Source organism: Vigna unguiculata, chromosome 1 (genome assembly GCF_037176805.1).
Source record: "Vigna unguiculata cultivar grain cowpea cultivar isolate G323 ecotype 2 chromosome 1, ASM3717680v1, whole genome shotgun sequence".
Classification (NCBI taxonomy): Eukaryota; Viridiplantae; Streptophyta; class Magnoliopsida; order Fabales; family Fabaceae; genus Vigna; species Vigna unguiculata.
In genome coordinates this window covers 15,730,405-15,801,561 of record NC_140792.1, presented here as the reverse complement: position 1 = coordinate 15,801,561, position 71,157 = coordinate 15,730,405, and the positions used below count along the sequence as shown (strand labels likewise).

The 71,157-nt window shown below is 39.1% G+C and overlaps 5 protein-coding genes across 5 annotated transcripts; 2 read left to right on the top strand and 3 right to left on the bottom strand.

The window, feature by feature from the left end:
* Positions 1-5,585: 5,585 nt before the first annotated feature.
* On the bottom strand, positions 5,586-8,202 carry LOC146888745 (uncharacterized). Its single transcript, XM_085666089.1, has 4 exons — positions 7,520-8,202; positions 7,238-7,354; positions 6,462-7,004; positions 5,586-6,378 (listed from the first exon to the last, which is right to left on the bottom strand). Exons 1-4 carry the CDS (start codon positions 8,200-8,202, stop codon positions 5,586-5,588), a joined length of 2,136 nt encoding a protein of 711 aa, XP_085522215.1.
* A 138-nt stretch (positions 8,203-8,340) lies between these two features.
* LOC146888744 (uncharacterized) lies at positions 8,341-11,038 on the bottom strand. Its single transcript, XM_085666086.1, has 3 exons — positions 10,013-11,038; positions 9,139-9,567; positions 8,341-8,973 (listed from the first exon to the last, which is right to left on the bottom strand). Exons 1-3 carry the CDS (start codon positions 11,036-11,038, stop codon positions 8,341-8,343), a joined length of 2,088 nt encoding a protein of 695 aa, XP_085522212.1.
* Positions 11,039-22,080: 11,042 nt separating this feature from the next.
* LOC146888743 (uncharacterized) lies at positions 22,081-23,385 on the top strand. Its single transcript, XM_085666085.1, has one exon. It carries the CDS (start codon positions 22,096-22,098, stop codon positions 23,383-23,385), a length of 1,290 nt encoding a protein of 429 aa, XP_085522211.1. The 5' UTR covers positions 22,081-22,095.
* Positions 23,386-24,291: 906 nt separating this feature from the next.
* Positions 24,292-26,446, top strand: LOC114172657 (uncharacterized). The gene is made up of 7 exons (XM_085667539.1): positions 24,292-24,352; positions 24,430-25,008; positions 25,084-25,391; positions 25,478-25,645; positions 25,717-25,969; positions 26,053-26,148; positions 26,225-26,446. Exons 2-4 carry the CDS (start codon positions 24,700-24,702, stop codon positions 25,539-25,541), a joined length of 681 nt encoding a protein of 226 aa, XP_085523665.1. The 5' UTR covers positions 24,292-24,352; positions 24,430-24,699; the 3' UTR covers positions 25,542-25,645; positions 25,717-25,969; positions 26,053-26,148; positions 26,225-26,446.
* Positions 26,447-40,311: 13,865 nt separating this feature from the next.
* On the bottom strand, positions 40,312-41,381 carry LOC146888742 (uncharacterized). Its single transcript, XM_085666081.1, has 2 exons — positions 41,225-41,381; positions 40,312-40,919 (listed from the first exon to the last, which is right to left on the bottom strand). The coding sequence occupies exons 1-2, from the start codon at positions 41,379-41,381 to the stop codon at positions 40,312-40,314; spliced, it is 765 nt and encodes a 254-aa protein (XP_085522207.1).
* Between the last annotated feature and the right edge of the window lie 29,776 nt (positions 41,382-71,157).

The following is a 71,157-nucleotide window of genomic DNA, read 5'->3' as shown; positions in this document are numbered from 1 at the left end:
AGTTTGTGATGAAGGATTGACCCCAACCAAGGATGAAGGCACATGCTTAAGAAGACTAAGCATGTTTAGAAAGGAAGTTCACTAATCCTTCATCCCTTTCATTTATGTTTGTTATTTTTGATTCCTTAAGTTGACTTAGTTGAATCAACTTTAGTTGACTTGTTGACCTTTGACTAGGTTTGACTTGTTGACTATATTTGACTTGACTTAAGCCAACATGCTAATCTATGTTTATTTGCTTTGTAGGTTAATTAGGAGTAAGAAAGCAATGCTAGGTGGCGGATGGTGATTGGGGAGCACAAATGATGTGGAGGAGAGAGTAAAGCAAAGGCATAAAGCATCAAGTAAAAGGCATGAAGCAAGTGTACCTATGTACCTTTGGTCTCCTTTGTTTTTAGCACACTTTGACCACTTTTTGGAGACATATGAGACACATTCTTTGTCTCCTTTTGTGCTAGAACGAAATTAGCCTTGCACACACAATAGTTAGCTCTTTTGTGTCTCATTTTTGTAACCTTATTTGACCTACTTTCTAGAAGCTAGGGTTAGGTTTTTGTAGAGACATCCTTAGGTATCTTTTATTTACTTAGAGGCCCCTAAACTCTTCTATATAAGGGGTGCTCCTAGACATGTAAAAGGGTTGAACATTTTGAAGTGAAAACACTCTTGTGTCTCAACCATTTGTGAGATTTTCCTCCCTAGGGAGTGAATACTTTTAAGCCTTATCTTGCATAGCAAGTGGCGGCACACATCCACTCATCTTCAAGGTTGCCATGGCTTCTAGCCTAGCCTTGTAGTGGCGTGCTTCTCACATTTTTACCATTCCTTTCCTTTCCATTTTATGTTTTCTTCTTCCTTTAATTGCTCTTGGTTTTCTATGGTTATGTGCTTTCCATTTCCTTTTTGTTTTGAATCAATCCATCATCTTCTTCTCTTAAGCTTTGTGAAAGGAACCTTCACATCTAGATAGCTTGCTATCTTAATGTTCAGTGGGGATTTCACTTAGCTTTCTTAATCAACTCACACCATATTCAATAATCTTAGGAACAAGATAATCCTTCATCAGTTTGTGATGTCATTTTACAGGAACAAAAGGATAAGCAAGTGAATGAAACATACCAGCTTCCATGTTTAAAGAGGAAGCTTGTTCACAATGCTTTATTATGCATTTGGTTCACAATGCTTTATTATGCATTTTAAATGTTTATTTTTCCCATAAAGAAAGTAAGAACATATATTGAAAAAATATATTTTTGAGTAAGAAAGGACCCGACAAGGATTAACCTTGGTCCTACGTATTCTCATAAAAATGAGAAATCAGGGCTACGTAGTTCTTTATAAAATTGTTTGATTAAATGATTTAATTTTTGAAAGTTGTCTTTTGACATATTTGACAATGAATGTCGTGCGACGCGAGTGGTCGATTAGACATCAAACACCTTTTTATAACTTATTTATTGATAAGAAAGAGAGTGTCATGTGACGCGAACGGTCAATTAGACACCAAAAACAATTTTTAATATTTTTGCATTTTAAAAAAATGTCGTACGACGCGAGCGGCCGATTAGACACCAAAATATTTTTTATATTTTTATATTTTTAAAAGAAGTGTCATGTGATGCGAATGGTCAATTAGACACTAAAAATAATTTTTAATATTTTTGCATTTTAAAGGTGTCGTACGACGCAATCGGCCGATTAGACACCAAAACAAAGAAAAAAGAAAATAATTTTAAATTTTTATTTATTCTTATTTTTGAAAATTATTTTAATTTTTATTTAAATTTAAAATATTTTTATTATTTTTTCAAAATGACGTGATTGAAATGTGAAATTTACTTAAAAAACGCGAAAACGTGATATATAAAAAAATGCGGGGTGCATTAAAGTAAAACGCGGGGTGCATAAAGTAAAGTAAACACATTATATCTAAGAAGAAAATAAAGGAATTGGGTGTGTGCTTAGTGAAAACGCATGTACGTAAAGTAAACTAAAACTTAATGTAAGGCGTGTGGGGTTATTACATTCGGGAGTGCATGAAGCAAATAAATAAACAAAATCCAATATTAAAAGCAGGGGTGCATAAACTGAAATCTGGAGGTGCGTGAAGAAACAACTTAAATATGCTAACCTTAATTAAAATAAAGGTGGTGCGTGAATGAATTATAGTGGTGCATGAAGTAAAAACTTAAACCTGCTAACTTTAATAAAAGAAGAGGGGGTGCGTGAATGAACTATGGTGATGCAAGAAGTAAAAACTTAAACAAAGCCTAAATCCATATATAAAAAAAACGCAACTCTTACTTCGTCTCCTACCTCTTGCGGCCACTACCCAAACACCATGATTGTCCCTGTTCGAGACCCACAAGTGGACCACCACCGGCGGCGAACGGCCAACAACGGCGGCAACCCCTATTCCCCAAAAACGTTACCAACACCAACACCTTCTCACATCGCATCACCCTAGAATCCAACACTGGTTCAATCGTGGCTCACTATCTCTCTTGTCATGACCACCACAGCAATGCCGGTGACCACCGCGAACCAACACTTACTAAAGCCGACACCAGAATTACACTTCCCGGAATGACAATGTTCACCGCCGAATTTTATTTTCCAGTGGCAAATCCACTCCTTTCTATTCCTTTCTATTTCATTATTTAATTGGTGTGCATTGTAAAACAAACATAGAAGCGTTTTTGTGATATGAAATTGTTCAATTGTTTTTACAGGCATATAATTAACGATCAAAAGCCTCAACTCAGAACATCATACAATGCAGGGTCGTGTTTGAAGATAGAAAAATGTGTACCTCTTTTGCAATTCTGCTTTTGATTCCGAATACTGTTGGTTTACCGATTGGTTCTCCCTTTGCAATTCCGAATTCAATGATTTGAATAAATGTTGCCTAATGGTGGTGCCAAAACAATGCAGAGGATATTTGATGATGAATTAACGTGTGTCTGTGGTAACCTCTTGGTGTTTGTGTTAACTTCATTAGCAGATGGGCAGTAGTTGGAAGAAGTTGGGATGGAAGAAAAAAAACCGTTCCCTCCAATCCACAATTTTTATTTTCAATTTTTAATTTTCAAATTTATTAATTAATAAAAAACAAAAATATATTTTTTAAATATATATATATATATATATATATAAAACAAAAATATTATTTTACTTTAACGCTTAAAAAAACATAATAAAAACTTTTATTATTTAATTTTTATTTATTATATTTTTTTAAGAATTTATTATTTTTTAATCTCTTTTTTTTAATAATGTAACAATTATTTTTAATATATATATATATATATTATTTTATTTTACTTTATTATTTTACTTTTATTATATTATATTTTTATTATTATTATTGTTATTTTAATTTTTTAATTTTTAATTTTTTATATTTTTAAATTTTTTATATATTTTTTTATTTTAAAAACAACATTATTTGTCCGGACGAAATTGGGTGCTGACAACTGCCCCTCTTTTCTTAGATCTTACTAGATGATACGAAAAATTAGTCATTTTCATATCATCAAAGTAAAATATAGGAAAAGACAGAAACACTAATTTCATCTGGGCTCTAGAAAGAAACCACATCAATGCAAAACATTTAAGAAAAACAATGACCATTCCATCGAAGAGGGTCTTGATATGAAAGATCGATGACTAGTTCATTTGCAGAGGGCCTCAATATGAAAGATCGATGACCAGTACCTTTGTAGAAGGCCTCGATATGAAAACATATGAAAATCAATGACCATTGCATTTGTAGAGGGCCTCGATATAAAAGATCGATGACCAGTACCTTTGTAGAGGGCCTCGATATGAAAACATATGAAAATCAATGACCATTCCATCGAAGAGGGCCTTGATATGAAAGATCGATGACCATTGATTTGCAGAGGGCCTTGATATAAAAGATCGATGACCAGTACCTTTGTAGAGGGCCTCGATATGAAAACATATGAAAATCAATGACTGTTGCCTTTGCAGAGGGCCTTGATATGAAAGATCGATGACCAATACCTTTGTAGAGGGCCTCGATATACATATATAAAAAGTAATTTGAGAGTATGATATCCTAATTTATAAAATATGAATGCATGTTATGCATGAATCACCTAGAACCTTTGTCTCCTCATTTTTCTTTTCTTTTCATCCTTAACCATTCATTTTTCATCATCATTATTCTTTCATTTTTCATTTCATTTTTCCATTTCCTTCATTTTTTCATTTTATTCCTCATTTTTTCTCTTTTTTCATTTCATCATTTTTTAAGAAGACACATGTCTTTATAATTATTTGCTTTTGCAGTCATCAAATTCAATGCATGCGCATAATTTGTTTTTCACATTATCACCCACACTCTATATCAGAATCCCGAGGAATTAGGAAAATCTTTGCTCGGAATGAGAGCAACGTATCCCTTACATTCTCTTTCTTGATGCACAATACATCTCATGTATGTTTGAACCCATGGATAGGTGTTACACAGCTGATGCAATCTTGTGTCAACAATGTGTTTCAAAAAGCTTATATTAAAAAAGGATTGCCTCACTTTAAAACTTTTGACTAAATTTAAGAACTGACTGAGTTTTTGCCCTTTTTTCTTTTCTCTCTTTCCTTTTTTCAATATGTGTCATCAACCAAATTTTTGTTTCTATTATTCCCATGAACAAAATCTGATAGACATTTTTCAATCAGTGTGGACTTTAACTAGCTTGTAACGTGGCCCGGGCTTAAGGGTGTTGCAAGAAATAGATATTAAAGGCCCAAATAAAATATTAGTGGCTTTTACATTTTGTAACAAAGATCGTTTTACAAGATTATCACCTCGGCTATCATCTAGGGTCTTGAACTTTTAAAGTTCTCTTCATTCTTAACTTTTCCTTTTCAAGTTCATTTTTTGCCATTACTTTATGATTTTCTTTGAATTTTCAACTTTTGGCTTTTTCTATTGAAATACTTTTTTCACTTTATTAAGTCCCTTTAATAGCCTTGCAATTCTTGACATGTTGATGATCCTTATTCAAGGGTATTTTGGGAAACAAAATATTATCTGCATAGGTCTGACATTTTTCACATTTTTTCACATGCATGTAACAATCATTCTCCATAGTCAACAAAAAATAACTTGCTCTCAAAATCTTTTTAGCCATAGAGTGCCCATTCATATGTGTACTAAAAGCTCCTTCATGAATTTCTTTTAATATCAACCCTGCTTCTCTTGCATCGACGAATCTGAGGAGTACCATGTCATGATTTCTTTTATACAAGACATCCCCATTTAGAATAAAACTTGAAGCTAACCTTCTCTAGGTTCTTTTATCATTCTCAGAAGCTGTTTCAGGATATTCTCGACTCTTGAGGTAGCGCTTTATATCAAAATACCAAGGCTTACCATCTGATTCTTCTTCCACTAAATAACAGTATGTTGGTTGTTCATAACTCCTCATCTTGATCATTGGCATATCCTCATCTTGACTAATTTCAAACATTGACGATAAGGTGGCCAAAGCATCAGCTAATTGGTTATCCTCTCGTAGAATGTGACAGAACTCAATGGAATCGAAATGCTTCATCTATCCTCTAATGTATGATTGATAAGGGATTAACTTTTGGTCTCTAGTCTCCCATTCCTCTTTTAACTGATGAACCATTAATGCAGAGTCACCGTACACCTCCAACACCTTCACCTTCGACTCGATAACTGCCAAAATACCCATGGCGCATGCTTCATATTGTGCAACATTGTTGGTACAACTAAAGTACAATCTTGTTGTCATCGAAATGTAATGATTCTCTGGCGAGATGAGCACTACCCCTATTCCATGTCCAAGTGCATTGGATGCTCCATCAAACAAGCGCATTGGGTCCATCTTAGATATCAACCAAGTAGTATGACTCAACATGTATTGACGCAAACGATGTGTTGCCCATGTTAATGCACAACAAGTTCGTTCCAACCTAGAATATCTTTGTTCACAACCTAAAAATCTTTTACTCAAATAATAAATGGCATACTCTTTCTTCCCTGTCTCATCATGTTGCCCTAAAACATAACCCATCGATTCATCCAACATAGTTAAATATAAAATGAGGGGCCTCCCCGATACCGGCGAACGCAGTACGGGAGGATCCTGCAAATACTGTTTGATTCTATCGAAAGCTGCCTGGCAATCTTCATTCCATTCTACAACTTGATTCTTACGCAACAATCTAAATATTGGATCACAGGTGGAGGTTAATTGGGAGATGAATCTAGCAATGTAGTTCAGTCTGCCTAAAAACCCTCGCACTTCTTTTTCAGTATTAGGAGCTGACATCTCCATTATTGCTTGTACCTTATCTGGGTCAACCTCAATACCTTTTTCACTAACAATAAAACCAATAACTTTCTTGACTTTACACCAAAAGTACATTTAGCTGGATTCAATCTGAGTTTAAACTTTCTTAACCTCTCAAACAATTTTCTCAAATTAACGATGTGATTATTTTCTGATTCAGATTTAGCAATCATATCATCCACATAAACCTCGATTTCTTTATGCATCATATCATGAAAAAGAGTCACCATCGCTCTTTGATAAGTTGCCCCAACATTTTTAAGTCCAAATGGCATTACTTTGTAACAAAATGTTCCCCAAAGCGTAATAAATGTTGTTTTCTCCATATCTTCCGGTGCCATCTTAATCTGATTATACCCGGAGAATCCATCCATGAAAGAGAACAATGAAAATCTAGCAGTGTTATCCACCAAGATGTCAATATGTGGCAATGGGAAATTATCCTTAGGGCTAGCTCGATTCAAATCCCTATAATGAACACACATTTGGACTTTACCATCTTTTTTCGGCACAGGGACAATGTTGGCCACCCATTGAGGATATTTTACTACAGCCAAAAACCCTGCATCAAGTTGCTTCTTCACTTCTTCTTTAATCTTTAGTGACATTTCAGGTTTCATTCGTCTTAACTTTTGTTTAACTGGGGACATTCTTCTTTAAGTGGAAGTTGATGTTGCACTATATCAGTATCCAACCCAGGCATATCCTGGTATGACCAAGCAAACACATCTCTGAACTCTTTCAACAAATCACATAATTTTCCTCGTACCTCCTTACTCATGTTGTTACCAATTTTAACCTCCTTTCTCTCATTTTCATCCCCTAGATTAAGTATTTCAATGATCTCTTGATAGGGTTTTATTTCTCAGTCTTTTTGTTTCACTAACCTTAACAACTCAGAAGAAGGTTCCCAATCGTCTTCATGATCATCATCCATATTATCGATAAGGTGCTCAAAATTAGAAATATTGACATCATTATTTTCAAAACATTCATTGTCATATCTGCATTATTTGGATTTATAAAAGAAAATAAATAGACAAACAAAGTATGTAGTGAAAGAAAACATAATTGAACATCACATTAACTAAAAATGAAAAATAGAACCAGTCCATAAAGACATCCTAGAATGTTTTGGAGAAAAACAAAATAAAAATAACAAGCATTACATTTGATTGAACTTAAACACCACGGGTAAATTCACAGTCTTCCAATTATCGATCTGCATGTTGGGAGGACAGGGCTGCACCAAACTGGAACGTCCTTCCCCAGATTCATCTTCAATGATTGCAACTTGACTAGCATTGATCCATCCAGCACTACGAAAGCTCTTTTTTAAGTCACAGATGGAGATCTTTCCTACCCTCGGCTCACGACCCTGCAAGCGAGCTAAGCTTCGTTCTTTCTTTTCCTCCATTAATCTTCTTTTGTCCTCCTTAGTAGGCTTGTACCCCAGGCCATATCTATTCTTGTTCTCAACAATTTTCAGTGGAAATATTGGTCCCTGTCCAACTTTGCCTAGGCCTTTCCCATATTCATAACCTTCTCTCAACATAACCCTTACCATCATCAGAGAGGCACATGACAAATATGGCTTTATCTGAAATGGTTCAACATACGTATTCCCCACAATTTCCAAAGCTTGAAAAGCTGTCTCAAGAGCCTCCTCTGTTGTTTCAATATATCGAGCAGATGAAGGACCACTCACTAGAAAATCTTCCTCTCTTAAAACTGTTACCATCTTATCCCCCATTACATACTTTAACTTTTGATGTAAAGTGGAAGGCACCACCCCTGCAGAATGAATCCAAGGTCTACCAAGTAAACAACTGTACGCTGGTAAGATGTCCATTACTTGAAAAGTTATTTGAAATATACACGGACCAACTTGAACTGGCAACTCTACTTCTCCCATCACCTCTCTTTTGCAACCATAAAAAGCTCTCACAATCATAGTACTTGGCTTCATAGGGAATTTATCACGTGATAACTACTCCAGCGTCACCTTAGGCATCACATTTAGGGAAGAACCATTATCAATCAACACACGAGCTATAACATGGTCGAGACATTTAACAGATACATGAAGAGCTTTATTGTGTCCTCTTCCCTCAACTGGTATCTCATCATCCGAAAAAGTAAGGAAATCATTAATGGTAATATTATTAACAATCCTTTCAAATTTATCCAACGAAATATTTTGTTCAACATGAGCCCCACTCAGTATTTTCATTAGCAACTTTCGGTGAGCTGTCGAATGCATGAGCGATTCCAAAAGCGAAATATGAGCTGGCATACGATTCAACTGCTCCACCACCTTGTATTCGCTTTGTTGTTTGAATTTCAAAAATTCACCGGCATCTTCATCTGATATTTCTTTTTGTTTATCTTTTCTGCATTCTTCCTCATCTTGTATCGTCTTTTCTGTTAATATCTCTTTTGCTTTTTCAATTCCATCATTTAATTTACTTCTATTGCATCCTTCCTTCCTTAGATCTGGTGGTGTAAAGAAACAACCACTCCTTGTTATCCCACCAAGACCTGATATATTTTCAACAATTGGACCTTCATGCACATAAGTGTTTTCAACTTGTTGTCCCTCACCTAATTCATGTACTCCACACTTCCATGGAACAACTCTATCACTTTCATAAGGAAAAGAGGAGGGCGTTGTTATCACTACGGATTGCCTTCCTTATTCCATGAAAGAAGGTGCAGGTCTAGTGAAATGAATCACTAAAGGTTCTGGCGTGGTTAAATTTGATTGTTCACTAGTTTGGGCCAATACCTCCTCATCCTTCTTTCCATGAAAAACTTGCAGGAAATGCTTATCAACTAGATTTTGCAACTCTAGCTTGAACTCCACACAATTATTAATAGAATGTTCGGCACCCGGATGAAATGCACATGCATTACTCATATCATATTCACCTTTTACTAGCCCCCTCTCTAATAGTGCTTCAAGAATGAATTTCATAGAGCTCCGAATTTCACTCACTTTTCTTACCACCCTGTTATCCCTAACCTCAATAGCATTTGTTGAAGTCTTCTCATGCCCCAACAAAGGGTTATTTTCAATACTAGGTTTATCCTTTTTGAATGTCAACCACCCCGCATCAATCAAAGATTGTACCTTATATTTGAGAGGAAAACACCTTTCTGTCGAATGCCCCTTTTCCCCTCCATGGTAGTCACATGTAGCATCTGGATCATAACTCTTGGAAAAAGGAGGTTATTGTGGCTTCATTGGGCAAAATGAATAAACTTCCTCTGTGCATGTCATAGGAATGGGGGTAAAATGAATAAACTTCCTCTCCCTTCTTGTATTAGTACTCTGACTGAGGTTCTCACTATCACTAGCAGTCGCTTTCTGAGGTTGTAATTGATTGTTTGAAACAGGCTATATTTGGTAATTAACAGCTGTATGGTTATCCCATGCGGATGCGGCATGAAGTTCAATTTCTTTTTTCTTACTTTGATTAAAACCTGGTTTTTTGGTATTTGCAGCCGCGGGCGAGCCATATGCAATTTTACCATTTTTATCCCAGTCTCAATCCTTTCACCAATGATGATGATATCCGCAAAAAAATAGAAGATATATTCCAATTCCCAATCATATGCTCTTAAAATGGCGGTTGTAATGTATTCACAAACATTGTAACCATCTCCTTATCATATAGTGGTGGCTCAACCTGGGCAGCTATCTCTCTCCAACGCTGGGCATACTCTTTGAAAGTTTCATTTTTCTTCATTGTCATATTTTGTAATTGTATTCTGTTTGGTGTTGTATCCATATTAAATTTATATTGCTTTATGAAAGCATCAGCTAGATCCACCCAAAAATGAATATGAGTCGGCTCAAGATGCATGTACCAATTCAACGCTGCCCCAGCTAGGCTATCTTGGAAAAAGTGGATAAATAATTTCTCATGATGAGAATGGTCAGCCATCTTTCGACAGTACATTGTTATATGGCTTTTTGGACACATAGTCCCCCTATATTTCTCGAACTCAGGCACTTTGAACTTAGGGTGTATCACCACGTCAGGGAACAAAGATAAGCCTACAGCATCACCGAATCCCTTACTTTTATTCCCTTCAATAGCCCGTAGTATTTCCTCCAATATCTCTAACTTTCCCTTGTTATTCTCAGTCGATGAAATCACTTGAGCTAGTGTCTTTTCTTGTAAACCCACACCTACAATCGAAACATGTGGTGGAATCGATACATTAGGATTTGTGTAGGTTGTGATTCCAACCACACTTTCTCCTAGGCGTACCTGGTTCCTAAAATCAACCATCCCAGTTGACACTTGGAACTGCTCATTAGGTGATGAAACATGTATGCTTCTATTACCACCAGAAAATAGATTCTTAACTTGCTCTACATACTCTGCAATTGGAGGTGTGTAACCTGGGGCTAAGCCATAAGGTGGAAAAGCTTGAGATGATGTCCCTTGACTCACTTGATGATGTGGTGGGTAAACTGGAAGTCCACTTGATACATGAGGATGAAAGCTTGGAGGGTAGGAAGTACCACCATCAACTGCTGAACTTTCTTCTGAACCCTTCATAGTCCTCAATGCCTCCAAGATCTGACCCATTTGATCCTTTATTTGGCTGATTTCACCCTTCACTTGGCTAATTTCTTCCTTCACTTCCTTGTGTGCATTTTCCCAATCCTCCATTGTTTTGGAATTTGCCCGAGTTCTATAAGGGTGTCTCAGAAACTTTGTTGTATTCACTTACTATCACTCTTCTGTTTAATTTCAAATGAAATGAGAAGTGCGAAAAAGGAAAAGAAAAGACAAAATGCAAATGCAAACATTCTAGCTAGAAACTATAAAGCTGTGTGAATAACATTGCGAGTAATAATGGAAATTAACGCGGAATAAAGTAGTCGATTCATCAAAAAAATCCACAATGTTCAGAAGTTCATAACAATGCAAAAAAGAAAGAAATCATAAACATCAACTTCGAGCTCTAGCCACTATATTCTTCATTTCCCCTACTAGCTCTCTGCAATAACCAAGGAAATCTTCAATTGCTTTTGGTGGATTGAATATACGCATTGCAATCTCAGCATCAATTAACATCCTGGGTACATCTTTAATTGCTCCGTTAGCTATAGCTGCTAACTTTGAAAAACATCCTCTCCAATACTCTGCAGTTCCTTTTAACTCAGCACATTCAGTTATCAATCTCTGATTTTCCTCTTCCGACTCTGCCCGGTACCAACTCTCCTCAGCCACTTTTGCTTCATAAACCGATACTGTATCCTTCATTTGTCTCTCAAACTCGCTGTTCCTATATTGTATGTCATTTTCTAACTCTACTTTATACCAACGCTCTTCTTCTAGCTTTGCCTCATAAGCTGTTGTCATTTTTTCTGTCTGTTGCTCCATCTCCTTAATCCTAACCTGTGCATTTCGCAGCTTGTTTAATGCCTCCCTTTTGTCTCTCGCCAATTCTTCACATAATGTAATTTTCTCACGTTCAGACAATGCCACTGCTTTCTTCTATTTGCCTCTCAAAGCTAACTCTTTGTTAGCTGCCTCGAGATCTTGTTGTACTCTGAAGTGATGGTTTCTTTCCTCTCTCTGCTTCTTTATTAATACATCACAAGTTTTGATCATGGCTTCATTATCATTTTTGAGATCTATATATTCATGGTGAGCTTTCTGAAGATCATTAACAAGCTTAACATTTTTCTGCTTCATCTTTTCTATTTCTTCCTTAAGGGTTTTGACTTCCTCACTCTCCATATCTTGTTGTTCTGGCATGAAGGAAACTGGTTTGAACGGTAGCTTCACCACTTTAACCCTATGCATTACCCATTGCTGATAAGACATCTTCTCATTTACTACCCATGGCCTAGAGTCTTTTCCTGCACGCACCATACTGCCCCAAGCACTTATAATTCGCCGGAGTAAATCATTAGAGGTCCCTTCTTCATAGCAATTCCACACTGCAACTAAAGATTCTGGATTTGGTGCACCCCGTATAGGATATCCAAATTGTCTTTGTGCTAATATCGGATTATAATTAACACAATATTTGGTTCTTATAAGAGGTACATTTGGGTACTCCCCACAGTGTATGATATGTGATCTCTGCTGCCAGGATACCTCTTGTTTGATCATTCCATTATGTAGTTGGAAAACACGCCCATTCTTGCGCTCCTTTAGCTGTTGGCTTGTAATTTTGACTAATATGAGTAATAAACCATTTATATAATACTGGAAGCAACATGACAACTTCTTCTTCTTAGATTAATAACACATATTCAAATTTCCATAAACATCAGCTAAAATTGTTGTGATTGGGTTTTCTGCATTGATCTTATATGCTATGAAAATATTGATGGCTGAGAGATCAACAAAGTTATCGATGCTTGGAAAAATCATGACACCATAAAGAACGAGCGCTAGTACATCCATGAAGGTTTCCCCCATGTCTTTATCATCCAATTGGCGTAGATGGTTCCCTTCTTAATCATTTTGCCTTCTAACTCTGCAGGGTGTATCTTCAAGATTCTTGCTAGTGTTGAAACAGATGATTTTGCATTGTATGCTTGTAAGGAATCTTGCCTTCTAATGGTAGATCTAGAATATCCCCAAATTCCTCTACTGTCGACACTAATTGAAAATCCTTGAAGGTGAAGCATCGGAGCGGCGGATCATAGTATTGGACCAAAGCAGTAACAGCTGGAACCTGAGTATCAATCTTTAGAGGATTCAGTAAATTCCCATACTTCCTTCGAAAATTGTTCCTATGGATAGTCTTCATCTTCCCCACCAACTCTCGAAGATAAGTCAAGTTTCCTTCCTTTGCTCTAATTAACTTCTTCTTTTTTAGTGACTCTGAACCAGAATGCTCTCCAACTCCATATTCCCTATTAATTTCCATTTCTTCTCCAAGAAAATTACAGACTACATGATGCTATGAATAATTTACATAACTTGTTACAACACAAAGAAAAGAACACAAACCAAGAAATACAAAATAATAATAATAATAATAAAATAAATAAAATAAAATAAAATAAACAGAGAAGGAATTATAGGAATACACATCTCCCTTTCGTGCCTTATAAGGTTCAAGCACATCATAGGATTAAGGTATGTATATGTGCTCACCAGGATAGTCTCCTATGTCCTAAGGATAAAAAGTCACTAGAGTTATGGCCCACTTCACGACATTTCTCACAACAGTTGGTAAACAACACGATGTGAGGGTATCAAATGAAGCAAACAGACTCTAGTTGGGGTTCTCACAATGACCACTTGGGAAGTACATCCACTATGGCACTGCTACACAATCCCCTTCTAATTCTAAGCTACTCAGACCCGGGTATAGGCCCGCACTCATGTCATGTACAAAATATAAGGTGAGTGTGTGAAGGGAGAAAAAAAATGCAAACCTAAACCCCCACCTGCAAAAGAGATCCATACAAAAACATATTTTCTACCCTAAGGTTCAATATCCATAAATATGGCATACACCAACAGGAATATATACATAAATCGAGAAAGGGAAAAACAAAACATCTAAATTTAACACATCGCTTTCGCATATTCGATAAAATAGGCTTGACTCTCTAGCGTCCCCAGTGAAGTCGCCATCTGTCGCAACCTAAATCACGACGGGACGACGAACTAAAAATAATGTAAATTGGAAAATGAGATTAGAAGTCTCCACCATAGTTTATTCTGGCAAACTATGGAAAACCTTAAAAATACAATAAAGTCTACGAAAACCAAATTTAGGGTCCGGGAGTCGGTTACGTGTAAGGAAGGTATTAGCAGCCTACAACACCCACCCAAAAGTGATACCTTTAATTAAATTTGCAAAAGGGATGTGTTTATTTTAAATGTTTATTTTTCCCATAAAGTAAGAACATATATTGAACAAATATATTTTTGAGTAAAAAAGGACCCGACAAGGATTAACCTTGGTCCTACGTATTCTCATAAAAATGAGAAATTAGGGCTACGTAGTTCTTTATAAAATTGTTTGATTAAATGATTTAATTTTTCAAAAGTTGTCTTTTGACATATTTGAAAATGAATGTCGTGTGACGTGAGCGGTCGATTAGACATCAAACACCTTTTTATAACTTATTTATTGATAAGAAAGAGAGTGTCATGTGATGCGAACGGTCAATTAGACACCAAAAATAATTTTTAATATTTTTGCATTTTAAAAGAAAATGTCGTACGACACGAGCGGCCGATTAGACACCAAAATATTTTTTATATTTTTACATTTTTAAAAGAAGTGTCATGTGACGCGAATGGTCAAATAAATAAACAAAATCAAATATTAAAAGCAGGGGTGCATAAACTGAAATCTGGAGGTGCGTGAAGAAACAACTTAAATATGCTAACCTTAATTAAAACAGAGGTGGTGCGTGAATGAATTATAGTGGTGCATGAAGTAAAAACTTAAACCTGCTAACTTTAATAAAAGAAGAGGGGGTGCGTGAATGAACTATGGTAGTGCCTGAAGTAAAAACTTAAACCTGCTAACTTTAATAAAAGAAGAGGGGGTGCGTGAATGAACTATGGTGATGCAAGAAGTAAAAACATAAACAAACCCTAAAGCTATATATAAAAAAAACGCAACTCTTACTTCGTCTCCTACCTCCCGCCGCCACCACCCAAACACCATGATTGTCCTTGTTCGAGACCCATAAGCGGACCACCACCGGCGGCAAACGACCAACAACGGCGGCGAACGGCCAACAACGGCGGCAACCCCTATTCCCCAAAAACGTTACCAACACCAACACCTTCTCACATCGCATCACCCCAGAATCCAACACTGGTTCAACCGTGGCTCACCATCTCTCTTGTCACGACCACCACAACAACGCCGGTGACCACCGCGAACAAACACTTACTAAAGCCGACACCAACATTTTATTTTCACCACCGAATTTTATTTTCTAGTGGCAAATCCACTCCTTTCTATTCCTTTCTATTTCATTATTTAATTGGTGTGCATTGTAAAACAAACAAAGAAGCGTTTTTGTGATATGAAATTGTTCAATTGTTTTTACCGGCATATAATTAACGATCAAAAGCCTCAACTCAGAACATCATACAACATGCAAAAGGTTTGAAGATAGATAAATGCGTACCTCTTTTGCAATTCTGCTTTTGATTCAGAATACTGTTGGTTTACTGATTGGTTCTCCCTTTGCAATTCCGAATTCAATGATTTGAATAAATGTTGCCTAACCGTGGTGCCAAAAAAATGTTCCCTCCAATCCACAATTTTTATTTTCAGTATTTATTTTTAATTTTTAATTTTTGAATTTATTAATTAATAAAAAACGAAAATATATTTTTTAAATATATATATATATATATATATATATATATATATAAAACAAAAAGATTATTTTACTTTAACGCTTAAAAAAAAACATAAATTAAAAACTTTTATTATTTAATTTTTATTTATTACATTTTTTTTAAGAATTTATTATTTTTTAATCTCTTTTTTTAAATATGTAACAATTATTTTTAATATATATATATATATATATATATATATATTATTTTATTTTACTTTATTATTTTATTTTTATTATTATTACTGTTATTTTATTTTTTTATTTTTTATTTTTTTTATTTTTTTTATTTTTTATATATACTTTTATTTTAAAAACAAATTATTTGTCTAGACGAAATTGGGTGTTGACAGGTGACTTTTGGGTTCCCATAATTTTAGTTACGATCAGCCATTAAGTGGTTGGATCATTAATAGTTTTAAGTGGGATGCAATTTCAACATATGTGTCTTTTGTAATTCCAGTGGTTAAAGCTTCTTTATAAGCTGAACCATTTTAGCCAATGAAACAAGTTGGGTTTCATTTAGAAAATATTAGTTTTATCTCATCTATCTTAGTGAGAGTGATTCTCCTAAGTTCTGGAGTGATTCAACAATCTTGAGTTTTTATCAAAGCTCTTTTTTCCCTTTGTGTGTTTAAATTCTTAGGCTTGTCTTCCATTCTTGGATATGTGATGTCAATCAATTTCAACTACATCTTCTTATCTATTTCCATTTTCTCGTTTTAAATAATTTCTCACTTATCTTGCTTATTGGCATTCCAACCTACATAGATCCATAAAACGAATCCACCCCTATGGATTCACATCACTTTGAATTCAGAGCCAAGCTCACGAGATTTGGAATAACAATGGAAGTTTATTATACAAGGTGTTTCATCGAAGGCAACCATGTTAATTTGCATTCGATTATGGAAGCGACAACAATGTTGTGAGCCAAAGATTGGTGGAGAAACTAAAGTTACCAACAAGTTTTCATCCGAATTAAGCATGGATCAATTTCAATATAGGGCAATGTGTGAAAGAAGTATTATGTAATATTGCTCCCATGGACTCTTTCCATCTTCTTTTGGGAAGAGCATGGCTTTGTTTTAAAATACTCAGTCTTGATGAACGTTCCCTTTCTTTGAGGCATGAGGGACATAAAATGAAGTTCAAATTTATGACACCAAGACAAGTCAGTAACGATCAACATAGGTTGAAGCAGAAAATAGAAAAAGAAAGAATAGAAAAAGAAGAAATAGAAACTGCAGAAGGAAGGGAAAATGAAGAAAAACAAAAGGAAGTGGAGAAAGAGATGATGGAAAATTTATTTGCCAATGGTTTCTCTTCTACAGTTTGTGATGTCATTTTACAGGATTAGAAGGATAAGCAAGTGAATGAAACACACCAGCTTCCATGTTTAAAGAGGAAGCTTGTTAACAATGCTTTATTATGCATTTGGTCCACTGATGAGAAATAAATTTGTCAAACACAACGCATGGAATTATTTATTGTTTCATATCAAGGTGGGGGTAGTGTTGGCAAGAGAGGTGCTCCACATATTGCAACCACTAGAAATGAACAAATATGAATATAATCAAGTTGAATTTGATCCTAGAGGAAGAGAATTAGTTTCAAGTTGTGGAAAAATAAAGTCCTTCACAAGATCACAATAAACTTAAATTATAACTAGTTGAAAAATAAAACGTTAAGATTCGGGACGAATCTTCTCAAAGAAGGACAGTATGATATGAATCGCATCATAACTCAAATGGAGAAGGACTAATGCACAACTTTGTTGCAATTATTTTTATTTTTATTTTTTAAAGGTATTAATTTTTTTAAATATGGTTCAATTCATTGTAAAATTGGCTTACCAATGTTTTGGTTTAATCAATAAATGGGCTCTAGTTTAGTTTTATTTCAAGTTGTAATGATGACCCAATTGCAACTTAGTCATCAACCTTTGGGAGACAAAGAGGATGCTTGGCTGACTTATTTTTGGTGACTTTTGGGTTCCCATAATTTCAGTTACAATAATCCATTAAGTGGTTGGATCATTAATATTTTTAAGTGGGATGTAATTTCAACATATGTGTCTTTTGTAATTCTAGTGGTTAAAGCTTCTTTATAAGATGAACCATTTTAGCGAATGAAACAGGTTGGGTTTCATTCAGAAAATATTAGTTTTATCTCATCTATCTTAGTGAGAGTGATTCTCCTAAGTTCTGGAGTGATTGAAGAACCCTTGAGTTTTATCAAAGCTCTTTTTTCCCTTTGTGTGTTTAAAAGGCTTGTCTTCCATTCTTGGAAGTGTGATGTCAATCAATTTCAACTACATCTTCTTATCTATTTCCATTTTCTTGTTTTAAATAATTTCTCACACATGTTGCTTATTGGCATTCCAACCTAGATAGATCTATAAAACGAATCCACCCTATGGATTCACATCACTTTGTATTCAGAGCCAAGCTCACGAGATTTAGAATAACAATGGAAATGTATTATACAAGGTGTTTCATCGAAGGCAACCCACGTTTATTTGCATTTGATTACGGAAGCGACAACAATGTTGTGAGCCAAAGATTGGTGGAGAAACTAAAGTTACCAACAACCTTTCATCCAAGTTAAGCATGGATCAATTTCAATATAGGGCAATGTGTGAAAGAAGTATTATGTAATATTGCTCCCATGGACTCTTTCCATCTTCTTTTGGGATAAGCATGGCTTCGTCTTAAAATACTCAGTCGTGATGAACGTTCCCTTTCTTTGAGGCATGAGGGACATAAAATGAAGTTGAAATTTATGACACCAAGACAAGTCAGTAACGATCAACATAGGTTGAATGAGATTATAGAAAAAGAAAGAATAGAGAAAGAAGAAATAAAAACTGTAGAAGGAAGGGAAAATGAAGAAAAACAAAAGGAAGTGGAGAAAGAGATGATGGAAAATTTATTTGTCAATGTTTTCTCTTCTACAGTTTGTGATGTCATTTTACAGGAACAAAAGGATAAGCAAGTGAATGAAACACACCAGCTTCCAAGTTTAAAGAGGAAGCTTGTTCACGATGCTTTATTATGCATTTGGTCCACTGATGAGAAACAAATTCGTCAAACACAACGCATGGAATTATTTATTGTTACATATCAAGGTGGGGTAGTGTTGGCAAGAGAGGTGCCATAAGTGCAAAAATGGTATATTACAACAAGATATTACAACATTTACACGCAAACCGATGTAGCACAGTGCGAGGTGGCATTTTTGAAAATACTGAGACTATTATTACATCGGTTATAAAGAAAACCGATGTAACATTAATTTTTTTCGAGAAAAGAAATCAAAAAACCAAATTTTAAACACTACTACATCGGTTCTCTCTAGGAAACCGATGTAGTACCCGGATTAATTTCCCTACACCTGCTGCTTTCCCCCTCATTTCTCGTTTTCTTCTTCGCGTGTGCTACTTCTTCATTTGCTCCGCTCCTCCGCTCCACCACTGTAATGCGAATGCGAACTGCTCCTCTACCTCTCGCCGTTCAAGCAGTCGTTGCCACCGTCGTTCGTTCAACCACCGCATACCCTTGCCCGCGCAACCCTTCGTCCGGCCACGCCGCTTCTCTGGTTTGGAACTCTACTTCCACCGCACGGCCACGCTGCTGGAGCTCCGTCCGCCGTTAGTCACCTCCGTAGTCAGACCAATCGCGCCTCCATCCGCCGCTTCTCTGAGGTTGGGGTTTGGTCAGAGCGCCGCGGACATTACCGCTTTGCTGGCCCTCGCGCTGCAGCTCTCCCGCCACCGCAGCACCGCGTCGTCGAGGGGTCTCCGACGTCATTCGTGAAAAACGCCGCTGCCGCGACTGCCACTTGTTGCTGCCACCCTCTCTACGCTGTTGGAGCTCCATCCGCCGTTAGTCGCCTCCCGTAGTCAGACCAGTCGCGCCTCCATCTGCCGCTTCTCTGAGGTTGAGGTTTGGTCAGAGCGCCGCACTCGTTGCTGGCCCTCGCGCTGCACTCGTTGCTGGCCTTCGCGCTGCAACGCTCCTTCCACCTCGCCCGTTGCCGCTGCAGCTGCTATTGGTTGCTGCCACACTCTATTGGATGTTCAAGGCTGTGTAAGTGTTGTTTTACTTGCATTTGGTGGTCTAAAGGTTCAAACACTCTCACACTAGGCAAAAATTTTCATCTGCTATAACGGTTAGTTTTTTCAAATTTTATATAATTTTAATTCTTATATTTATTGGTATTAAATTTAAATCTTAATTGAATATCTAATTAAGATTATATTTGTTAATGTGTGCTTATGGTTATTATTAAACGTGTTGGTTGTGTTCGAAGGTGTCCGACCCTCGACAATGTTTTTAGAAATTAGTTGAAGTATTTTTCAATCAATGATTTAATGATGTTTTTCAATCATCAAGAAAACCATTTTTATAAACTTCAACTGTTCATTTGGACAGTTGGGGAATATTGAATGCCAGTATAAACAAGCTTTTTATGTTGTGTAGTAATGGATCGAAGTTGGGTGCATGCTAGTCGAATCACTGATGTGTATGAGAATGGCGTTGAAGAGTTTCTTCAATTTGCTCAGTGAAATGCAACACTCGTGAATGGAAAATATTATTGCCCTTGTGTTAATTGTTTGAATTTTAGACGACAATCAATTGAGCTGATACGAGAACATCTCCTTTGTGACGGTTTCTTAAAGAGTTATAGAACGTGGACCTAGCATGGTGAAGTTGTAAATCTCTCAAGCATACCTCAATCTGAAGAGTCAAATGTATATCATGAAGATCGCATGGAGGATATGATTGATGATATTGGAGAAGACAATTTTAAAAACGCACAAGTGTATGATTCATTGAAAGATGATTCAGAAAAATCTTTATATCCCGGTTGTACAACATTCACGCGTTTGTCAGCAATATTAAAATTATTTAACATCAAGGCAAGAAATGGGTGGACCGATAGAAGTTTCACTGAATTGCTTGAATTATTGCATGAAATGCTCCTAGAGGGGAATATGTTGCCGACCTGACACTATGAGGCAAAGAAGATGCTATGTCTGATGGGTATGGAGTACCAAAAAATACATGCCTGTCCAAATGATTGTATATTATATAGAAAAGAGTTTGAAACATTGACTAAGTGTCCAAGATGCGGGGTTTCACGATTCAAAGTGAAGGATGATAACGTGGATGAAGATAACATGAAGAAGGGTGCTCCTGCAAAAGTGTTATGGTATCTTCCAATCATACCACGATTTAAATGTTTATTTGCCAATCTTAATGATGCAAAAAACCTTGTTTGGCATGCAAATGGAAGAAAGAGTGATGGATTGTTACGACACGCAACTGACTCACCTCAATGGAAGAAAATTAATACTCTCTATCCACAGTTTGGAGTGATCCAAGAAATTTGAGGCTTCGTCTTGCAATATATGGGATGAATCCTTACGGTAATTTAAGTAGCAAGCATAGTTTGTGGCCTGTTTTGTTGATCATTTACAACTTGCCTTATTGGTTGTCTATGAAGAGAAAATACATGATGTTATCCATGATGATATCAGGACCAAAGCAACCATGAAATGATATTGATGTTTACCTAACTCCATTGATAGAAGATTTGAGATTGTTGTGGGATGAAGGAGTGGAGGTGTTTTATGCACATGGAAATGAGAATTTCAATCTGCGAGCTTTGTTATTTTGCACAATCAATGACTTTTCGGCATATGGAAACTTGAGCGGTTATAGTGTGAAGGGACATTATGCTTGTCCGATATGTGAAGAAAACACAAGTTATCATCAACTAAAACATGGCAGGAAGACATGTTACATTGGTCATCAAAAATTTCTAAGACGTAATCACCTATATCGTAGGTTGAAAAAGGCTTTCAATGGATGCCAAGAGGATAAAATTGCACCTCCACCCTTAACTGGAGAAGAAGTTTATGAGCGAGTGTGTCAAGTCAATGTCACATTTGGAAAAATACTAAAGAAATGTATCATGAAAAACATATGGAAGAAAAACTCAATATTCTTTCAACTTCCATATTGGGCCAAATTAGATGTCAGGCATTGTATTGATGTAATGCATGTGGAAAAGAATGTTTGTGATAATATAATTGGGACATTGCTTAACATTAAAGGGAAAACAAAGGATGATGTAAATTCTCGTAAAGATCTAGTTGAGATGGGTCTTCGCTTGGAGTTACAACCACAAGCTTATGGTAAAAGGACTTATTTTCCTCCAGCATGTCATACTTTGTCAAAAGTCGAGAAGAAAAGTTTTTGTGCATGCCTCCGAGAAATGAAAGTACCACAAGGATACTCTTCAAATATTAAGAGTCTTGTATTAATGGAAGATTTGAAACTTGTTGGCTTGAAATCTCATGACTGCCATGTTCTGATGCAACAACTTCTCCCAGTGGCTATTCGTGGCATCTTACCTAAGAATGTAAGACAAGTCATCACTCGTCTTTGCATATTTTTTAATAGTATTTATCAAAAAGTAATTGAGCCAAACACATTAAATGACTTGGAAAATGAAGCTGTCATTATCTTATGTCAACTAGAAATGTATTTTCCTCCTTCATTTTTTGACATCATGGTCCACTTAATAGTCCATCTAGTAAGGGAGATTAAAATATGTGGCCCTGTGTTTTTAAGATGGATGTACCCAGTTGAGCGATACATGAAGATATTGAAGGGGTATGTGAAGAATCCTTATCGACCAGAAGCATCTATTATTGAGAGATATATTGCTGAGGAAGCAATTGAGTTTTGTACAGAATATTTGTCAGATGTTGAAGTCATTGGCATTCCAAAGTCAAGACATGAAGGAAGAAATGAAGGTAAAGGCACACGGGGTGTAAAGGTTGTTCGAAAAGATCAACATGAAGTCCTTCAGGCACATTTCTATATATTGAATAATACTGATGATGTTATCCCTTACATTGACTCACATAAAACCTTGTTGAAGTCAATGAATCCTCGGGCAAATGAAAAGTGGTTGTTGATTGAACATAACAAGACTTTTATGAAATGGTTTAAAGAAAAAATTAGACAAGAAGATTGTGATGTTGAGCATTTAAAATGGTTAGCCAGAGGACCGAACTTTGATGTTATAACATGGACGGGATATGACATTAATATGTTGTCTTTTTATACAAAGGCGGAAGATGACAAAAGTACTATGCAAAATAGTGGTGTGACCCTTGAAGTAGAATCAATGCACTTTTCTAGTTCAAAAGACAATAATCCTGTTATGGCTTCTATAAGTTACTATGGTATCATTGAAGAAATCTGGGAGGTGGATTCTATCAAATTTAGAGTACCTGTATTTAAGTGCAAATGGGTTGACATCAATACAGGAGTACATGTTGATGAGTTGGGATTTACTCTAGTTGATCTTAACAAGGTTTCTTATAAGGAAGATCCTTTTATCATGGCATACCAAGCAAAACATGTTTTTTACGTCAATGATCCTTCAAATGAGAGATGGTCAATTGTTCTTCAAGGAAAAGTTAAGCATGATGGTCATGATCATGATGAGTCAGCACTGAATCTTATAGATACTTCGTCATTGTTAAGGCGAATACCTCCAATGAATGATGAAGTTGATAATGATGAAGTTCATGCTACACGTAATGATCATAATGAAGGAATATGGGAGAACATTTTAACTCTTCCACAATAGAAGTAGGTTAGGTTTTGAATACAATGTTTAAAATTAATAGTTCCATTTTAATGAATTTTTTTTGAATACAATGTTTAAAATTAATTGTTCTATTTTGCAGTTGAAATGGCTGAGTCATCAAAGAAGACTCGAGAAGCTACACGTATGAAACATCTAGCTCTTAAACGATTGACTAAGGGTAAAGTTCATGTTGAAATAGACCCTCACACAAGAAGAGCTAAAGGACCCAATCGAAAAGATTTTGTTAGTTATTTGGGTGTCTTAGCTCGATCAAAGTTGTCCATTTTAAAACCTAAGTGGGATCATGTGACAGAAGCAGATAAAAACATGATTTGGCAAGATATTCGTGTAATTTATTTGCTCAACTTATATATATTAACTCATTAATTATGATTTCGAATATTAATTACTTATGACCAATCTCTTATTTTTTAGTCAAACTTTGAGTTTGAAACTTCCAATTCTTTAAGGAGTAAGATAATGTCATCAGTAGCCTCAAAATGGAGACAATTCAAGACTAATTTGACTAGCTTTTACGTCTTTGGAAAATATAAAGACAAAAGCGCTTGTGAAATGTATGGCATAGAGGAGGAGACATGGCAATTGTTTGTCAGACTCGATTGGATCCTTCTTGGCAGGTATGTTTTTTGTTGATGTTACACTTTGATAAAGTCATAGTGTCATTCACTATTTATGAATATTGTTTCTTTAATAGGTAAAGAGAAAGAAAGCTCAAGCTATCCAACAAAAAAATGCTACTCCTCACAGACTTTCTCGAGGAGGATATGACTTATTGGAAGGGAGAATGATGGAAGAGAAGTTAAAGAAACAAATGGACATAGCTGTTGCTGAAGAAGTTCCTTCTCCTCCATCTCCTCCTAGCCGACATGAGAAATGGAAGATGGCTAGTACAAAACCAGGAGGACAAATGACATCTGAGAAATCAATGATGATTGCTAAAAGAATTGTAAGTTACAATGGAGATGATGTAGCAATTATTTATTGTAATGTGTATTATAAGTGACAATGTATTCTTTGTTACAGGATGAACTTGTAGAACAAAGTTCACAAGGTAATTTTGTCTCTCAGGGTCGTCGTGACATATTGACCACTGCTATTGGTACTGAAGAACACCATGTTCGTGTGCGTACTGCTGGTTTTGGTGTGGGTGTGAGACAATATTTTGGATCATGTCCTCGACCCAACACTTCTGCGGCACCTATGACTTAAGAGATGATGGAGCAATTTTCTCAGCAAATAAGGAGACAAGTTACTAAAGATTTAAGGTGTGAGTGGGAGCAATGATGGGAGTGCATGTCCACCAACCATAATGTGCTGAATCCAAATGAAGATGAGGACATAGAGACTGATATCTCCTATCGTTGTAAGTTGTTTGTTGGAGGTGTTCCTCATTTTGTGGCCATTGGGAGAGTCTATCCAGGTGGGTCCACCATGCACACTGTGCCAATGCTAGATGATTTGGTTAGAGTGGTGGTTGAAGACATTAGAGATGCCACTGCTCCAGTACCAGTGCCCACAGAGGAGGTGCAAGTAGTAGGAGATGCAATTGGAACATTTATCTCATGGCCAAAAGAATTAATCAAGTCAATTTCAACAAAAAATGTATGTTTTTCGTAATTACATTTGTATATAACTTTTAACACACCTCATATTTAAGTTTGTTAGTATGTTTTACAGGACCCTAGGATTAGACAAAAGTCCCCAATTATATCTCATGCAAGCCCTGAGCCTGATTATGAGCCCGAGGATGACCCCGAGGATAAGCCTGAGCTCCAGCCCCTATCTGACCAGAATGATAATCCAATTCAGGGGTTGATTGTGGCTTCTTCTGATTTGTATCAAGAACTTTTTCCCATTCCTTGGGATGCAACATTATTTGGCGTTGACAATGGCAATATACCTTTATATGTGAACATGTCAGATTTGTGGGAAATAATACAGGGTAATCAGATGTTGAACATTGCAGTCATTCAACTTTGGATTATGTGAGTGCACTCTAAATTTAGATTTTGAATTTATCTTATGTTTTTTGTGAAATCAACCTTAGCCTTCTGAAATTGTGTGAATGTAGGTATCTAAATGAATTAATTGTCAATGCGGGGCACAATGATATTTATGGTTTCCTTGAGCCTTAAATTATACAAAAGTCTGGGAATAGATCAATGCACATTCAAAGATATATTCAACGATGGATTCATGAATTCAAGAAAAGAATTTACATCGCCCCTTATATTGAAGGGTAAGTTGAACTCTTACTTTAGTTATTATCTAACTAATTTCATATCACTAACTAAAATTCTTATTTACTAGGTCTCATTGGCAATTGATTATTATTTGCCCCATAGACCGTATTGTCGTTTGGTTTTGTTCATTGCACAAGAAGCCAAGCAAAGAAATGAAAACTTTAATACAAAGGTATTTGTTCATTACAAATGTAATGTGTTTTATCATGATTATATTGTAAATTACTAATTACTTTTATTTTAGAGCTATTAATGTAAGTGGTGTCTTGGATGGTAAATCCACTGCATCTTCATCTCATCTGGATTGGATTTATCCTAAGGTATATTTTGCATTGAATCTACATATTATCAACTAAAATGTCTTAGTTCTTCATATATTAATTACATAAATTTCATATATTAGTGCAATAGGCAACGTGGAAGCTTTGAGTGTGGATACTATGTTATGCATTGGATGTGGACTATAGCTCGTGCTACCATTGTTGATTCATGGGCCGATGTAAGAGTTGATTCAATTATTGATGATTAACTTTGCATCCTATGATACACCATAATTAATATATTCTATATTTCAGGTTTTTGATGGAGTCGAGCCATTGGGTAAAGATAAAATTGAAGATATTCGCAAGGAATGGGCAAGATATTTTTTGTGGCTAAAACATTAGTTTTGATAGCCATTAGAAATGTTTTATTTTGGATATGTAAGGTATTTTGTAGCCTTAACATTTAGCATAATAGTTTTGATAGGATTTAGTAAATGATTGTATCTTAGGAAACGAAAATTTGAATTGTTTGGAATCTGGCTTTTTATGACTTTTACAGGTTATTGGATAGTTCCCAAAACAAGCTGACTTTTGAAAAAAAAAACATCTCTCTATTACATCGGTTGTGACCATAACCTATGTAATACACCCCAGCTATTACATCGGTTCCTACCTTAACCGATGTAATATGTTTTGTCCGTGATTTCTCCATTTTAAATCTCTTACAGCGGTTAAAGTTGCACCGAGGTAATATGTTATAGCTATTACAACGGGTCGAGCAACAGATGTAATATGTCAAACACTTATTACATCAGGAAATATTACATCGGTGGTATGACCGATGTAATAAGTCCCAAATAATCGATGTAATAGGCTTTTTCTGCACTAGTGTGCTCCACGGATTGCAACCACTGGAAATGAACAAATATGAATATATTCAAGTTGAATTTGATCCTAGAGGAAGAGAGTTAGTTTCAAGTTGTGGAAAAATAAAGTCCTTCACAATATCATAATAAACTTAAATTATAACTAGTTGAAAAATAAAGCGTTAAGATTCGAGACGAATCTTCTCAAAGAAGGAGGGTATGATATGAATCGCATCATAACTCAAATGGAGAAAGACTAATGCATAACTTTGCTGCAATTATTTTTATTTTTATTTTTTAAAGGTATTAGTTTGTTTAAATATGGTTCAATTCATTGTAAAATTGGCTTACCAAATTATGTTTTGGTTTAATCAATAAATGGGCTCTAGTTTAGTTTTACTTCAAGTTGTAATGATAACCCAATTGCAACTTAGTCATCAGCCTTTGGGAGAACAAGAGGATGCTTGACTGACTTGTTTTGGGTGACTTTTGGGTTCCTATAATTTCAGTTACAATCAGCCATTAAGTGGTTGGATCATTAATAATTTTAAGTAGGATGTAATTTGAACATTGATGGCTTCTTCTTGTCTCCATTGAAGGTTGCATGAAGAATGAAGGCTCCATGGATGGTGTTGGATGCAGAAGCATGAAGGAAAGAAGCTTAAGTTGTTTGGTTTGGTGTAGGTGAAAGGATTTTTAAGAGAGATGAGGCCAACTCCTAAGGAAGAAGACTAGAGTAAACTAGAGAAGAGTTTACTCTAAGATGAGCTCAAAAGAGATTTGTGCACAAATTTGGGCAACAATTCATTACTCAATTTCAAGCTGAAAAATACATCTCCTAAGCCTTCTATTTATAGGCTAAAATGAGACCAAGGAGTCTCCAAAAAGTGGAGCGAAAAAGGAGTCTAGAAAGTTGAATTTTGGAGCCAAAAAGGAGCATGTGGGAGGTGTGACTTGCCACCTAAGCAAGTCACACTTGTCTTGCCTTGGGAAGCTAACTCCCATCCTTGGAGAGCAAGTTTGAGAAGCTTCTAGGCTTTTCTAGAGTAGACACACTACTCTTGGCCCATTTCGCCCAATTCCCCTTTTTGGTCCAAAATTACTTCTAAAGCCCAATTTCCTCTAAGGCCCAATTCATGGCCCAGAGAAAACCCTATTCTATTGGGCCCAAAATACAAAGCCCAAAATAAAATCCTAATCTAGTATTTACAAGCAAAATGTCCTAGGCTAGGTCTTCACATCTTCCTTGGCCCATGTGAAGTTCATCGTGGGCCTTGCATGCGCATTTAAGGCCCATTCCTCTCCTATTCTCCTAGCCATGGCTTTTGTTGTAGGTCCCTTGGCTCGAGGTATCTCATCATCCCCTCCCTCTTGCAAAGGATTTGTCCTCAAATCTGTAGTCTCTGCCTCATCATCTGTACCACCTGCAAAAGGTATTAAGTCAGCAACATTAAAAGTGGCATGCATATCATAGCCTTTATGCAACTCTAGCCTATACGCATTATTATTTACTCTTTTCAGCACTTTAAAGGGACCATCACCTCGAGGGCTAAGTTTAGACTTCCTTTGCTTAGGAAATCTATCTTTTCTAAGGTGTAGCCACACCCAATCCCCTTCTTCAAAAATCATTTCCCTCTTCCCCTTATTATTGTACTTAGCATAGCTATCTGTTTGTTATTGGATTTGGCTTTTAATCTTTTCATGCATTTTCTGAACAAAATTAGATTTTGCCACCTTTTCTTTATGAATAAAATCAAAAGATGTAGGAAGTGGTAGCAAGTCCATGGGAGTGAGATTATTAAAGCCATAAACAGCTTCAAATGGAGAGATTTTAGTAGTCCTATGAACTACTCTATTGTAGGCAAACTCAATAAGGGGAAGGCATTCATCCCAAGATTTATGGTTCCCTTTCAAAATTTCCCTTAACATAGTAGACAGAGACCTATTAACAACTTCAGTTAGCCCATCAGTTTGTGGGTGACATGAAGTAGAGAAATTAAGCTTAGTTCCTAACCTTGACCAAAGTGTTTTCCAAAAGTGGCTAAGGAATTTGGTGTCTCTATCAAAAACTATGGTGTGGGGTATACCATAAACCTTGACCACATCTCTAAAGAAGAGCCTAGCAATGCTGCTAGCATCATCCACTTTGTGGCAGGGTATAAAGTCTGTCATTTTGCTAAAACGATCTACCACCACAAAAATGGAATCAAAACCCCTTTGTGTTCTTGGGAGTCCTAAGAAAAAATCCATACTTATATCTTCCCAAGGGGCTGAAGCAACAGGCAAGGGGGTGTATAATCCATGAGGCATTGTTTTAGACTTAGATTGTAAGCATGAAATACATCTATTACAATGCCTTTGGACATCCTTCCTCATATGGGGCCAAACGAATTTCTCTTTTAAAAGACCAAGGGTTTTTTCTACCCCAAAATGACCCATTAATCCCCCTTCATGTGTTTCTTGAACAAGGATTTTTCTTTGTGAACCTTGGGGAATACAAATTTTTCCTTCTTTAAACAAAATACCCCTCATTCACATAGAAACCTCCTTAAGGTGTTTTCATACATTTAGCATAAGTAGAGGAAAACTCAGAATCTTGATTATACATTTCTGGAATGTGATCAAATCCAAGAATTTGGGCTCCCAATTTTGAAACCAAGGTGTGCCTTCTAGACAAGGCATCAACCACCACATTACTTTTGCCCTTCTTATACTTTAGCACATAAGGAAATTGTTCCAAGAATTCCATCCACTTAGCATGTCTTTTATTCAGCTTGTGTTGACCTTTCAAATATTTTAGTGACTCATGGTCACTATGAATGAGAAACTCTTTGGACACAAGGTAGTGTTCCCAAGTTTGAAGGGCCATAACTAAGGCATACAATTCCTTATCATAGGTGGGATAGTTGAGGGAGGCACCATGAAGTTTTTCACTGAAATAAGCAATTGGGTGCCCTCCTTGCAACAACACAACACCTATTCCTACACCGGATGCATCACACTGTAGCTCAAAGGTTTTTGAAAAGTTTGGTAAAGCTAGAATGGGTGCATTGGTGAGCTTTTCCTTGAGTTGCTGAAAAGCAGACTCTTGTTTTGCACCCCAATTAAAAGATACATCTTTCTTGACAAGTTCATTGAGGGGTGAAGCCAAAGTAGAGAAGTTAGGAACAAACCTCCTATAAAAGCTTGCCAAACCATGGAAGCTCCTAACTTCTCCAACATTTTTTGGAGTAGGCCATTCTTAGATGGCCTTTATTTTTGTAGGGTCAACATGGACCCATTTTTTTTTAACAACAAAACCTAAGAAAACTACACTATCTACACAGAAAGTACATTTCTCTTTATTAGCAAACAAACTATTTACCCTAAGGATGGTAAGGACAAACCTCAGATGGTCTATGTGCTCATGCAAGCTCTTGCTATAAATCAAGATATCATCAAAATAGACAACCACAAACTTTCCTATGCACTCTCTAAGGACATGGTTCATTAGCCTCATGAATGTGCTAGGTGCATTAGTAAGCCCAAAGGGCATCACCAACCCCTCATATAGTCCAAATTTGGTCTTAAAAGCGGTTTTCCACTCATCACCTTCTTTGATTCTTATTTGGTGATAACCACTCTTTAGAGCAATTTTAGAAAAACATGAGGGACCCATGCAACTCATCAAGCATGTCATCAAGCCTAGGGATTAGATTCCTATATTTGATGGTGATGTTATTTATAGCCCTACAATCACAACACATTCTCCACTTTTAATCCTTTTTAGGCACTGACAAAATAGGCACAGCACAAGGACTAAGGCTCTTTTGAACCCAACCCTTCTCCAACAATTCTTGCACTTGAGACTTTATCTCCTTTGTTTCTTGAGGATTTGTCCTATAGGCTGGTCTATTTGGAAGACTTGCCCCAGGCACTAAATCTATTTGATGCTTAATTCCTCTGAAAGGAGGAAGCCCAATTGGCCCTTCCTTAGGGAATATATCCTCAAACTCTTTCAAAAGATTTTCAATTTTAGGAGGTAGACTCTTAAGTTCAAGAAATGTGGCAATACATATGAGTGTTCCTTTACACAACAAGAGGCATGAAGGTTGTTCATCATTGAGAACTTGGTTCAAAGATTTTATAGTCAAAATGTTCTCATGTTGAATGACCTCGGGAGAAGGAACACCAATCTCTCCCACCTCAGATTCATCTTTAGTTACTTTTTTTGGGAGATTGGGAGGACTTTTTTTTTTATCCTCTTTTCTCTCCTTTTCCAACTTCTTTCTCATTTGGATTTGATCCTCTACCACTTGGGATGGTGATAAAGGATGCAAGACAAATTTTCTATCCATGTGAGTGAAGGTGATTTCATTGGTAAGACCATTATGCATGGTTTTCTTATCAAATTGCCAAGGTCTTCCCAATAAAACGTGGCAAGCTTCCATAGGTACTACATCACATAGCACACTATCTTCATATTTCCCTATGGATAACTTGACCTTCAGTTGATGTTGGACTGTCAAATCCCCACTTTCATTAAGCCAATGCAGTTTGTAAGGTTTTGGATGGGGAATGATAGTCAAAGCCAACTTATCAACCAACCTTGTACTACAACAATTGCAACATGAATCACTATCAACAATGAGAGAACAAGTGTTTTCTAAAATTTTACATCTTGTATGAAAGATGTTCTCTCTTTGTGTTTTCTCTTTTGGAATGGGTTAGTTGCTAGGAAGTCTTCTAATCATTAGAAGGTCTCCTTCACAAGGATAGGCAATTTCCTTAGACTCATCATTAGACTCCTCACTAGAAGTCTCACTCTCACTTTTTTGCTCATCTTGGCTACTATAGTGGTCAACACCCCTTAAGATCATAGTCTTTTTGGTGTGGGGCATTGAGATGCAACATGACCTCTACCAAGACACTTGAAACATTTAATTTCACTAGTGCGAGTGTGTGAAGATGTGCCTTCCTTTGGTTTCTCCTTTTCCTTGAAACTTTTTGAGGGTTCCTCTTTGACTTGCTTACCCTCCATCTTTAATTCTTTTTTGGTATAAGAGTTAGAGTAGTCATTTTGAAACGTTTTCCTTAGAATTTGTTGCTCTACCTTTATGCAAAGTTGAACCAAGTCATTTAAGTCTTGGTAGGGCAACAATTCTACTCCATCTCTTATCTCAAGACTTAAGCCACTAAGAAACCTTGGAATGGTGGTATCCTCGGACTCCCTAATCCCAGCCCTCATCATATATAACTCCATCTTTTGTCTCTATTCTTCCACTTTCATTTTATTTTGATGGAGTCTTTGGAGCTTATCCATTAACTCTATATGATAGTAGGAGGGAATATGTCTTCTCCTAATGGCTCCTTTGAGGTCATTCCAGTATTTGACCTCAGGACTTTGATTGATTCTCCTATCTCTTTCGAGGGTGGTCCACCAATACATAGCATTGCCCTGGAAGCTAAGGGTAGCTAAGGGTACTTTCCTCTCCTCACTTATTTGATGGCAAGTAAAGAGTTGCTCAACCTTCATTTCCCAATCAAGATAAGCTTCAACATCATCTTTCCCATAAAAGTGAGGGAGGTCTATTCTAATGGCTCTTGGTTCCGTACGCTCCCTTTTTTCTCTTCTTAGAGGAGGAGGAGGTTGATAGAAGTTGTCAACTAGTTTACTATCTTCTTCTTCATAGTGTGTGACTAGTTTTGGAGTGTGGGAGTACACGTGTTGACTCCTATTAGTCATCCTCTCATGCAACTTTTCCATATTTCTTGTTCCCCTCCTCTCTTCATCTAAAAGTTGATGAAACCTATCTCTTTCTTGTTTTTCCTTTTCCCTTGCAATTATTTCATCTTCCTTCCAACTTAGTAGTGCTTTCAAATCAAAGGCAATTTGTTTCAAACTTATTTCTTCATTTGAAGCACTCACACATTGGAAGGAGGTTGAGAAATTTTTTTCTTTTTAGAAGACTTTGGTCTTTAAAAGAAAATTTCAAAGAAGAAGTAGATAGCAAAAGCTTTTAGTTCTCCTCCAGGAAAGAGAGGTGAATCACTTGGATTGCTTACATACCAAGTCTTTCCTAGCCAAGGGAACTTGAAAATTTTGTACAAAACTTCTTAAATGAAATTAATTCAAAGACTAAGTTGACACACACACTAAACTATCAAACAAGAAATTAAAAACAAGAAAGATTATAAGCTATATGCGGCCTAATTTTTGGTAAAAGTAGAAGGCACTTGGAACCTTCAAACTTCACCACTAAGAGCGCTTCACTAATGTATAGAAGAGGTTCTAGTTAGGAGATGGGATTGAGTACCTAAGACTCCCCCAAGACACCTAACTAGGCCACGAACACAAGAAGGAAAGCATTACAATTTTACAACTCAATTTGAAGACAATCAAAGTGCACAAAATGTAAAAGGTCTTCTTGGCTTGGTCCTCACAAGTGTTTCACTCTTGAAATTCCTCTTGATCTCATCAAAGAGGATTCTGTTTCGGGACTAGGTACTCCACCTCCTAGGAGTCTACCTTAGGAAAATTAGATCACCTCCAAAAAGAAGTATGCACCAAATATAGAAACCAAACCAAAAGAGGTCAAGAAATAAAGCAAGAAAAGCACAAAATTATAATTGCTAAACCAAAAGTGAATAATGCCATAACAAACTCAAAGGATTACCAAAGAAATGACAAACTAGAAATAAGGTAAAGAAACAAGATAAGCACTCAAATGAATTACCTAATGAATGGCATTAGAATGGATGAAAAACAACCAAAATAAGCTAGAAAACTGCATTGAAATTTGATTTTTCACTCACTACCAGTCCAAAAACGTGAATTCAGGCCTCTCCTTCAGCTATTTTTCATTTTTTCATTTCTCAACATTTTTCAATGATTCTTTTTTTCACTTTTTCGTTTATGTCTTAGCTAAAAGAGGCAAAAAATTAGATATGAATTTGCACAGGCCAAAATAGTAAAATGAAACAAAATAATGCTCTCAAACTCAAGTGAATGTAGTTGTTCTTACGGAACCGAGGTTTGTAATCCACAAATCAGTCAAGGGTCTTGGACGTCCTGCTTCGGGTCGGTCTTCTCTTGCTTCCAAGGGGACTTGAGGGCAGCGCAGGGGACCTGCAAAAGACACTCTGATGCCTAAGTCAGTACTGGTGATTTCAGGGGTTTCAGAGAATAATTTAATGTGTAATCAATGCATAAAACAGTGTGTTATTTATACCTTTTTACCTATGGGTCCTACCTGCGATGGGCCTTTGGGCCCAATATTCCTCTTCTGGCTATTCTAGGGTCCAGTGTTAAGGAGAGAAATTACCAGGGGGTCCTCCGAGGGTTGGCAGTGTTCGGTATTCGGTATTCGGCCATGAGATGCGTCGATGGTGGTATACTTTTAGAGGGATGCCTTTCGCAGGGCAAGGGGCTGTGGGGTTTGGCTAGAGGTCGTGTTGTCCAAAGGAAGGCGCCTACGTGAGATGGGTGGTTGAGGTCTGTTGAGGGTCGCGTTCTCCATGTGGAGGTGTCCTTGCGTGGTAGGAGGCCATCATGTCAGTTGAGGGCTATGTTATCCCAGATGGAGGTGTCCCTGCGTGGTAGGCGGCCATCATGTCTGCTGAGGGTCATGTTATCCCAGATGGAGGTGTCCCTGCATGGTAGGCGTCCATCACATCTGCTGAGAGTCGTGTTATCCCAGATAGAGGTATCCCTGCATGATAGGCGGCCATCATGTTTGTTGAGGGTCGTGTACTCAGGTACGGTTGGGACATCAGCCTCCCAGTCTAGAGGCAAGAAGTGACGTGTAGACTATTTTGCAAATTTCATTTGTGGTCTTTGGTCGTGTACCCTGTGAGTATATCACCCTCCCAGTCTAGAGGGAAGAAGTGACGTGTAAACTATATGGTTGTTGTGTGATGGTGGGCCATTGTCTTTGGTCAATGTTGGTCGAGTTGTTGCGGTAGCTTGACCGGTATCTCTATGAGGTATGAGTTGAGTGGCACTGTTTGCTCTAACACTTGGTCAGGGGTTAGGTGAGGTGAAAAGACGTGACTGTTGATTAGCCTGGTTGGTCTTAGAGTGAGTTTTTCGAGGTGATTTTTGGTGGCTGGGCCTTGGGCTTTGAGGAGGTTTGGTGGGAGGTGGAAAGTTGTGACTATGTGCTTTAAATAGGAGTGGATCATTTGTCATTTTTCGTTGCTCTTAGTCGTTGGTCTTGTTTGGGTTTCCTGCGTTGTGAGTTGTTGTGCATGTGCCGTTTGCTACTTAGCCAGTTTGTGAGGTATGTCGACTACATCTTCTAGTGGTTCTGATTGTGGTCATTCGGGGGCGAGTTTTGGTGGACTTCGATTAGAATTTTTGAGTTCGTCGGATACGTTGCATATTGAGGTTGAGCGGGAGATGTGTGAGGATCCGGCCAGTGAGCATGCCGAGTCGCTTTGGCCGAGGAGGGAGGTATGAGTGGGTATCTGAGGGGGTGAGGTCCTGCTCCTCGAAGTACCGATGGTCTAGGCTTTTGAGGTCTTGGATGAATAACATCTATCTTTTTTAAAGCGGGTCGATCTGAGTACGGTGGCTATTGAGCGGGTGAGCACTGTACAGGCCGTGTGTCATTGTCGCGAGGGGTTGGAGGGTGACATTTTCTACATGTACGCTTGTATGTTTACAGAGCTGCATGTTCGTTTGCCGCTGGACGAGTTTACGATGGGGGTTCTGCGCCTGTTGAATGTTGCACCAACACAATTGCATCCTAATAGCTGGGGGAGCCTGTAGGCTTTCCAGTTTATTTGTAGACAGTTGTATTTGTCGCCGACTCCCGAGAGCTTTTTGTATTTCTATGTTACGCGCCCGAGGGATCCGTTGTCGTGGGTGTCGCTAGTTGGAAGGCCGAGAATTAGCTTGTTAGATGGATTTACGCAGTCTTTTAAGAAGTTTAAAGACGACTTTTTTCGAGTGAGGGTGCTGTCGGCCGGGAGGTTGTTGTACTACGATGATGAGGGGCGGCAAAAATTCCCATTTTATTGGATGGGTGCGCCTGCTCGAAGGGACGCCGTGGCTAAAGAGGCTTTGGATGCGGATAGTCGGGGGGTGGTGGACGTGCTAGAGACGCTGCTGACTAGGGTGCCAGGGAAATGGGTTGTTTGTTGTTATTTGACAGATAATCCTGGCCACGACTTATGCGGTATGTTCTGACATTGTTGTTGGTTCTGTGTTGGACTAATCTGAAAAATTTGGTTTTGTGCAGCTGTGATGGCTCATAATGCGAAGAAGGTGGGTGAGGAAGTGGATTTGTTCGCCAAGATCAGAGACAAGATGGCGAACACTGCGAAGGGTGAGGGACAGTTGCAAGCTCCGAATCTTGCAGGTCCTATTGTGGATACCTATCGGCCTCTAGTTGCAAAGAGGCCGGCTCCCTCGAAAATGAAGGGTGTTGGGAAGGATCGCAAGAGGTTGAGGGCCCTCGCGAAGATCGGCGGTGTTGGGTCCAGTGGGTCGAGTAATCCTGACCTTGGTGGTTTTGAGAAGGCCAAGATTCAAAGGAGAAAGGGCTTGGAGCTGAAGTTGAGCGATGTGGAGGTGGCTATTGTGGAGGCTGCTGATCCAGGGTTGACTATGCAGGCCATGAGTAAGTACTTGGCTCGCGGCATGGTTTTTAGTCGGCGGGTTGCCACAATGTTATAGGAGGAGTTGGCCGCGGGTGATCAGAAAAAGTTAGCCGAAGAGGTTGCTGCGTTAAAAAGCCAGAGGGATTGTGAACATGTGGCTTGGGCGGATGACAAGGCGAAGTTGGAGGCTGAGGTGAAGAGATTGAAGGGGAATGTTTTGGGATTGGAGAAGTTGAAGGCGAAGCAGGTGGAGTTGGATGGGGTGAATGCCGCCAAAGATGCTGCTGCCGAGGAAGCCGCTAGTGAAGTTTTTGGTCTTCAACAAGCCGTGTACAATGAGCATGTTAATGGCTTTCAGAAAGCTGTTAGGCAGGCCGAGTTCCTCTACCGGGAAGTTTCTGTGACTGATTTCCGTTTTAATGTGAACCTGGATGTGTATGATAATCGCATGCTGGACGTCGCAGAGATTAGCTGACTCAAGGCTGAGTTGGAGGCGGCTACCATAGCGAACGAAGATACCATGGTGGCGACTCCATCGGCCATGATTGATGGGGTGGCGGGGGAGGGACAGGATGTCGATGAGGAGGTTGATGGGGCAGAGGAAGCCGTGGTTGGTGAGGAGGCGAATGACGCTGAAGAGTAATTTAGTGTAGATATTGGGGGCGAGGACGCTGAAACTTTTTCTTTTTTGTTGATGTAATTGGGGATTAAAAATTGTAGTTTGGGTGTGCTGGTTTGTTTCCGTCTTGCTTTTGGGGCAAGTGTGCCTTTTAGCTTTTTTGGTGCTGGGTTGTCATTGTATTGTGATGAATTTGTATCGAGTAACCTTCAGAATTTATGACAATGAAAGTAATTTCTGGTTTGTTACTTTGATTCGTTTAGCTGATGTTTGTGTTTTCGGCCTTTAATGTGTTGTTGGTTAGATATGGGGTTAAGTAATTATATTAAAATATACATCGGTGTATGCTTGTTTAACTTGTTGGGGGTTATTTGCTCGGCCAATCGGGACTGAGAGCGGTGGTTGGGAGTTTTTATGTTGTTCGACCAGCGACACTTGAGTTAGTGGCTGGGAATGTTTATGTTGTTCGACCAACGGCATTTGGGTTAGCGACTAGGAATGTTTACTTATTTGTTCGACTAGCGACACTTAGAGCAGTGGCTAGGAATTTTTACTTATTGTTCGACTAGCGGCACTTAGAGTAGTGGCTAGGAATGTTTACTTATTGTTCAACTAGCGACACTTAGAGTAGTGGCTAGGAATTAGCTTGTTCGACCAGTGGCACTTAGAGTAGTGGCTGGGAGTTAATGTAGACAAGATAGTGATAAACTTGCATTTTATTGACGGGTGGATGCCTCGTTAAACCTTCCTAGCCAAAACCCTCCTTAGGGAAAAAATGCCAGGGTAGGAAAGAATACATCCAATTATAAGTAAAATTTAATTGAAATTGAATTTAAGGTGGGAGACGTTCCAGGTGTTGGGAAGCGGCTCCCCGGATAGTTTCTCTAAGCGATATGCTCCATTGCCTACTTCTTTAAGTACTCGGAACAGGCCCTCCCAGTTGGGCGAGAACTTTCCTTAGTGCTTGCGGGCTTTATTGGCCATTCGCTAGACGAGGTCTCCTTTGTGGAAAGATCACGATTTTAGCTTGGAGTTGTATCTTCTAGCTGCTCTCAACTTGGCCGCCAAATCCCGAATACGTGCCTTCTCTCTCGTTTCGTACAGAAGGTCAAGGTGTGTGCTCATGCAGTCAGCGTTTGATTGTGTGTCGTGCTGTTTTTGTCGCATGGAAGGTTCCCTGACTTCTACTGGGATGACGACGCCAATTTCGTATACTAATGTGTACGACGTTTCATGGGTTGAAGACTAGGGGTGCATCTGTATGCCCAAAGTACTTCGAGTAATTCATCTGGCCATTTGCCTTTTGCCCCATCTAACCGTTTCTTCAGTTGTCCGAGGAGGATCTTGTTGGCAGCCTCAGCTTGGCCATTCGTTTGCGGGTGTTCGATAGAGCTTGTTATATGTGTGATCTTCAAATTGTGGTAGAAGTCGGCGAGGCCTTTATCTATGAACTGGCGACCGTTATCGATTATGATCGTGTGGGGGATGCCATAGCGGCAGATGATGTTCTTTCAGACGAAGCGCTGGACTTGGTTGGCTATTATGGTGGCTAACGGTTATGCTTCGATCCACTTGGAGAAGTAGTCAACCGTGACAAGAAGGAATTTGACTTGGCCCCACCTGGTGCAAAAGGGCCGATTATGTCCATCCCCCATTTTGAGAATGGCCACGGTGAAGAGACGTGGTGGAGTTCCTCCTGGTGCATGTGTGTTATAGGGTCGTGCTTCTGGCATTGGACACACTTCTTGACATATGCGGTGCAGTCTTCTTCTATTGTAGGCCAGTAGTAGCCGGCACGTAATATCCTGGCAGCCATAGTTTTGGGGCCTGAGTGGTAGCCGCAAATGCCTTGGTGTATCTCTTGCATGACATAGTTGGCCTTTTCACGGGTTATACACTTGAGCAAGGGTTTACTAAAACCTCTTCTAAATAATTCTCCCCCAATTAGGGTGTATCGTGCCGCTCTCCGAGTCCATCCCTTTTCTTCGTTTGTCGGGGTAACTCCTTCTTCCAAGTATTTGATGAAAGGTTCCATCCAGGTGCCGATGGTGGTGATGTTTAAGCATTGGTTATGTTGTTCAATGGAGGGTGTGGTTAGGGTGTGTTGCATGAGTGATTTGTAACGCCCTTTCTTTTTGGTACTAGAAAGTTTGGAGATGATGATTGCTCTGATATTGTTGCTTCGTGGGACGTGTTGAATTTGGAAGGTGTCAAAGTGTTCGGTTAAGGACATTACCATGTGGTAATATTGCGCGAGCTTGGGGTCCTTGATTTGGTATTCACCATTGAGGTGTCCTACGGTGAGCTTGGAGTCTGTTTTGCATAAGAGCTTTTGGGCACCGATGTCTCGTGCTAGGTTGAGGCCGACTATTATGGCCTCGTACTCAGCTTGGTTGTTGGACGTTTTGAAACCGAAGCGCAGAGATTGCTCTATAAGGACATTGTCGGGTCCTTCAAGTACCACTCTTGTGCTGGCGCCTAGCGGGTTCGAGGAGCCGTCCACATGCATGGTCCACCAGGTGTCTTGGGGGCTTTGCTCTTTGAGGTCGTTGGCAAAATCCGCTAGGCATTGCGCTTTGATGGGCCCATGCGGTTCGTAGCGGATAGTGAATTCTGACAATTCGATGGCCTAGGAGGATAACTGGCCTGCTAGATCTGGTTTTTGTAGGATTTTCTGATGATGATCGTGTGTGACTGAAAATATGGTTGTAAGAGCTACTTTCTCCACCATTTGGTACCGTGTTTCTGGGTCTTGGAGGATGCGGCTAGTAAAGTATACGGGTTGTTGGGTGTTGTCCTTCTCTTGGACGAGTGCGGAGCTGACTGCGTTTGCTGATCGGCTATGTACATTATAAGAGGGAGGGAAAGGTCCGGTTTGGTAAGGACCGGGGGGGTGAGCAGTTGCTTCAAAGCATTGAAATTTTGCTCGCAGGTGTCGTCCCAGGCGAACTTGGTTGATTTTTTCAGGAGCTTGATCATTGGTTTGGTTTTATATGCCAACTTCGGGAGGAAGCGTGAGATGGCAATTAGTCTGCCCACTAGTCGTTGTACCTCCTTGATGTTCGCGGGGCTTCTCATATCAATGATGGCTTGGCATTTTTCGGGGTTGGCCTGGATTCCTCGATGTGTGAGCATAAAGCCCAGAAATATCCCGCTGTCTACTCCAAATGTACATTTTTCGGGGTTGAGCCTCATGTTGTATGTGCGCAAGGCTTTGAAGACCTCTGCCAGATCCGCGGAGTGTTGTCTTACGTTTGGGGACTTAACAATGATGTTGTCGACATATACTTCTACAGACTTGCCCATGAGTGGTTGGAATACTCTATCCATCAGGCGTTCGTATGTGGCACCGCGTTTTTGAGGCCAAAGGGCATGACCTTGTAGTTGAGGTTGGCTTCCTCTGTTATGAACGCGATTTTGATCATGTCCTCATCGGCCATGGGTATCTGGTTATAGCTGGAGTAGGCGTCTCGTGGGCAGGCCTTATTTAGGTCCGTGTAATCCACGCACATGCGCCACTTCCCGTTGGATTTCTTGACCAGCACCACGTTGGCCAGCCAGGTCGTGTAATGGGCTTCTCCGACGAATCTGGCCTGTTTTAGCTTGTTGGCCTCCGCTATAGCTGCTTGTCTTCTGCTTTCTCCAAGCTTCCTCTTTTTCTGGGAGACAGGTTCTGCATTTGGGAAGACTAATAACCGGTGGGCGGCTACTTTGGGGTGAACTCCGTGGAGATCGGCTGCTAACCAAGCAAAGAGGTCAGCATTTTGCTTGAGCACTTGCTCGATGTGGCGCTCTTCTCCCTCAGGATGGGAGGTTCCAATCTGGAGGAACCGGTCCTGTCGTTCGAGTTGGAGTTGTCTTGTTTCTCCCACGGGCTCGAGCCGTGCTTCGGAGTTTATTCTGGGGTCCAAGTCATCACCGGCCAGGGTGGTGTCAGCTCGGGATTATTCAATGTTGTGGGTTGTCAGGGGTGGGTGTGGGAGTTTCAGGCTAGCCATGTAGCATTCTCTGGCTGCGTGTTGGTCGCCGTGCACTGTGATGATGTCGCCTTGCGGGGATGGAAACTTCATAGCGAGGTGGATACGATGGCACCTAGTGTATTGATGGATGGTCGCCCAAGGAAGATGTTGTAGGATGTGTGGTCGTCGACGACTAGATAGTGGATCAGAATCGTTTTGGTTTGTCTCCCCTCTCCAAACGTGGTGTAGAGGTCGATGTATCCCTTGGTCGGGACTCTTTCACCTGAGAATCCATATATGGGCTCGTTGTGGGGGGTTAGGTCGGTGAGAGGTATTTGCATCTTGTTGAAGGTTTTCCAGTATAGGATATCTACAGAGCTTCCCTGATCGATGAGAACTTTTTTTACTGTGAAGTTCTTGACTTCCACAGTTATGACCATGGGGTCATCTTGGTTGGGGTCAGTACCTTGGAAATCTGAATCTGAGAAAGTGACGAGTGGCATTCTTCTTTCCGCTCAGCTGGATACTGCGTGTACTTGTTGGACGGCTCTCAGGTGTCTCTTCTTGGAGGAGGAGGACCTCCCTCCTCTTGCGAATCCTCTAGATATTGTGTTGATTGTTCCGCGCAGAGGTGGTCTGTCGTCTGCTCATCGTGGTTGTGGCTGTGTTGGTCCCCTTTGTTCTGTGTTCTAAGTTCTGGCTGGCTCTCTCCTTGGTTCTCTGCGTTCGGTTCTTCGATCATCTCATCGCTCAGTCCACCTGTTATCGTTCCTATCATATCGAGGTCTGAATGGGCCTTCCCATGTTTCCCTTACGTAGTGTCTAAGATGTTCATCTCGGACAAGTTCTTCTATTTTGTCGCATAGAGTGTCGCATTCATCGGTGGTGTGGCCATTGTTGCGATGGTAGTGACAATATTTGCTTAGGTCCGCGTTGGGCAGGTTATGGTATTTTCTGGGTGGGGGAGTGAGTTCTGCTTGCAAGACTTCGTCAAGTATGCGGGACTGGCGTGCGTTCAGGGGGGCATAGTTTGAGAAATTTGGTGGTCTCCGTTCTGAGGGGCAACTATGGTCGTACGAGGTGGGCTCCTTGTTGGTCTTCTTGATATCTGTTCGCACTGGGGGATTGGGCGTTGCTCTGGTATCGCCTCATGTCTTCGACCCTTATGAACATGGTTGCTCTCTTTCGAAGTTCCTGCATACTCAGAGGGGGGTGCATGACCAGTTCGTCGGCAAAAGGTCCTGGCCTGAGGGAGGTCATCATATACATTAGGATGAGGTTAGGGGTAAGGTCTTTGATCTTCACGGCGATGGCACCAAATCTATCGATGAAAACCCGGAGGGGTTCCTCCTCCTCTTGTCTGAGGTTGAGGAGGGCGATTCTGGTGAGGTCATGTCGATGACTCGTATCGAATTGGGTGGTGAAGGTAGTGGTGAGCGTGGTGAAGGAGTCGATGGTGTAGGGTGGGAGGCTCATGAACCATTCTAGAGCCGACCCCTTGAGGGCTACTGAGAATGACTTGCACAACACAACGTTGTTCGTGGAGTATAGGCTCAACTGGTTGGTGTAAATGGACACGAACTCGTCTGGATCTGTGGTCCCATCATACGTAATGGTTGGTGCCTTCCATTTATGGGGTAGAGGTGTCTCTGTGATTCCGTCTATGAAAGGGTGGCGGCGGTTCCTCCTGGAGGCGAAGGAGCTGTAGTTACCGCCCATTGTGGGCCCGGTGGGCTTGTATTCACTTTTATCTTTAGTAAGGTGGACATCAAGTCTTGAGTGGGGAGGGACGTCAACTCTCGAGTGGGGAGGCACATCCACTCTCGAGTAAGGGGGGACATCCACTATCGAGTGAGGGGGGTATGGTTCCCCAGTCGCCTTATCTACTTCGATCTTCTGCCTAAGGCGGGAGTTTTTCTCCCTCAGCACTTCCATTTCATCTACATTTCTCTTCTTATGCTCTGCGAACTCTTGCTGCATCATGGCTTGAGCTTTCAGGTTGCGAGATATCTTCGAGGCTGGACTGGGATCTCCAACTTCAACAGTTGGCACCAAGGGGGGGACACCATCTTGTTCTGAGGTTATAGCCTTGGATCTGCGAAACACTCTTCGGCCCCACGGTGGGCGGCAATTGTTCTTACGGAATCGAGGTTTGTAATCCACAAATCAATAAAGGGTCTTGGACGTCTTGCTTCGGGTAGGTCTTCTCTTGCTTCCAAGGGGACTTGAGGGCGGCGCAAGGGACCTGCAAAAGACACTTTGATGCCTAAGTCAGCACTGGTGATGTCAGGGGTTTCAGAGAATAATTTAATGCATAATCAATGCATAGAACAGTGTGCTATTTATACTTTTTTACCTGTGGGTCCTACCTGCGATGGGCCTTTGGGCGCAATATTCCTCTTCTGGCTATTCTAGGGTCCAGTGTTAAGGAGAGAAATTACCAGGGGATCCTCCGAGGGTTGGCGGTGTTCGGTATTCGGCCATGAGATGCGTCGAGGGTGGTCTACTTTTAGAGGGATGCATTTCGCAGGGCAAGCGGCTATGGGGTTTGGCTAGAGGTCGTGTTGTCCAGGGGAAGGCGCCCGCGTGAGATGGGTGGTTGAGGTCTGTTGAGGGTCACGTTCTCCATGTGGAGGTGTCCTTGCGTGGTAGGCGGCCATCGTGTCAGTTGAGGGCCGTGTTATCCCAAATGGAGGTGTCCCTGCGTGGTAGGCGGCCATTATGTCTGCTAAGGGTTGTGTTATCCCAGATGGAGGTGTCCCTGCGTGGTAGGTGGCCATCATATCTACTGAGGGCCGTGTTATCCCAGATAGAGGTGTCCCTGCGTGGTAGGCGGCCATCATGTCTGCTGAGGGCCGGGTACTCAGGTACGGTTGGGACAATAGTGATTCTAGTGTACTTCTTTTGCCACTTTCTTTTGATCTTTTCTTTTGATTCTTTTTGGCACTTCCTTGTATTCTTTTTGTGCTCTTTTTCTTTCTTTTTATAGCTCTTACAGCAGCTAGTTTCCACCACAAAACAGAATCACCACCACACTATGGAAATTGACTCTAAGACATTGCTAAGATCTAAATAGCATTCTGAACTAAAAAACAGAAATGAAAAAACACCAAAGCACAATTAATTGAAAGGAAATTTAGTGTGATTTATGGTGATGTTAAGCAAGCACAAGGAAAATTCCCACTGGACATTAAGATAACTAAGGTTATCTAGATGTGAAGGTTCATTTCCAAGGCTCAAAGAGAGAAGAAAGTGTTAATTTTTAAGGATTAATACTGCACTCAAATCTGAAACAGAATTCAGCAGCACATCACTAACAAATTCAAAGAAAATTAAAAGCTAAACAAGGAATTAATGACATATATGGATTAAACATGACTCTAGAAAAAACATATGGATCTTAAAATCAAAATAAATTCAAGAACAAGAGAATGAACTGAACAAAAAAACAACAAATACTCAATTAAAATGAAAAGTAAACGGTAGAAACCAAATAGAACACCTAAAGGACACAAGGATGGTTGAAGATGAAGCAACTGAAGATGAACCAAAGTAAAAAAAACATTAATACTTAAAATAAAATGAACAAAAACAGCAAGACAAGTAGAAGAAATGATGAACAACACGGAATTGAAAGAAAAATTTAGAAGAAGCACTTAACTCACTAAAACCAAGGCTCATGATACCACATGATGGCTTCTTCTTGTCTCCATTGAAGCTTGCATGAAGAATGGAGGCTCCATGGATGGTGTTGGATGCGAAAGCATGAAGGAAAGAAGCTTAAGGTGTTTGGTTTGGTGTAGGTGAAAGGATTCTTAAGAGAGGTGAGGCCAACTCTTAAAGAAGAAGACTAGAGTAAACTAGAGAAGAGTTTACTCTATGGTGAGCTCAAAAGAGATTTGTGCACAAATTTGGGCAGCAATTCATTATTCAATTTCAAGCTAAAAAATACATCTCCTAAGCCTTCTATTTATAAGCTAAAATGAGACCAAGGAGTCTCCAAAAAGTGGAGGGAAAAAGGAGTCTAGAAAGTTGAATTTTGGAGCCAAAAAGGAGCATGTGGGAGGTGTGACTTGCCACCTAAGCAAGTCACACTTGTCTTGCCATGGGAAGCTAACTCTCATCCTTGGAGAGCAAGTTTGAGAAGCTTCTAGGCTTTTCTAGAGTACACACACTACTTTTGGCCCATTTGGCCCAATTCCCCTTTTTGGTCCAAAATTACTTCTAAAGCCCAATTCATGGCCCAAAAAAAACCCTATTCTACTGGGCCCAAAATACAAAGCCCAAAATAAAATCCTAATCTAGTATTTACAAGCAAAATGTCCTAGGCTAGGTCTTCACATCTTCCTTGGCCCATGTGAAGTTCATCTTGGGCCTTGCATGCACATTTAACGCTCATTCCTCTTGTATTCTCCTAGCCATTGCTCTTGTTGTAGGTCCCTTGGCTCGAGGCATCTCATCAAACATATGTGTCTTTTGTAATTCCAGTAGTTAAAGGTTCTTTATAAGCTGAACCATTTTAGCCAATGAAACAGGTTGTGTTTCATTCAGAAAATATTAGTTTTATCTCATCTATCTTAGTGAGAGTGATTCTCCTAAGTTCTGGAGTGATTCAAGAATCCTTGAGTTTTATGAGAGCTCTTTTTTCCCTTTGTGTGTTTAAATTCTTAGGCTTGTCTTCCATTCTTGGAAGTGTGACGTCAATCAATTTCAACTAGATCTTCTTATCTATTTCCATTTTCTCGTTTTAAATAATTTCTCACATATCTTGCATATTGGCATTCCAGCCTAGATAGATCCATAAAACGAATCCACCCCTCTAGATTCACATCACTTTATATTCAGAGCCAAGGTCACGAGATTTGGAATAGCAATGGAAGTTTATTATACAAGGTGTTTAATCGAAGGCAACCCATGTTTATTTGCATTCGATTACGGAAGCGACAACAATGTTGTGAGCCAAAGATTGGTGGAGAAACTAAAGTTACCAACAAGATTTCATCCGAAATAAGCATGGATCAATTTCAATACAGGGCAATGTGTGAGAGAAGTATTATGTAATATTGCTCCCATGGACTCTTTCCATCTTCTTTTGGGATGGGCATGGCTTCATTTTAAAATACTCAATCTTGATGAACGTTCCCTTTGTTTGAGGCATGAGGGACATAAAATGAAGTTGAAATTTATGACACCAAGACAAATCAGTAACGATCAACATAGGCTGAAGGAGAAAATAGAAAAAGAAAGAATAGAAAAAGAAGAAATAAAAACTGCAAAAGGAAGGGAAAATGACAGGGTGTGACAATGAGCAAAGACAAGGATCCAATTGAAGAACTTGGAGGACCTATGACAAGATCTAGAGCAAAGAAAGCAAAAGAAGCTCTACAACAAGTGTTGTCAATATTATTTGAGTTCAAGCCCAAGTTTGAAGGAGAAAAGACAAAAGTTGTAAATTGCATCATGGCCCAAATGGAAGAGGACTAAAGCTTTTACATAAGTTAAAACATTTCGTATCAATAAAATCAAGTTAAGTTTTGTTTAGAAATTCAATTTTCTATCTAATAGTGAGAGTGATTCAAGAACCCTTGATTGCATCAAAGGATTTTGCCATCCTTTGTGTGTTGCCTCCTTTGGAAAGAGTGATTCTTTCCTTCCACTTTTAGATTCACCCCTTATTACTTTCTTCTTCACCCAATTTTCAAAAGAATACCTAATTCTGCCCACAAAATATCTCGTGGTCATAACTGGTTCTAACCCTAAAAGAAAAAAAAAATCCTAAGTCAGCCCTTGTGCAATGAGATTCATATCATTTGGTATTCAAAGCTTCAGTTTAAGGGTTTGAACGTCAAATTGGTAACAAGTAATGATTTTAAATCTATATTCATGTTGATCATATGAGTTCAAGGGTTTTTAAATTAAATTGAGACTTTACTTTGATTTTATTTAGAAACTTTCATGTGATTAAATGAGTTTTTACCAATAATTGAGACTTTACTTTGATTAAAGGTATTTACTCTAACGAAAATTAATTGAGACTTTACTTTGATTAATTAAGCTTTTTATTTGGTGAGGAGATAAAAGAATAGACATGATTAGGCATAGTAAAATTTGATTGAGACTGTACTTTGATTGAATTTACTATGGATAATCTAAAAGTTCTCACTTTTAATTGAGACTGTACTTTGGTTAAAAGTGAGAACGCCAACAAATTAATTGAGACTTTACATTGATTAATTTGCAAATCTACAACAATAATTAATTGAGCAATAATCTTTAGATAACCGATGATGAATCTATTTTGAAAAAGCAATGGAATCAATCTATTTTCTTTTCTATTGTTTTTATTTCTTTTTATCTTTTAAATTTTATTTCTATCTTTGTTTATCTGAATCCCCTATATTTTTTATTTTGTTTGACTAACCGCTTTGTATAGTTTTATAAGAACTAATTTGTTAAAAATCAATTCTGTGTTCGTTGGGAGACGACTTTGGGTTACTTTACCCTTACTATTTTGTTGACTACTTTCTTAACAATACTGAAGTTGTTATAGATAAGTAGTATTAATTTGAACGCGTCAACGACAGCGTTATCAATGATTTATGCCTCTGAACAATTTTTATAAGGTAATATATTGGTGTTATTGAAGGATTGTTGTTGATTTCCTTCTTTTACCTACTTTTCTTGGCCTTTTTTATTCTTTGTTAACCTTTCTTTGTCTACTTACAAGCGTTTCCTTACACATATCGGAGAACTATTCTTTGTTATGGCCATAATCTCTTGAATTGCCTAAGAACCCAAGGAGAATTTGAGTGGTAAAAGGCAAGAGTGTTTTATTTTAGTAAAAGCCAATCTGTGAGTGCAAACACTTGAGTGGGCGAGAAAATTTTCAAACACCATATATATATTTTGTTCTTGTTACCTTGATCTGTTTGTTAATCATGGCAGAAAGGAATGATATTCAGATGCAAATTGTTGCATTATCTCAACATTTGGAGAGGTTGATGAAGCAACAACAAGATGAGTTTCATGATAGGTTGGACCAACTAGAGAATAGAACCCCACCAAGAGGAGGAGGAGGAGGGCCACAAAGGAATGAAGGGAGAATAGAAGGAGTAAGGTTGAATGTGACACCTTTCAAGGGGAGGAGTGATCCTGAAGCTTACTTGGAGTGGGAGCTGAAAATTGAGCATGTATTTTCTTGTAATAATTATAGTGAGGAGCAAAAGGTAAGGCTTGCAGCAACTGAATTTTCTGATTATGCTTTAATTTGGTGGAACAAGTTGCAAAGACAAAGGATTAGAGATGAGGAGCCTTTGGTGGACACTTTGGATGAGATGAAAAGGGTCAAGAGGAAGTGGTATGTACCTTCTAGCTTCCATAGGGACTTAAAATTAAAACTACAAAGACATTCTCAAGGAAGCAAAGGAGTGGATGAGTATTATAAGGAGATGGAGATTCTTATCATCCAAGCCAAAATTGAAGAAGATCCCGAGGTAACTATGGCACGTTTCCTTAATGGATTAAATCATGATATTAGAGATGTTATTGAGTTGCAGGAGTTTGTGGAGATGAAGGATCTATTGCATAAGGCCATACAGGTAGAACAACAAATTAAAAGAAAGAGTACAACAAGAAAGAGTTCTACCAATTTCAATTCTTCAAACTACAGAGATAAAGTAAAGAAAGAAGGTGTTACCTCTTCTAGCAATTCAGTACTTTCTAATGAACGAAAAATAGTTCAAAAGAAAGTTGAACATCCACCAAAGAGAACTAGAGAAGTGAAAGGTTTTAAATGTTTGGGCATGGGACATTATGCCTATGAGTGTCCTACAAAGAAGACCGTTCTTCTTAAGGAAAATTGGGAGTACACAAGCGATTCTGATGATAATGATGGAGAGGTAGAAGAGAGTGATGGCGAGTTGAAAGCTAATGTAGGAGAGTTGTACATGATTAGGAGGATAATGGGAAGTCAAGTCAAGGACGAGGATGCATCTCAAAGGGAGAATAATTTTCATACAAGATGTTCAGTTAATGGTAATGTATGTTTGGTAATCATTAATGGAGGAAGTTGTACTAATGTGGTGAGTTCAAGATTAGTGTCAAAGATGAACACTAAACCACATCCTAGGCCATACAAACTTCAATGGCTTAGTGAAGGAGAAGAAGTCCAAGTGAAAAAACAAGCTAAAGTCTCTTTCTCCATTGGGAAATATCAAGATAAGATCTTATGTGATGTGGTTCCTATGGAGGCTAGCCATATTCTTTTGGGAAGACCGTGGCGGTATGACATTAAAGCCATTCATGATGGCTTCACTAACAAAATCTCTTTCATGTATCAAGATAAAAAGTGGTCCTCAAACCCTTATCTCCTAAAGAGGTGTGTGAGGATCAAATAAAAATGAGAGAAAAGTTAGCAAATGAGAGAAAGTGTGAAACACTTGAAAGGAAAAAGAAAAAGAGTGAAACACTTGATAGGAAAATGAGAGAAAAATGAAACATTTGAGGGTTAATTAAGATTATTGAATATGGTGAGAGTTGATTAAGAAAGCTAAGTGAAATCTCCACTAGACACTCAGATAGCAAGCTATCTAGATGAAAAGGTTCCTTTCACAAAGCGATGGATTGATTCAAAACAAAAAAGGAAATGGAAAGCACATAAACCATATAAAACCAAGAACAATTAAAGGAAGAAGAAAACATAAAATGGAAAGGAAAGGAATGGTGAAAATGTGAGAAGCACGCCACTACAAGGCTAGGCTAGAAGCCATGACAACCTTGAAGATGAGTGGATGTGTGCCGCCACTTGCTATGCAAGATAAGGCTTAAAAGTATTCACTCCCTAGGGAGGAAACTCTCACAAATGGTTGAGATACAAGAGTGTTTTTAACTTCAAAATGTTTAACCCTTTACATGTCTAGGAGCACCCCTTATATAGAAGAGTTTAGGGGCCTCTAAGCAAATAAAAGATACCTAACGATGTTTCTACAACAACTTAACCCTAGCTTCTAGAAACTAGGTCAAATAAGGTTACAAAAATGAGAGACAAAAGAGCCAACTATGCTTTATGCCTTTTTCTTTATGCTTTATGCCTTTGCTTTACTCTCTCCTCCACATCATTTATGCTCCCCAATCACCATGCGCCACCTAGCATTGCTTTCTTACTCCTAATTAACCTACAAAGCAAATAAACATAGATTAGCATGTTGGCTTAAGTCAAGTCAACTATAGTCAACAAGTCAAACATAGTCAAAGGTCAACAAGTCAACTAAAGTTGATTCAACTAAGCCAACTTAAGGAATCAAAAAAATAACAAACACAAATGAAAGGGATGAAGGATTAGTGAACTTCCTTTCTAAACATGCTTAGTCTTCTTAAGCATGTGCCTCCATCCTTGGTTGGGGTCAATCCTTCATCACATAACGCATGGAATTATTTATCGTTACATATCAAGGTGGGGTAGTGTTGGCAAGAGAGGTGCTCCACGGATTGCAACCATTGGAAAGGAACAAATATGAATATATTCAACTTCCACTACATTCTTGGAAGAAGAGTATTATGTAATATTGCTCCCATGGACTCTTCCCATCTTCTTCTAGGATTGGAATGACTTCGTTTTAAAACACTCAATCTTGATGAACGTTCCCTTTATTTGAGGCCTGAGGGGCATAAAATGAAGTTGAAATTTATGACACCAAGACAAGTCAGTAAGGATCTACATAGGCTGAAGGAGAAAATAGAAAAAGAAAGAATAGAGAAAAGAAGCAATAGAAACTGTAGAAAGAAGGGAAAATGCAAAAAAGGAAAAGAAAAGTAAGTAGAGAAAAAGATGGTGGAAAATTTATTTGTCAATATGTTTTCTTTTGCAGTTTGGGATTTCATTTTACAGGAATAAAAGGATAAGCAAGTGAATAAAACAGACCAGCTTCAATGTTTGAAAAGGAAGCTTGTTGTTCAAAATGCTTTATTATACATTTGGTTCACTGATTAGAAGCAAATTCGTCAAACAAACGGAGACGGACTAATGCATCACTTTGCTGGAGTTATTTTTATTTTTATTTTGTAATGTTATTAGTTTGTTTAAATATGGTCCAATTCATTGCGAAATTAGCGTACAAAACTATATTTTTGTTTAATAAAATAATGGGCTCTGGTTTAGTTTTATTTCAAATTCTAATGATGACCGAATTGCAACTTAGTCATCAATCTTTGGGAGACCAAGAGGATGCCTGGCTGAATTATTTTAGGTGACTTTTGGGTTGGCATAATATTAGTTACAATCAGCCATTAGGTAGTAGGATCATTAATAGTTTTCGGTGGGATGTAATTTCAATTTATGTGTCTTTTGTAATTCCAGTGGTTAAAACTTCTACATAAGCTGAACCATTTTCATCTATGAAACAAATTGAGTTTTATTCAGAAAATATTAGAGTTTTATCTCTTCTATTTTAGTGAGACAGATTCTCCCATATTCCTGAGTGATTCATGAATCCCTGAGTTTTACCAAAGGTCCTTTTTTCGTTTGCGTGTTTAATTTCCACTACATCTTCTTATCTATTTCTATTTTCTCGTTTTAAATAATTTCTCAAATTTCTTGCTTATCAGCATTCCAACCTTGATAGATCCATAAAAAGACTCAACCGCTCTGGATTCAACATCATTTGGTATTCAGAGCCTAGTTCACTAGATTTGGAATAACAATGGAAGTTTATTATACTAGGTGTTTAATCGAAGGCAACCCATGTTTAGTTGCATTCGATTACAGAAGCGCCAACAATGTTGTAAGCCAAAGATTGGTGGAGAAACTCAAGTTACCAACAAGCTTTCATCTGAATCAAGCATGGATCAAATTTAGTACCTAGCAATGTGTGAAAGAAATATTATGTAATATTGCTCCCATGGCCTCATTTTAAAACACTCAATCTTAAAGAATGTTCCCTTAATTTGAGGCATGAGGGACATAAAATGAAATTGAAACTTATGACACCAAGACAACTCAGTAAGGATCAATACAGGCTGAAGGAGGGTATGATATGAATCACATCATAGCTCAAATGGAGGACTAATGCACCACTTTGCTGCAGTTATGTTGATTTTTATTTTGTAAAGTTGTTAGTTTGTTTAAATATGGTCCAATTCATTGTAAAATTGGCTTACCAAATTATGTTTTGGTTTAATAAATTAATGGGCTCTGGTTTTGTTTTATTTCAAGTTGTAATGATGACCCAATTGCAACTTAGTCATCAGCCTTTTGGAGAACAAGAGAATGCTTGTCTGAATATTTTTTGTCACTTTTGGGTTGCCATAATTCTAGTTAAAATCAACCATTACATAGTAGGATCGTTAAAAGTTTTAACTATGATGTAAATTCAATATATATGTCTTTTGTAATTCCAGTGGTTAAAGCTTCTATATAAGCTGAACTATTTTAATCAGTGAAATAGGTTGAGTTTTACTAAGAAAATAGTAGAGTTTTATCTCTTCCATCTTAACTGATTCAAGAATCCCTGAGTTTTATCAAAGGTCTTTTTTCCCTTTTTGTGTTTAAACTGTTACACCAGTACAGAAAGAGGATTTGGCCTCGGTTAATTTTGCGTTTCTACCCCGGTTTTGGAACCGAAGCATATTAAGGTGAGGCAAAAAGGGTCGGCTTATGGTCTCGGGTGTGGACCGAAGTCGTATAGTCGTTTTTCTGCCTCGGGTTGTGTAGTAACCGAGGTCATATGTAACCCAAAACCTCGTGAGTTCACTTCCGGTGTTCACTTCCTCGTCCATGCAAGAAAGATAATCAAATCTTCATACTTTGTTATGTTTTTGAGTTTTGGCATTAAAAAGGAAATGTTAAATATTTGTATCACTGCACATGGCAAGGCGTAGCATGGCAGTAGCCGTGGCTACTTGCTATTTGGTGACTTTCAAAAATTGGAACAGAAGGGAAACGAAGAACACATAACCACGTACATCCACTTCTTCTTCCTTGGCGGGATCTGTTTCGGCGTTTTGCACGGTGAGTTTCGTGTGTGGTGGTCGATGGTGGAGCTACTGGTTCGTTGTTGGCTGCTGGTTGTTTAATTGCATTTCAAATCTGACGCAGTGGTTTGTGCAACTCTGATGATAGCTTACGAGGTGGAATGACGAAGTGTTGAACTCGCGATTTAGGGTTTGATCTGCGTTGTGGTTGTTTTTTTTTTTTCTGAAGGTGCGTGGGTTGTTGGTTTGTGGTGAACCAGTTCACTGTTGCGTTCCCCCTCTAAGACATCACTTATTCTTCTTCTTCTTCTGTTCACCAGGACCAGGAGCCAACTCTGCTGCCTCGCGTCCAAGGGTCGCGACAACACCGCCCTCCTCCGTGTCGGAGTCCACCGCGTTAATCTCCAACAGACCACTCACAGATCTCTATCGTTGAACCAGGCTGGACGGTGCAGCGTGGATGGAGGAAAAGAGAGAGGCGTGAAGAGGTACTCAACATAGAAGAGAAAGAACTGTGCAATCGCGTTTTTGAAATCCCTAATTTGCCATATGGCCTCGGTTCAATAGCCACCCGAGGCCAAATTACATACTCCATATGGCATTATTGCTTCGGGCCTATAAAACTGAAGCCTATAAGGCCTTTTGGCACCGGGTTTTCATTAACTGAAGCAAAAACCCATATTCTGCTTCGGGTTTGGGGTGAACCGGGGTAGAAAAGTTGACAATAATTACAAAGATGCCACCGCACCATTTTATGCTTCGGTTTTATAATAACCGAGGCATATAACGCGAGTTAAAATCCCAAAACTGCACTAGTGTTAGGCTTATCTTCCATTCTTGGAAGTGTGACATCTATCAATTTCCACTACGTCTTCTTATCTATTTCCATTTTCTCGTGTTAAATAATTTCTCAAATTTCTTTCTTATTAGCATTCCAACCTAGATAGATCCATAAAACGAATCCACCCCTCTGGATTCACATCATTTGGGATTCAGAGCCTAGCTCACTAGATTCCGAATAGCAATGAAAGTTTATTATACAAGATGTTGAATCGAAGGCAACCCATGTTTAGTTGCATTCGATTAGGGAAGCGACAACAATGTTGTGAGCCAAAGATTCGGGGTGTAACTTGAGTACGAACAAGCTTTCATCTGAATCAAGCATGCATCAAATTCAGTACAGGGCAATGTCTGAAAGAAGTATTATGTGATATTGCTCCCATGGACTCTTCCCATCTTCTTTTGGGATGGGCATGACTTTGTTTTAAAACACTCAACTTGATGAACATTCACTTTATTTGAGGCATGAGGGACACAAAATGAAGTTGAAACTTATGACACCAAGATAAGTTAGTAAGGATCAACATAGCCTGAAGTAGAAAATAGAAAAAAAAGCAATAGAAATTACCGAAGGAAGGGAAAATGAAGAAAAGGAAAAGGAAGTAGAGAAAAAGATGATGGAAAATTTATTTGTCAATGTTTTTTCTTCTACAGTTTGTGATGTCATTTTACAGAAACAAAAGGATAAGCAAGTGAACGAAAAACATCAGCTTCCATGTTGGAAAAGGAAGCTTGTTCACAATGCTTTATTATGCATTTGGTCCGCTGATGAGAAGCAAATTCGTCAAACACAACACATGGAATTATTTATTGTTACATACCAAGGTGGGGTAGTGTTGGCAAAAGAAGTGCTCCACGGATTGCAACTGTCCCAACCGTACCTGAGTACACGGCTTTCAGAAGGCATCATGGTCGCCTACCCTGCGAGGACACCTCCATCTGACACCTACATCTAGAGTACACGGCCCTCAGCAGGCATCATGGCCGCCTACCCTAGAGGACACCTCTATCTGACACTTCCATCTGGAGTACACGGCCCTCAGCAGGCATCATGGCCGCCTACCCCGCGAGGACACCTCCATCTAGAGTACATGACCTTTAGCAAGCATCATGGCCGCCTACCTTGCGAAAACACCCCCACCTGGAAACACGGCTTTCAACAAAACGCCATGGCCGCTTTGCTCTGTGAAAGGTACCCTCCTTGAAAGTAGGCTGCCTTCAACGAATCTCATGGCCGAGTACCGAGCACCGCCAACCCTCGGAGGACCTCCTGGTAATTTCTCTCCTTAAAATTGGATCCTAGGATAGCCAGAACAGGAATATTGGGCCCAAAGGCCCATTTTAGGTAGGACCCACAGGTAAAAAAGGGTATAAATAGCAGACTGTTCTATGCATTGATTACGCATTAAATTATTCTCTGAAACCCTGACATTACCAGTACTAACTTAGGCATCAGAGTGTCTTTTGCAGGTCCCCTGCGCCGCCCTCAAATACCCTTGGAAGCAAGAGAAGACTGACCAGAAACAAGACGTACGAGACCCTTCATCGATTTGTGGACTACAGACTTCGGTTCCGTAAGAACAACAACCATTGAAAAGGAACAAATATGAATATATTCAACTTGAATTTCATCATGGAGGAAGAGAATTAGTTTCAAGTTGTGGAAACATAAAGTCCTTCACAAGATCATAATAAACTTATATTAAAACTAGGAGAAAAATAAATCCTTAAGATTCGGGATGAATCTTCTCAAAGAAGGAGGGTATGATATGACTCACATCATAGCTCAAATGGAGAAGGACTAATACATCACTTTGCTGCAGTTATTTTTATTTTTATTTTTTAAAGTTGTTAGTTTGTTTAAATATGGTCCAATTCATTGTAAAATTGGCTTACCAAATCATGTTTTGGTTTAATCAATTAATGGGCTCTGGTTTAGTTTTATTTCAAGTTGTAAGGATGACCCAATTGCAACTTAGTCATCAGCCTTTTGGAGAACAAGAGAATGCCTGTCTAAATATTTTTTGTGACTTTTGGGTTGCCATAATTTCAGTTACGATCAACCATTAAATAGTAGGATCGTTAATAGTTTTAAAGTAGGATGTAATTTGAATATATGTGTTTTTTGTGATTCCAGTGGTTAAAGCTTCTATATAAGCTGAACCATTTTAATCAATGAAACAGGTTGAGTTTCATTCAGAAAATAGTAGAGTTTTATCTCCTCCATCTTAGTGAGAGTGATTCTTCTAAGTTCTTGTGTGATTCAAGAATCCCTAAGTTTTATGAAAGGTCTTTTTTCCCTTTTTGTGTTTAAACTCTTAGGCTTATCTTCCATTCTTGGAAGTGTGACGTCTATCATTTACCACTACATCTTCTTATCTATTTCCATTTTCTCGTTTTGAATAATTTCTCAAATTTCTTGCTTATTTGCATTCCAACCTAGATAGATCCATAAAACGAATCCACGCCTCTGGATTCATATCATTTGGTATTCAGATCCTAGCTCACTGGATTAGGAATAACAATGAAAGTTTGTTATGTGAGGTGTTTAATCGAAGGCCACCCATGTTTAGTTTCATTCAATTACGGAAGTGACAACAATGTTGTGAGCCAAAGATTGGTGGAGAAACTCCAGTTACCAACAAGCTTTCAATCAAATCAAGCATGTATCAAATTCAGTACAGGGCAATGTGTGAAAGAAGTATTATGTGATATTGCTCCATGGACTCTTCCCATCTTCTTTTGGGATGGGCATGGCTTCGTTTTACAACACTCAAGTTTGATGAACGTTCCATTTATTTGAGGCGTAAGGGACATAAAATTAAGTTAAAATTTATGACACAAAGACAAGTCAGTAAGGATCAACATAGGCTGAAGGACAAAATAGAAAAAGAAAGAATAGAAAAAACAGCAATAGAAAGTGCATAAGGAAGGGGAAATAAAGAAAAAGAAAAGGAAGTAGAGAAAAAGATGATGGAAAATGTATTTGTCAATTTTTTTTCTTCTACAGTTTGTGATGTCATTTTACTGGAACAAAAGGATAAGCAAGTTAATGAAACACACCAGCTTGCATGTTTGAAAAGGAAGCTTGTTCACACTGCTTTATTATGCATTTGGTCCGTTGATGAGAAACAAATTTGTCAAACACAACGCATGGAATTATTTATTGTTACATATCAAGGTAGGTGGGGTAGTGTTGGCAACAAAGGTGCTCCACGGATTGGAACCACTAGAAAGGAACAAATATCAATATATTCATAATGAATTTGATCCTTGAGGAAGATAACTAGTTTTAAGTTGTGGAAAAATAAAGACTTTCACAAGATCATAATAAACTTATATTAAAACTAGTAGAAAAATAAATCCTTAAGATTCGTGACGAATCTTCTCGAAGAAGGAGGATATGATATGAATCGCATCGTAGCTCAAATGGAGAAGGACTATTGCACCACTTTGCTACAGTTATTCTTAGATTAGAGGTCGAGAGGTCGTGCAATTAGTTAAAGATATGCTTGTAATCCTCGAACTTTCATTACTGGTAGATGCCTCGTTAAAACCTGCCTGGCTAAAACCCTCCTTAGGGAAAAAATGTCAGGTTAGGAAAGAGGACATCTTTTGATTATAGTGTCTAACTAATACATGAGTTAACTGAAATAAAACTTCAAGTGGGAGATGTTCTAAGTGTTGCGAATTGGTCCTCCCGATAGTCGTTCTAGCCGATATGCACCATTGCCTACCTCCTGCAGCACGCGGAATGGTCCCTCCTAATTTGGTGAAAACTTGCCGTCATGTTTCCTGGCTTTACTTGCCACCCTCTAAATTGGATCCCCTTTGTGGAAGGACTGGGGGTCAAGTTTTGAATTGTATTTTCTTGTTGCTCGAAGTTTGGGTTCCATGTCCTGGATGTGTGCGCGCTCTCTTCTTTCTACGAGTAGGTCGAGGTGCGTGTTCATACATGCTTCGTTGGGGTCGTGTTCGAAATGTGTTTGCGGATTGACGGTTCTCCGATCTCTACTGGTATCATTGCGTCGGTGCCATAAACTAGGTTGTGTGGGGCCTCTTTGGTCGAGGATTGTGTGGTACACTTGTACGCCCAAAGTATTTTTGTGAGCTCCTTTGGCCATTTTACTTTGGCGCCATCGAGTCTCTTCTTTAGTTGGCCTAAGATGACCTTATTCGCGGCTTCTGCTTGGTTGTTGGTCTGTGGGTGTTCTACTAAGCTCGTAATGTGTTGGATGTGGAGGTTTCGGTAAAACTCTGTTAGGCCTTTGTTAATGAATTTTTGCCCATTGTCTGTGATGATAGTGTGGGGTATGCCATACCTGCAAATGATGTTTTTCCAGAAAAACGTTGGACTTGTTTGGCCGTGATGTCTACGAGTGGCTCAGCTTCAATCCACTTGGAGAAATAGTCGACTGCGACTAGGAGGAATTTAACTTACCCTTTTCCGGGTGTGAAAGGTCTCATGATGTCCATTCCCCACTTGGAAAATGGCCAGGATGACGATATGTGGTGGAGTTCGTCCTGGTGCAGATGGGAACAGGGCCAGTGCTTTTGGCAAGGTTGGCATTTTTTGACGAAGTTGGTGTAGTCTGTCCCATTGTTGGCCAGAAGTACCCGGCCCGCGTGATTCCTGCCGCCATTGTTTTCGGGTCGGAGTGGTATCCACAGGTGCCTTCATGTATCTCTTTCATGACAAAGGATGCTTTATCGCTCGTGATGAACCTGAGTAGTGGTTTGCTGAAGCCTCTTCTGAAGAGTTCTCTGACTATCAACGTGTATCTTGCCGTCTTCCTGACGCATCCTTTTTCTTGGTTGGCGGGTACCTCCCCTTTTTCGAGGTACGTAACGAAAGGACTTATCCACGACTCCTTAGTTATGACCTCGAAGCACTCTGTTTGTGTTTGTATGGATGGGGTGGTGAGTACTTGCTGTAGTAGGGACCTATAGCGTCCTTTCTTTTTCGTGCTTGCGAGTTTTGACAGGAGGTTGGCTCTAACATTGTCGCTTTTGGGTACGTGTTAGATCTTGAATTCTTTTCGTTTCCCCACCAGGTTCATTACCAGATGGTAGTATTGTGACAGGAGGTCTTCTTTGACTTGGTACTTACCAGTGAGGTGTCTAATAGTGAGTTTGGAATCAGTTTTGTATAAGAGGCATCTGACTTCCATTTCAAGGGCTAGGTGCAATCCTGCGACAATGGCCTCGTATTCTGCCTAGTTGTTTGAAGTTTTAAAAGTGAGACAGAGAAATTGCTCAATGAGTACGCCCTCTAGGCCTTCGAGGACGATGCCTACTTTGGCACCTCTTGTGTTAGATGATTCGTCGACGTGCATGGTCCACCATTCATGCCGGGGTTCTTGGTGTTGTATGTCATTTGTGAAGTCCACCAGGCATTGTGCCTTAACGGGGCCGTGTGGCTCGTACTGGATACTAAATTCGGGTAGCTCGACAGACCATGCTGAAAGTCTCCCCGCTAGATCTGGCTTTTGCAGAATTTTTTGTACAGGATAGTCTGTTTTGATGGTAATCGGATGTGTTTGGAAGTGTGGCTGGAGGCATTGTGTTGTTGTGATTAGCGCGAGTGCTACCTTCTCTACCATCTGGTATCTTGTCTCAGGGTCTTGAAGTATGCGGCTAATGAAGTATATGGGTTGTTGGGTGCCATCCAATTCTTACACGAGTGTTGCGCTTACGGTGTTGGGGGAAGCCGCGATGTATACTAGCAAAGGAAGCCCGGAATGGGGTTTGTTTAAAATTAGTGGTGTAGCCAGCAGTAGCTTGAGCTGGTCGAAGTTGGTCTGGCATGTTTCGTTCCACTCGAACTTAGTGGACTTTTTCAGCAGGTTCACCATTGGCTTGGTTTTGTCTACGAGTTTGGGGAGAAAACGAGCAATGGTTGTCAGTCGTCCAACCAACCTTTGTACTTCTTTGACGTTGTTGGGGCTACTCATATTTATGATGGCCTGGCATTTTTTCAGGTTATCCTCGATGCCTTAGCTAGTTAGCATGAATCCGAGGAACTTGCCTCCATCAACCCCAAAGGTACATTTCTTCGGGTTGAGGCGTAGGTTGTACTTCCGTATGGTGTTGAAGAATTCAGTGAGGTCTAGGGCATGTTGGTTGGGGTTGAACGACATGACTAAAATGTCGTCGACATATACTTCAACACTATTGTCGAGTAATGGCTAGAATACTCTGTCCATCAGCCTTTGATAAGTGGTGCCTGCGTTTTTAAGCCCGAAAGGCATGACCTTATAGTAAAGGTTTGCCTCTTTAGTTATGAAAGCAGTCTTGATCTCGTCTCCTCCTGCCATGGGTATTTGTTTGTACCTGGAGTATGCATCAAGGAAACTCAGGGTACCGCTCCTGGCAGCTCCATCTACCAGGCGGTCTATGTTTGGCAGTGGGTAGGCATCTCTGGGACACGCCTTGTTCTCCCAATTTCCTCTTCTCCTAGGAGATATGTTTGGCTTCTTTGAACATAGAGAGTTTATGTTCGGCAATTCTAGAGTCGACACTGCGTAGGTCCGCTGCTGTTCAGGCGAAGAGGTCTGCATTTCGTCTAAGGGTGTCTTCGATCACTTTTTCCCCCTTGCCCTCTATGGTGGTTCCCAGTTGTAGGGAGTGGTCTGGCTGGTCTAAGGGGAAGAGCTTGGTCTCTCCCACTATTTCAATCCTTGCTTCATTGTTGATTCGAGGGTCTAGGTCTTCCGCTTGGAGGATAGTTGCGGCTGACGTGTTTTTTACATTATTGGTCGTAAGGAGGGGATATGGGAGTTTTAGACTGGCCATATAGCACTCTCTGACCTTCTGGTCACCGTGCACAATTATGATGTCTCTTGATGCCGAGGGGAATTTTAAGGCGAGGTGCGGTGGGGAGACTATGGCTCCTAGAGAATTGAGAAAGGGGCGCCCCAACAACTTGTTGTAGGAAGTGTGGGCATCTACTACAAGGTAGCGGATCATAATTGTTTTGGTCTGCCTTCCTTCCCAAAAGTGGTGTGGAGATCTACAAATCCTCGCGTTGCCACCCTTTCTCCGGAGAAGCTATATATGGGTTAGTCATAAGGGGTCAATTCCTTAGCAGGGATCTGGAGCTACTAGAAAGTTTTCCAGTAGATGATGTCTACTAAGCTGTCTTGGACAATCAACACTTTATTTACTGCAAAGTTTTCGAGTTCAACAGTTATGACCACAGGGTCATGTTGGTTGGGGTCTACTCCTTGAAAGTCAGAGTCGCTAAAAGTAATGGGTACCATCCTTCTCCTAGGTCCCCTTGATACGACGTGGACCGATTGAATGTCCCTCAGGTGCCTTCTCTTGGAGGAGGAAGAGCATCCTCCCTTAGAGAATCCTCCTGATATGGTGTTTATTGTCCCTCTCAGGGGGGGTCTCTCATCTGGGTGCCTGCCACCTTGCGATGGCTCCTCTCTTATTCGTTCAACATTCTGGTTCCTTTTGGGCTCCCGTCTGGGTTCCCTTGGTTCAATTCTTTGGTCGCCTTTTCCCTAAGAGTTTCTATGCAGGTACTTCTCATATTGGGGCCTAGAGTTCCCCCCAGTTGTGTTTTTAACATATCCTCTATCTTGTCACGAAGGGTCTAACACTCCTCTGTTGTGTGACCGTTGTTTCGGTGGTAGTGGCAATATTTGCTTAGGTCGGCATTTGGTGGGTTCTGGAATCTTTTGGGTGGGGTGATGAGCTCTGCTTGTAATACTTTGTCAAGGATGCGGGACTTGGGGGCATTAAAGGGGGCGTAGTTAGAGAATTTGGCTTGTTTTCTCTCTCTGGGGCGGTTCTGTTCTTGTGTCGTGGGTTCCCTGCTGGCCCTCTTTGTCTCTAACTAGGTTAGAGGAGCCTGGACCCTATCTTGATAATGTCGCATTTCCTCAACTCTGATAAACATCGACGCTCTCTTTTGTAGCTCTTGCATTCCTAGTGGTGGGCGCATGACAAGTTCGTCGGCGAATGGGCTTGACCTTAGCGCCATTATCATGTAAAGTAGTATAAGGTTTGGGGTGAGGTCCTTAATTTGTATGGCGATTACGCCAAAACTATCAATGAACGTATGGAGGGACTCTCCTTCTTCTTGTCTCAAGTTCATGAGCGATGAAGATGTAAGGTCGTGCTGACGGCTGGTGTCAAATTAGGTGGTGAAGGTGGTGGTAAGCGCGTTGAAGGAGTCTATGGTGTAGGGTGGTAGACTCATGAACCACTCTAGTGTTGATCCTCTGAGTGCAACAGAAAAGGATTTGCACAGGACATCGTCGTCAAACGAATAGAGGGTGACTTGGTTGGTGTAGATGGATATGAACTCATCTAGGTCGGTAGTGGTGTTTCCATGATCCCATCAACAAATGGGTGCCTGCGGTTTCTTTGGGAGGCTAAGGAGCTGTAGTTGCCACCGGTTGTGTAGCCTGTGACTCTATATTCGCTTTCCTCTTCAGTAGCGGGGGGAAGCTCTACCCTGGATAGGGCAGGACCAAGTCCTCCCATTGCCTTATCTGCCTCATTTTTTCTCTTAAGTCGGGTGTTCTCCTCTCTTAGGGCTTCCATTTCGTCCGTATTCCTCTTTTTGTATTCTGTGAACTCTTGTTGCACCCTGGCTTGAGCTTCTAGGATGCGCGATATGTCAGATGAGGGACCAGCATCCCCTACCTCGATTATGGGGGGTCTGGTGGGGACTTCAGCTGCTCTGCTTCTTGTGGACACCATTGTATCAAGACGGGCAGGTTCAGAACTTGCAAAATACTCTTCGGGCCCCACGGTGGGCGCCAATTGTTCTTAGGGGACCAAGTTGTATTCCACAAATTTGCTAGGTGGCTCAGGTGCTGGGTAGTAGGGTGAAATCTTCTTACTCCGATGAAGCTCCGATGACGGTGCAGGTGTGCCTGCAAAAGACACTCTGATGCCTAAGTTAGTGCTGGTGATGTTAGTGGATTCAGGGAATATTTAAAGCGTAATCAATGCATAGAACAGTGTGTGATTTATACCTTTTTAACTGTGGGTCCTACGTGGAATGGGCTTTTGGGCCCAATTACCTTTTACAGTTGCCTCTGGATCCAAGGGTAAGGAGAGAAATTACTAGGAGATCCTTGAAGGGTTGATGGTAAGCGTAAGCGTTAATGGGCTGCCATTGCTAGATACCGCATACTCGCAACAGGGGCTCTGAGTGTGTGGTACTCGGTATGCGACCATGAGGATCTTACCTGGCTGGATACTTCCTACTTGTCTTGACCACCTAGATAACTGTAATTGGATTTGGGCTGCTTACAGTATGGGTTCTTTAATGTGGGGTAAGCGGTTTGAGGCGGGTTTAGCATTTAGTGTCTAGCCCACTAGATTATCGATGGCCGCACAATGTAGAGGAGAGTGTTCAGTACGGTGTAAGCGACCTAGAGGATTGCTAGTGGTCGCATACTGGAGGAGGGAGTATCTAGCAAGGGTATGTGGCCTATGGGATTGCCTGTGGCCGCATGCTGGCGATGGGGAGTATCCAGTATAGAGGGTGTGCAGCCTAGAGGGTTGCTGGTGGCCGCACACTCGGGTGTCATTGGGACAGGTTTAATCAATTAATGGGCACTGATTCAGTTTTATTTCAAGTTGTAATAATGACCCAATTGCAACTTAGTCATCAGCCTTTGGGAGACAAAGGGGATGCTTGGCTGAATTGTTTTTGGTCAAAAAAGTATTATCTGATATTGCTGCCATGGACTCTTCCCATGTTCTTTTGGCATGGGCATGACTTCATTTTAAAACACTCAATCTTGATGAACGTTCCCTTTATTTAACGCATAAGGGACATAAGATGAAGTTGAAATTTATGACACCAAGACAAGTCAGTAAGAATCAACATAGGCTGAAGGAGAAAATAGAAAAAGAAAGAATAGAAAAAGAAGCAAACAGAAACTGCAGAAGGAATGGAAAAAGAAGAAACAATAAAGGAAGTAGAGAAAAAGATGATGGAAAATTTATTTGTCAACGTTTTTTCTTCTACAAGTTGTGATGTCATTTTATGGGAACAAAAGGATAAGCAAGTGAATGAAAGACCCAAGCTTCCTTGTGTGAAAAGGAAGCTTGTTCATAATGTTCTATTATGCATTTCGTCGGCTGATGAGAAGCGAATTCGTCAAACACAACGAATGAAATTATTTATTGTTACATATCAAGGTGAAGTAGTGTTGGCAAGAGAGGTCCTCCACGGATTGCAACCACCGGAAAGGAACAAATATGAATATATTGAAGTTGAATTTGATTCTGGAGGAAGAGAATTAGTTTCAAGTTGTGGAAAAATAAAGTCCTTCATAAGATCATAATAAACTTATATTAAAACTAGTGGAAAAATAAAGCCTTAAGATTTGAGACGAATCTTCTCGAAGAAGGAGGATATGATATGAATCGCATCATAGCTCAAATGGAGAAAGACTAATGCACCAATTTACTGCGGTTAATTTATTTTTATTTTTTTAAAGTTATTAGTTTGTTTAAATATGGTCCAATTCATTGAAAAATTTGCTTACAAAATTATGTTTTGGTTTAATCAATTAATGGGCTATGGTTTAGTTTTATTTCAAGTTGTAATGATCACCCAATTGCAACTAAATCATCAGCTTTTAGGAGACCAAGAGGATACTTGGCTGAATTTTTTTTGGTGACTTTTGGGTTGCCATAATTTCCGTCACAATCAGCCATTAAGTAGTAGGATCACTAATAGTTTTAAATGGGATGTAATTTCAATATTATGTGTCTTTTGTAATTCTAGTAGTGAAAGCTTCTATATAAGTTGAACCTTTTTAATCAATCATACAGGTTGGGTTTTATTCAGAAAATATTAGAGTTTTATCTCTTCTATCTTAGTGAGAGTGATTCTCCTATGTTCTTGAGTGATTCAAGAATCCCTGAGTTTTATCAAAGGTCTTTTTTCCCTTTGTGTGTTTAAACTCTTAGGATTATCTTCCATTCTTGGAAGTGTGACGTCTATAATTTTCCACTACATCTTCTTATCTATTTCCATTTTCTCCTTTTAAAGAATTTCTCAAATTTCCTGCTCTTTAGCATTCCAACCTAGATAGATCCATAAAACGAATCCACCCTTCTAGATTCACATCATTTGGTATTCAGAACCTAGCTTATTAGATTTTGAATAGCAATGGAAGTTTGTTATACAAGTTGGGTTTTATTCATTTGGGATGGGCATGACATCATTTTAAAACACACAATCTTGATGAACGTTGATGAAGGATTATGTTGTTCCTTTTCAATATTATTAAATATGGTGTGAGTTGATTAAGAAAGCTAAGTGAAATCTCCACTGGACATTAAGATAGCATGCTATCTAGATGTGAAGGTTCCTTTCACAAAGCTCAAGAGAAGAAGATTATGGATTGATTCAAAACAAAAAGGAAATGGAAAGCACAAAAACCATAGAAAACCAAGAAAAATTAAAGGAAGAAGAAAACATAAAATGGAAAGGAAAGAAATGGAAAAAAATGTGAGAAGCACGCCACTACAAGGCTAGGCTAGAAGCCATGGCAACCTTGAAGATGAGTGGATGTGTGCCGCCACTTGCTATGCAAGATAAGGCGTAAAAGTATTCACTCCCAATGGAGGAAACTCTCACAAATGGTTGAGACACAATAGTTTTTTTACATCAAAATGTTCAACCCTTTTACATGTCTAGGAGCACCCCTTATATAGAATAATTTAGGGGCCTCTAAGCAAATAAAAGATACCTAAGGATGTCTCTACAAAAACCTAACCCTAGCTTCTAGAAACTAGGTCAAATAAGGTTACAAAAAATGAGAGACAAAAGAGCTAATAACTATGGTGTGTGCAAGGCTAATTTCGTTCTAGCATAAAAGGAGACAAAGAATGTGTCTCATATGTCTCTAAAAAGTGGCCAAAGTGTGCTAAAAACAAAGGAGACCAAAGGTACATAGGTACACTTGCTTCATGCCTTTTACTTTATGTTTTATGCCTTTGCTTTACTCTCTCCTCCACATCATTTATGCTCCCCAATCACCATGCGCCACCTAGCTTTGCTTTCTTACTCCTAATTAACCTACAAAGAAAATAAACATAGATTAGCATGTTGGCTTAAGTCAAGTCAACTATAGTCAACAAGTCAAACCTAGTCAAAGGTCAACAAGTAAACTAAAGTTGATTCAACTAAGTCAACTTAGGGAATCAAAAATAGCTAACACAAATGAAAGGGATGAAGAATTAGTGAACTTCCTTTCTAAACATGCTTAGTCTTCTTAAGCATTTGCCTCCATCCTTAGTTGGGGTCAATCCTTCATCATGACTTCATTTTAAAACGCTCAACCTTGATTAACGTTCCCTTTATTTGAGGCATGAGGGACATGAAATGAAGTTGAAATTTATGACACCAAGACAAGCCAAGAAGGATCAACACACATTGAAGGAGAAAATAGAAAAAGAAAGAATAGAAAAAGAAGAAATGTAAACTGTAGAAGGAAGAAAAATTGAAGAAAAAGAAAAGGAGGTAAAGAAAAAGATGATGGAAAACGAAGTAGAAAAGCAAGGTGTTTAATCGAAGGCCACCCATGTTTAGTTGCATTCGTTTACAAAAGAATAGTGGAGAAAGTTCAGCTACCAACAAGCTTTCATCTGAATCAAGCAAGGATCAAATTCAGTACAGGACAATGTGTGAAAGAAGTATTATGTGATATTGCTCCCACGAACTCTTACCATCTTCTTTTTAGATGGGCATGGCTCCCTTTTAAAACGCTCAATCTTGATTAATGTTCCCTTTATTTGAGGCATGAGGGACATGAAATGAAGTTGAAATTTATGACACCAAGACAAGCCAGTAAGGATCAACATAGGCTGAAGGAGAAAATAGAAAAAGAAAGAATAGAAAAAGAAGAAATATAAATTGCAGAAGGAAGGACAATTGAAGAAAAAGAAAAGGAGGTAAAGAAAAAGATGATGGAAAAGGTTGTAGAGAAACAAGGTGTTTAATCGAAGGCCACCCAAGTTTAGTTGCATTCGTGTACGAAAGCGACAACAATGTTGTAAGCCAAAGATTGGTGGGGAAACTCTTGTTACCACGAAGCTTTCATCCTAATCAAGCAAGGATCAAATTCAGTACAAGACAATGTGTAAAAGAAGTATTATGTGATATTGCTCCCACGAACTCTTGTCATCTTCTTTTGAGATGGGCATGGCTGCATTTTAAAATGCTCAATCTTGATGAACGTTCCCTTTATTTGAGGCATGAGGGACATGAAATGAAGTTGAAATTTATGATACCAAGACAAGCCAGTAAGGATCAACATAGGCTGAAGGAGAAAATAGAAAAACAAAGAATAGAAAAAGAAGAAATATAAATTCCAGAAGGAAGGACAATTGAACAAAAAGAAAATGAAGTAAAGAAAAATATGATGGAAAAGGTTGTAGAGAAACAAGGAGTTTAATCGAAGGCCAACCATGTTTAGTTGCATTCGTTTCCGAAAGCGACAACAATGTTGTAAGCTAAAAGATTGGTGGAGAAACTCTTTTTAGCACGAAGCTTTCATCTGATTCAAGCAAGGATGAAATTCAGTACAGGACAATGTGTTAAAGAAGTATTATGTGATATTGCTCCCACGAACTCTTGTCATCTTCTTTTGAGATGGGCATGGCTGCATTTTAAAATGCTAAATCTTGATGAACGTTCCATTTATTTGAGGCATTAGGGGTATGAAATGAAGTTGAAATTTATGACACCAAGACAAGCCCGTAAGGATCAACATAGGCTGAAGGAGAAAATAGAAAAAAGAAAGCATAGAAAAAGAAGAAATATAAACTGCAGAAGGAAGGACAATTGAAGAAAAAGAAAAAGAAGTAAAGAAAAAGATGATGGAAAAGGTTGTAGAGAAACAAGGTGTTTAATCGAAGGCCACCCATGTTTAGTTGCATTCGTTTCCGAAAGCGACAACAATGTTGTAAGCTAAAAGATTGGTGGAAAAACTCTTGTTACCACGAAGGTTTCATCCGAATCAAGCAAGAATCAAATTCAGTATAGGACAATGTGTTAAAGAAGTATTATGTGATATTGCTCCCACGAACTCTTCTCATCTTCTTTTTAGATGGGCATGGCTTCATTTTAAAACGCTTAATCTTGATTAACGTTCCCTTTATTTGAGGCATGAGGGACATGAAATGAAGTTGAAATTTCTGACACCAAGACAAGCCAGTAAGGATGAAAATAGGCTGAAGGAGAAAATAGAAAAAGAAGAAATATAAACTGCAGAAGGAAGGGAAATTGAAGAAAAAGAAAAGATAAAGATGATGGAAAGGGTTATAGAGAAACAAGGTGTTTAATCGAAGGCCACCCATGTTTAGTTGCATTCATTTACGAAAGCGACAACAATGTTGTAAGCCAAAGATTGGTGGAGAAACTCAAGTTACCAACAAGCTTTCATCCAAATCAAGCAATGATCAAATTCAGTACAGGACAATGTGTGAAAGAAGTATTATGTGATATTGCTCCCACAAACTCGTGTCATCTTCTTTTTAGATGGGCATGACTTGATGAAGGATTAACTGGTTCCTTTTTAAGATTGATGAATATGGTGTGAGTTGATTAAGAAAACTAAGCGAAATCCCCACTGGACATTAAGATAGCAAGCTATCTAGATGTGAAGGTTCCTTTCACAACACTCAAGAGAAGATGATGATGGATTGATTCAAAACAAAAAGGAAATGAAAAACACATAAACCATAGAAAACCAAGAACAATTAAAGGAAGAAGAAAACATAAAATGGAAAGGAAAGAAATGGTAAAAGAAGCACGCCACTACAAGGCTAGGCTAGAAGCCATGGCAACCTTGAAGATGAGTGGATGTGTGCCGCCAATTGCTATGCAAGATAAGGCTTAAAAGTATTCACTCCCAAGGGAGGAAACTCTCACAAATGGTTGAGACACAAGAGTGTTTTTACTTCAAAATGTTCAACCCTTTTACATGTCTAGGAGAACCCCTTATATAGAAGAGTTTAAAGGCGTCTAAGCAAATAAAAGATACCTAAGGATGTCTCTACAAAAACCTAACCTTAGCTTCTAGAAACTAGGTCAAATAAGGTTACAAAAATGAGAGACAAAAGAGCTAACTATTGTGTGTGCAAGGCTAATTTCGTTCTAGCACAAAAGGAGACAAAGAATGTGTCTCATATGTCTCCAAAAAGTGGCCAAAGTGTGCTAAAAGCAAAGGAGACCAAAGGTACATAGGTACACTTGCTTCATGCCTTTTACTTTATGCTTTATGCCTTTGCTTTACTCTCTCCTCCACATCATTTATGCTCCCCAATCACCATGCGCCACCTAGCATTGCTTTCTTACTCCTAATTAACCTACAAAGCAAATAAACATAGATTAGCATGTTGGCTTAAGTCAAGTCAACTATAGTCAACAAGTCAAATCTAGTCAAAGGTCAACAAGTAAACTAAAGTTGATTCAACTAAATCAACTTAGGGAATCAAAAATAGCAAACACAAATGAATGGGATGGAGGATTAGTGAACTTCCTTTCTAAACATGCTTAGTCTTCTTAAGCATTTGCCTTCATCCTTAGTTGGGGTCAATCCTTTGTCATCCTTCCCTCCTTGGAGAGAATTTGACCACAAATTCTTTAAGCCTTTGTAGATGGAGCTTGACTTGATTTGGAGGAGGATTTGCGCCTCCCTTTTATGAGCTCTTGTTCCATCCTTTCTAAGGGTATTACCCCTAGCTTTGGTTAGGCCATCTTTATTTTCTAGACTATTCTTCCTCTCTTGCTTGTGCTTTGGGCCTTCCTTTTTGGCTTGGGAAGAGAAGGAAGGGTGATGTACATTTCGCTTTGGAAGAATTTTTTTGTAGGCAAGTAACACCGTGGTGAAAGCTTGCCCCTTTTCTTTTTCTTCTTTATCTTTTCTTATTATATTTCTATCCTTATTAACTTCTTGAGGTGATAGAGGTAGTAAAGTGGTCTTTTTCCCATTTATGAAGAAAATGTATTGGTTGGTATGGCCATCATGTAAAGTTTTTTTATCAAATTGCCATGTCCTACCTAGTAAGATATGTGTGACTTCCATGGGAACAACATCACATAGCACCTCATCTTTGTAGCTTCCTATAGAGAAGTTAATAAGGACTTGTTTGTTGACATCTATTTCTCCCTCTTTACTTATCCAAGCAAGTTTGTAGGGCTTAGCATGAGGAATGGTCTCTAAGCTAAGCTTTTCCACCAACCTTGTGCTAGCTACACTGGTACTACTTCCTCCATCAATAATTAGAGAGCAAACCCATTTGTTAATTTTGCATCTAGATTGAAAAATGTTTTCTCTTTGAGTTGGCTCAAGCTCACTTTGATCTTGACCTATCACGCGCCTTAGTAACATAGGGTCTTTCTAAAAAATTTTAGTTTTACTAGAGGAAGAAGATTCTTTTGAAAGAGAATGTGGAGATGAGTGTTTACTTTCAACATCATTACTCTTCTTGAAGATCATGGTTCTCTTGGTTGGGCAATTTAAAGCAATGTGATTATAACCCAAACATTTAAAACATTTAATGGAACTTGATCTTGAAGAAGTGGAATGGTGAATGTGATCACTTGGAGACTTACTTTTACTTGGTGGTTCTTGATGAGAGTTAGAAGGGAACTTATCATGTTTCTTTTTGTCCTTTCCCTTCCATGAGTGACTAAAGTAGTGGTTGGGTGAGTAACTCTTCTTTGCCCTTCTTTTTCTTTTCAATTGAATTTCAATCCCAAGGGCAAGTGTGAAAACATTTTCAAGAGTGGAGTACTAATACAACTCTACTTGGTCTTGTATGTCTCTCCTAAGACCACTCACAAATCTTTTTATTTTCTCTTTGTTAGTTTCTTTTATTTCAACCCTACGCATTTGAGACTCTAATTCTTTAAAGTATTCACTCACACTCATAGGACCTTGGTGAAGCCTTTGGAGCTTCATAATAAGTTCCTTCCTATAGGAGGGAGGAACAAATCTAGCGCTCATAAGAGTTTTAATGTGCATCCAAGAAGCCGCGGGTGGCCCTTGGTCATAATTCTTACAAACTTTATGCCACCAAGTATTGGCATACTCTAAAAATCCTAAAACTACTAGATCAACTTGTGCTTGATCCTTTACATGATTTTCAATGAAAATTTGATCAACTTTAGCTTCCCAATCAAGGAAGATTTTGGGATCACGTCCACCATAGAACTTAGGAATCTTTGGAGTTTGCTACTCTTGTGATGGGTTGCGCCTAGAATGCCCTCTTTTCCTAGGATCTCTTTCTTTCTCCCTAGCTTCAAGCCTTTGAATGTGCTCTTGGATTCTTAGGTCACTTTGCTCCTTGTCTTTTCTCAATTGTTCAAAGGCCTCCTTCCTAGACAACTCCAAATCCCGAAGCAATCTCATCAAT

Bases quoted from the DNA above. Each gene is read 5' to 3' on its own strand.
- LOC146888745 (XM_085666089.1), bottom strand. From the start codon at position 8,202: ATGGACATCTTACCAGCGTACAGTTGTTTACTTGGTAGACCTTGGATT. The intron at 7,005-7,237 runs GTTAGTGAAACA...TTCCACTTAAAG, and splicing joins CCTTCTTCTGAGTTGTTAAG to AAGAATGTCCCCAGTTAAAC. The intron at 6,379-6,461 runs GTTAAGAAAGTT...TTTTATTGTTAG, and splicing joins TTGAGAAAATTGTTTGAGAG to TGAAAAAGGTATTGAGGTTG.
- LOC146888744 (XM_085666086.1), bottom strand. From the start codon at position 11,038: ATGGAGGATTGGGAAAATGCACACAAGGAAGTGAAGGAAGAAATTAGC. The intron at 9,568-10,012 runs GTTACAATGTTT...CCTTTTTCCAAG, and splicing joins CACTATATGATAAGGAGATG to AGTTATGATCCAGATGCTAC. The intron at 8,974-9,138 runs GTATTGGCCCAA...GTTCCATGGAAG, and splicing joins ATGGAAAGAAGGATGAGGAG to TGTGGAGTACATGAATTAGG.
- LOC146888743 (XM_085666085.1), top strand. From the start codon at position 22,096: ATGCAACAACTTCTCCCAGTGGCTATTCGTGGCATCTTACCTAAGAAT.
- LOC114172657 (XM_085667539.1), top strand. From the start codon at position 24,700: ATGTCCACCAACCATAATGTGCTGAATCCAAATGAAGATGAGGACATA. The intron at 25,009-25,083 runs GTATGTTTTTCG...TATGTTTTACAG, and splicing joins AGTCAATTTCAACAAAAAAT to GACCCTAGGATTAGACAAAA. The intron at 25,392-25,477 runs GTGAGTGCACTC...GTGTGAATGTAG, and splicing joins GTCATTCAACTTTGGATTAT to GTATCTAAATGAATTAATTG.
- LOC146888742 (XM_085666081.1), bottom strand. From the start codon at position 41,381: ATGGTCATAACTGTGGAAGTCAAGAACTTCACAGTAAAAAAAGTTCTC. The intron at 40,920-41,224 runs GTGAAAGAGTCC...AATAATCCCGAG, and splicing joins GCCCATATATGGATTCTCAG to CTGACACCACCCTGGCCGGT.